This window comes from Homarus americanus, unplaced genomic scaffold (genome assembly GCF_018991925.1).
Source record: "Homarus americanus isolate GMGI-L3 unplaced genomic scaffold, GMGI_Hamer_2.0 scaffold41366, whole genome shotgun sequence".
NCBI classification, from domain to species: Eukaryota; Metazoa; Arthropoda; class Malacostraca; order Decapoda; family Nephropidae; genus Homarus; species Homarus americanus.
Genome location: NW_024723541.1, coordinates 5,109,925 through 5,182,013, shown reverse-complemented (window position 1 = coordinate 5,182,013; position 72,089 = coordinate 5,109,925). Strand labels below are relative to the sequence as shown.

At 41.6% G+C, this 72,089-nt stretch overlaps 2 protein-coding genes across 2 annotated transcripts in view; both read left to right on the top strand.

The window, feature by feature from the left end:
- Positions 1-17,626, top strand: part of LOC121863642 — a 111,036-nt gene extending 93,410 nt beyond the window's left edge. Inside the window, exon 7 of the mRNA XM_042362395.1 lies at positions 17,495-17,626. Within this exon, the coding sequence (XP_042218329.1) occupies positions 17,495-17,626 (132 nt within the window). The remainder of the gene's footprint in view (positions 1-17,494) is intronic.
- Positions 17,627-39,653: 22,027 nt separating this feature from the next.
- LOC121863601 lies at positions 39,654-70,232 on the top strand (the record flags this gene model as incomplete). The annotated part of the gene is given in 3 exon segments (XM_042362328.1): positions 39,654-42,100; positions 44,832-44,989; positions 70,098-70,232. Coding segments are annotated over 3 exon segments (2,659 nt in total), but the record flags the coding sequence as incomplete, so codon positions are not given.
- Positions 70,233-72,089: the final 1,857 nt, after the last annotated feature.

The following is a 72,089-nucleotide window of genomic DNA, read 5'->3' as shown; positions in this document are numbered from 1 at the left end:
TTTTCTACAGTATAGCACAGCACTTGTGAGAACACACATACACATTAAGTGGAGACTCTTTCACAGTACAGTACAGTACTTGTGATGAACACACATACAGCATTATGGATACTCCTTTCATAGCACAGCAATTGTACAGTACAGTACAGTACAGTACAGCACAGTATTTAGAGGAACACACATACAGCCTTAAGTGGAGACTCTCACAGTATAGTACAGTACTTGTGAGAACACATGCCACAGCATTAAGTGAGACTCTTCTACAGTACAGTACAGTACTTGTGAGGAACACACACACATCATTAAGTGGATTCTTCTACTGCACACAGCACAGTACAGCACACAGCACAGTACAGCACAGTACAGTACAGGAGGAACACACTACAGCCTTAAGTGGAGACTCCTTTTAACAGTACAGTACAGTACTTGTGAGGAACACACACACAGCATTGCGGAGACTCATTCTACAGCATAGTGTACAGTATAGTACAGTACAGTGATAGTACAGTACAGTTCACGGTATATGAGAACACACATACATTATGGAGACCTGCACAGTACAGAACTGCAGAGGAACACACATACAGCAGCATAAGTGGAGACCTCTACAGTAAAAGTACAGTACTAGGAGGGAACACACATACAGCATTAAGTGGAGACTCCAGTACAGTACAGAACCTAGAGGAACACACACAGCATAAGTGGAGACCTTCTCTACAGTACAGTACAGTACTTGTGAGGAACACACATACAGCATTAAGTGGGAGACCTCTACAGCACAGTATAGTACTCTAGAGGAAAACACACATACAGCATTAAGGAGACTCTTCTACAGCAATAGCACAGTGCTGTGCATGTACTTGTGAGAAACACACTTACAGCATTAAGGGAGACTCTTTCTCAAGGACAGTATATACTAGAAGAACACATACAGACATGTGGAGACTTTCCACAGCATAGCACAGCACAGAGGAACACATACAGCATAAGTGGAGGACTCTTCACAGTACAGTACAGTACAGAACCTTGTGAGGAACACACATACAGCATAAGTGGAGACTCTACAGTACAGTATCGTACTTGTGAGGAAACACACATATAAAGTATTAAGTGGAGATTTTGTACAGTACAGTGCGTACTTGTGAGAAACACACATACAGCATTAAGTGGACACCTTCACAGTAATAGCACAGGCTGTGCATACAGTACAGTACTCTAGAGGAAACACATACAGCATTATGGAGACTACTTCTACAGTACAGTACAGCATTTGTGAGGAACACACATACAGCAATATAAGGGAGACTCTTCTACAGTACAGTACTGTGAGGAACACACATACACCATTAAGGAGACCTTCAACAGTACAGTACAGTACTTGTGAGGAACACGCATACAGCATTAAGTGGGAGACCTTTCACAGTACAGTACAGTACTCTAGGAGAACACACATACAGCATTATGTGGAGACTCCTTTCACAGTACAGCAGGTACTTCTGTAGGAAACACACATAGCATTAAGTGGAGACCTTTCACAGCACAGCATAGTACAGTACAGTACTTGTGAAGAACACACATACAGCATAGTGAGACTCTACAGTACAGCACAGCAGTACAGTACAGTACTGCAGAGAACACATACAGCATATGGAGACTCCCTTCACAGTACAGCACAGAATCCTAGAGGAACACATATAACATTAAGTGGAGACTCCTTCTACAGTAAAGTACAGTACAGTACAGTACTTGTGAGGAACACACATGCCAGCATTAAGGGAGCACCCTTTCAGCACAGCACAGCACAGCACTTAGAGCAACACACATATAGCATTAAAGTGGAGATCTTTCTACAGTACACACATAGTACCAGAGGAACACACATATAAGCATTAAGTGATTCTTCTACAGTACAGCACAGCACTTGTGAGTGAACACACATACAGCATTAAGGGAGACTCCTCTACAGTACAGTACAGAACTTGTGAGAACACACATACAGCATAAGTGGGGAGACTCCTGGCAGTAAAGCAGCCAGTACTTGTGAGGAACACACATACAGCATTAAGTGGAGACCCTACAGCACAGTACAGAATCCCAGGAGAACACACACACAGCATAAGTGACCTCTACAGTACAGCAAGGGCTGAAAGAGAACACACATACAGCATTAAGTGGAGACTCCTTCTACAGTACAGTATAGTACTTAGAGGAACACACATACATTAAGTGGAGACTCTTCTATAGTACAGCACAGCAACAGTGCCAGCACTTTGTGAGAAACACACCTACAGTATTATGGAGACTCTTCTCAAGGACAGTATAGTACTTCAGAAGAACACACACACAGTATTATGTGGAGACTCTTTCCACAGTACAGTACAGTACAGTACTTTCTGTGAGGAACACACATACAGCATAAGTGTGACTCTACAGTACAGTACAGTACAGAATCCTAGGGAGGTCACAGCACAGCATGGGTGGAGGCCTCCTTCTACAGTACAGTATCGCATTTGTGAGAACACACATATAGCATTAAGTGGAGATTCTTGTACAGCACAGCATAAAATGTGAGAACACACATACAGCATTAAGTGACATTTTCACAGTACAGTACAGTACAGCACAGTATGTGCACTTGTGAGAAAACACATACAGCAATAAGTGGAGACTATTTCTACAGTGCGAAAGTACAGTACTTGTGAGAACACACATACAGTGTCAAGTGGGAGACTCTACAGTACACAGTACTGTGGAGGAACACAAGACACCATTAAGTGGAGACCTTCAACAGTGTACAGTACAGTACTTGCAGGAACACGACAGCATTATGCGGAGACTCCTTTCTGCCAGCACAGTACAGTACTCTGTGGAGAAATTTACACAGCATTGTGGAGACTCTTTCTGTGCACAGTATATAGTACTTGTGAGGAACACATAAGGCATTAAGTGGAGACTCCTTTCAGTACAGTACAGTACAGACAGTGCCAGCATTTCTTGTGAAGAACACACATACAGCATAAGTGGAGACTCCTTTCACAGCACAGTACAGCACAGTACAAAGTTAGTGCCCCAGAGGAACACACACAGCATAAGGGAGACTCCTTCACAGGCACACAGCACAGAACCAACCTAGGAGAAACACACATATAACATTAAGGGAGACCTTTCTACAGTAAAAGCACAGCAAGGCACAGTACCTTGTGAGGAACACACATACATATTAAGTGGAGACCCTTCTACAGCACAGTACAGTACAGCACTTGTGAACACACATATAGCATTAAGTGAGACTCTTCTACAGTACAGTACAGTACTTGTGAGAAACACACATATAGCATTAAGTGAGATTCTTCTACTGTACAGTGCCAGTACTGTGAGGAACACACACAGCATTAAGTGGAGACTCCTTCACAGTACAGCATGTATAGTACACACAGTACAGTACAGTACTTCTAGGAGGACCAGACATACAGCACATTAAGTGGAGACCTTTCACAGTACAGTATATACAGTGCACAGGCCAGTACTTAGAGCAATACACATAGCTTTAAGTGGAGACCTTCTACAGTACAGTACAGTACTTGTGAGAACACACATATAGTATTATGGAGACTCTCTACAGCACAGCATAGTACTTGGTGTGGAAATTCCATGATACAGTTATGGATACTCCTTCTACAGTACAGTACAGTACAGTACTAGTAGAGTGGCTGCACAGTACTTGTGAGGAACACACATACAGCCTTAAGTGGAGATTCTTCAACAAAACAGTACAGTACTGAGGAACACACATACAGCATTAAGTGGAGATTTTCAACAGTACAGTACAGTACTTCTGTGAGGAACACACATACAGCATTAAGTGGAGACTCTTCTACAGTACAGTACAGTACAGCACTTGTGAGCAACACACATATAGCATTAAGTGGAGACTCTCTACAGCACAGCACAGCACTTTGTGAGAAACACACATATAGCATTATGGAGATTCCTTCTACAGTACAGTACACTACTTCAGGAGGAACACACATACAGCATTAAGTGGAGACTTACAGTACAAGGGCCAGTACAGTACAATACAGTACAGTACAAAATTTGTGAGTGACCAGACATACAGCATTATGGGAGACTTTCACAGCACAGCACAGCACAGCTCAGCTGTACTCTGTGAGCACACATATAGCTTTAAGTGGAGACCCTTCACAGCACAGCACAAGGCACTTGTGAGAACACACATACAGCATTAAGTGGAGACTCTTCAACAGTACAGTACAGTACTTGTGAGGAACACACACACAGCATTAAGTGGAGAATCCTTTCTACAGTACAGCACAGTACTCTGTGAGAACACACATACAGCATTGGCGGAGACTCTTTCTACAGTACAGTAAAGGCACTTTTGAGGAACACACATACAGCATTAAGTGGAGACTCCTTCTACAGTACTGTACAGTACAGTACAGTACTTGTGAGGAACACACATACAGCATTAAGTGGAGACTCCTTCTACAGTACAGTACAGTACAGTACCATGCTTGTGAGGAACACACATACAGCATTAAATGGAGACTCCATCTACAGTACAATACAGTACAGTACAGTACTTGTGAGGAATACACATACAGCATTAAGTGGAGACTCCTATAGTACAGTACAGTACAGCACTTGTGAGGAACATACATTCAGCATTAAGTGGTGACTCCTTCTACAGTACAGTACAGCACTAGTGAGGAACTCACATACAGCATTAAGTGGAGACTTCATCTACAGTAGAGACTTCATCTACAGTACAGTACAGTACAGTACTTGTGAGGAACATACAACATACAACATTAAGTGGAGACTCCTTCTACAGTACAGTACAGTACTTGTGAGGAACACACACACAGCATTAAGTGGAGACTCCTACAATACAGTACAGTACAGTACTTGTGAGGAACACACATACAGCATTAAGTGGAGACTCCTTCTACAGTACAGTACAGCACTTGTGAGGAACACACATCCAGCATTAAGCGGAGAATCCTTATACAGTACAGTACAGTACAGTACTGTACTTGTGAGGAACACACATACAGCATTAAGTGGAGATTCCTACAGTACAGTACAGTACTTGTGAGGAACACACATGCAGCATTAAGTGGAGACTCCTTCTACAGTACAGTACAGCACTTTTGAGGAACACACATACAGCATTAAGTGGAGACTCCATCTACAGTACTGTATAGTACAGTACAGTACAGTACTTGTGAGGAATACACATACAGCATTAAGTGGAGACTCCTTCTACAGTACAGTACAGTACAGCTCTTGTGAGGAACACACATACAGCATTAAGTGGAGACTCCTTCTACAGTACAGTACAGTACACTGCAGTGCAGTACAGTTCAGTACAATGGAGTACAGTACAGTACTTGTGAGGAATGCACATACAGCATTAAGTGGAGACACCTTCTACAGTACAGTACAGTACAGTACTGTACTGTATAGTACAATGGAGTACAGTACATTACTTGTGAGGAACACATACAGCATTAAGTGGAGACTCCTTCTACAGTACAGTATAGTACAGAACTTGTGAGGAACACACATACATCATTAAGTGGAGACACCTTCTACAGTACAGTAATGTACAGTTGTACCCCACTTAACGCTGTCAATAGAACCCAGAGGGTCCAGCGTAAAGTGATATCCGCGTTAAGTGAACAACAGAACATATGGGATTAATTCCAATAGAAACCAGCCCGACCCCCAAACTCCACTTTTTGATGACATATAACTATGTTGTAGTAAAAATAACATCTTAATTTTATGATGGTACATGCACACAATTAATACTTAAGAGAAATAGAGAAATACAGTCGCCAAGTTAATGTCCATTCAAATAATGGACTCAACTCCCTCCCTCTCTTCCCACACTACACTGCTGGCTCTTCCCTCTCTGAGAAATTTTTTGGGGAAAACCACTAAATTTTAATAAATAATACCTCAAACTAAAGTTAGGATAATACAATTGACATTGCTGGATTCCTTGTAAGACCAGGAATATTTTGAATATATATGTCATATATTTTGCACAAAAGATAACATATTTACTAGAGAAAACATTTTATCTAAAATTTGTATGTCTAATGCAAAATATATGATGTTTATATTCAAAATGATCACCAAATTATAAGAATTCCAGCAATGTAAATTATATTCTGGCCGGGTAATTTGTATGAATTTTATGAGCTAAAACAAATATCTTCACTTAATAAAAAAAAAATATTCTTCAGGACACTATCTTTCAATCAAAGTACCCCACCTTGCCTCCCCCCTCTTCCAACCGCGCGGTCCGTCCCAACCCTCCCCCCCACCCCCCACCACTCCTCCCTTCAAGAGAAGAGTGGGTGAAAAAAATAAATTTTAACATTTTGTATTAAATAATACCTCAGATTAAAGTTAGGATAATATAATTGACATTGCTGGATTCCTTGTAAGACCAGGAATATTTTGAATATAAATGTCATATATTTTGCACAAAAGATAACATATTTACTAGAGAAAACATTTTATCTAAAATTTGTATGTCTAATGCAAAATATATGATGTTTATATTCAAAATGATCATCAAATTATAAGAATTCCAGCAATGTAAATTATATTCTGACCGGGTAATTTGTATGAATTTTATGAGCTAAAACAAATATCTTCAGTTAATAAAAAAAAAAATATTCTTCACGGGGTAACAGATGGTCGGTCGGTCCCTCCCTCCCCCCCACCCCCCACCAACCGTCCCAAGGAGATGTGTGGGAAAACCACTAAATTTTAATAAATAATACCTCAAACTAAAGTTAGGATAATATAATTGACATTGCTGGATTCCTTGTAAGACCAGGAATATTTTGAATATAAATGTCATATTTTGCACAAAAGATAACATATTTACTAGAGAAAACATTTTATCTAAAATTTGTATGTCTAATGCAAAATATATGATGTTTATATTCAAAATGATCACCAAATTATAAGAATTCCAGCAATGTAAATTATATTCTGGCCGGGTAATTTGTATGAATTTTATGAGCTAAAACAGGCAGTCAGGCAGGGTGGCGGGTGGCGGGTGGGGCAAATCTAAAAATAGCGTCTCGAGCCGGACACTCACCGCGTATATGTGGAAAAAATCCGTGTTAAGTGAAAGTTCAGCTCTGGCGAGGCACCGCGTATATGGTAAAACGCGTTAAGTTAAACTGCGTTAGGCGGGGTAATACTGTACAGTGCATTACTTGTGAGGAACACACATACAGCATTAAGTGGAAACTCCTTCTCCAGTACAGTACAGTACAGTACAGTACAGTACAGTACTTGTGAGGAACACATACAGCATTAAGTGGAGACTCCTTCTACAGAACAGTACAGTCTCTTGAAGGGTAATTATGTCAATATTATTTTTAAGGGTATAGTAATGTACATCTGTCACTATTTTGTAGACCATTAACATTCCAGGATATTTTCTTAAGGCTAGCTAGATCCATGATTAATATTTACACATTTTATATGCTTTCCAATCAGATTCTTTAAGAAGGCCCAATCCTCTTGCACAGATTCCCATTTCCTCAAAAGTTTTTCTTTATCAGCATCTTTACATTTTACCAACACCTTTTTAAAACTTTCAGTTGTTGCTCCCTGCACTACACATTCCTTTATTTTCCTCTCCTTCTCTTTAATACTTATTTTAAGCACTGAATTTTTCAAAAGCTTGAGCTCTTCATTTTCCTCTTTCCCTTCTAATTCTACATTATTCACAGCTTTGTTTCCCCTTTCTTTATTTATCACTGTATCAAGTCTTTTCTCTATCACTTCTATTTTCTGACCTAACTTTTGCAAAAGCTGAAACATCTTACGCACCTCTTCTCCCAGAATTTCTTGCACAGTTTTATCATTAACCTGGAGGGCTGCACCACTACTCTCACTTGCTACTTGTTTATTACTCTGTTTGTTCCTGGCATCAACAACTCTTCCGGCCACAAGCGCAGTCCTTACCCTTCTTGAATCTTCATGCCAGGCATTCTCAGGGATCACCGTCTCTACTGTCTGTGTGTTCTCCTGCTGTCTTGTCGCTGTCAAACCACAGCGTACTTTTTCAGTGTTCTCTGAATAATTCCTTTGTTGGTCACTTGTCATACGTGGCCTCATCTCGCATGCAATTGAACTAGCATTGTGAGTTTTACCACAATTACAACAACAAAGCTTCACTTTCTCTCCTGCTTTGATCTTGTCCTTACAGTTGCTAGATTCGTGCCTCTCCCCACAGAATCTACAACTGGGTCCAGTTGACAGCTCCAGGCCTTGTGTCCCCATCTGCAACACTTGAGACACATTATTGGTCCCTCCACATATAGTGCCACCTTGTTCCTGTGATGAACACTTTCTCTGGAACCTTTCCTCTCATTAGAACAATAACCTGGCCTCTCTCTTCGCCCCTTATTAAATGCCTCTTGACCCAAACAAATCATTCTTTATCCAATAAGTATTCAGGATCCAGTATTACAGGGTACCTGAAGATTATAACCTTTGTAAGTAGTATGTCGCTCTCCTCTGGCAAAACCATCAGTAATCCCTTGTACCCAACAGTTGTCAACATTTCCACAGCCTCCATGGTTCCCACTGTAAGATAAGGCTTGTGTGTGCCTTCTTTCAAAAGAGGCTCAAAGCTGCGATGCTCCCGTCCTAGTTGTACTGCCCAAATTAGTTTTTCAAGGGAGGTCATCGGGCATGACTGTGGAAAAATTAATCTCTTCCTGACACGACCAACTTCACCTTGTGTGTGTTCTTGTCTGCTTCCTTCAAATTCCATACATTGCTCTGTTCTTGATCCATTCTCCACTTTCTCCTTTCTGTTATTTCCATTATTATTACCACCCACACACTTTTTTGGTCCTAGATTTTTTTTGTCTCTTCTCCTCTCTCACTTCTTCGCTTTTACTGTCCTCTTGCCAGCTTGTCTCCCTCATCCTTTTAGAAATTCCTTTCTTTTTCACTACCTCTTGTTGTAGCTGTATTTTCTCACTTTCGAACTTCCCTTGTGCTTCATCACTCATATTAGACTCATCATTACTCAACTCAAGGTCTTAAAGAACTTCGTCCAATACTATCTTTTCTTTACTCTTCCATGTAGAGTTCTTAAGCGATAATTCACTTTCCATGGGGCAATGTTGACATCCCACAACACCCAGCCAGGAGTGATGGGACCCCGAGCAGTTATTTTCGTGTGGTAAACAGTAAGTTCCCAACACCAAAGTTGCTTGACGATACTTATCTTATCCTCAGGTCCTTATACACAAGTAGGTAAGTCTATATATCCTTCAGATAATGTAATAGGCTCGAAAACATCCCAAATTTGGGAGCTAGCACTCACAGCTGTGTTTACCAGTGTGTTTAAAAGATGTACTTAGAGAACACATCTGTCACCACCAGCACATTTTCTCTGTCATCACTTGATGGTTCTAGTACTGTAAAATCCACTGTCAAAGGGTCTACTGGCTGTAAGACACTTCTGCATGCGTACCTCTGGGATAACTGCACAGGTGGCAGTCCCTACAGTATTCAAAGATATGATCCATTCGTGGCCAGTAGCACCTCTGCTTAATTTATCCACAGTAGTGGTGCGTTTGATACCCTGATGACCTATGTCATCATGCAAAAGTTTCATTACCTCCCCCTTTAAGGTAGTAGGCAAAACTAGTTGTTTTAGCTCCTTCTGGCCTCGCTTTCCCCGTTTTATAACCAATAGTTTGTTGTGAATGAGCAATCTCCTTCTCTGTTTCCATAGGCTGTTAAAACTCTGGCCCTTTCTCAACATCTGTAATCCACTTTCTCCTAGCTGCCCTTGTTGGCCCTTCTGGCACGATGAGATGTTATTGTCCTGCTCCTGCAGCTATTGCAGTTAGGGTATTTCTATTGGGCATAAATCCATGTTGTCTATTGTTTGTTTTCCCCCGTTGTGTTAAAAAGGCTATAAGTCTTGAATTTAAAATTCTTTCCAGTAGTTTCCCTGTATTTTCTAATAAAGATATTGGCCTGTAGTTTAATATTTCCTTATTGTCCTTACCCTCCTTGGGCATAAATATCATTAGCATATTTTAGTTTGTCTGGAAAGTAACCTGTTATGAAGTATGCGTTATAAATGTTTAATAGTGTTTTTAAGATGTTTTCAGGTAGATTTATGACCATATTTAGTGTAATACCCGTGAGACCTGGGGCCTTTTCCTTAGATTTCCCCAGACAGTGCATCATTTCTCCCATACAGTAATTATTATTTGATTATTAGGTAGTAAGTTATAGTCTATATATTGCTTTGGGGTGATTCTATTATGTATGTGTTTTCCCATTTCATCTTCTATCCTTTCTTCGTGTTCACTATCAAAATCTTCATTTTCCTCATCTGATATTTTAAAAATTTTTACCCATTCTCTTTTGAATGTTGACTCTTGTTCATTTTCCTCGTACACTTTTGTTCCGTTATGGTCTTTAATGTATGGTGTTTTTTTGCTTGTTATGCCCCATCATCTTGTTTATGGAAGTCCAAAATGTTTTTGTGTCTTTAGTCTTGTCGGCCGCCATTATAATATCATTCCATTTGTTGTTGTTTGCTTCCTTACATGCGTCTCTTTATCTAATATACTATAGGACTAGCTGTCTGTCTGTCTGTCTGTCTGTCTATCTGTCTGTCTGTCTATCTGTCTGTTCTGGGCAGCCAAAACGGCACAATCGTTTTTCATCAAACTTGGTGGAAAAATCGCAAAAAAATACGTAGAGTGGAACAAACCTGGTCCCATGTCGATGGTTTCTTTAGGAAGGCATTAATTAACCATTTTATTTATGATGGAAAATGATGCAAGTCTACGGACTTGGCGCACCCTCATTCACTGTATGCTGTCAGCCTGATACAATACAGTACAATACCATACTATACCATACAATACCATACCATACAACACCATACCATACAATACAATACACAACGAACTATAAATATTTGTAAGAATAAAACTTAATTATATAGACATGTAAGACTCACAATTTCATAAGATATCCGTAAGACATTAGCTATTGGAAATGTGATTAAATGTTTTGTTATTAATCCAGTGTGAAATGTATCAGTATTGGTGGAACAATCCTAATGGTCTCTACTCCTGTTGATTAGGTGAGGTTAATCTGGGTTTATTGAGATTAAAGATAAAAGGTGTGGGGTTTATGCTACCTGTGTTAGTCTCAGGTACGACCCTTATTGTAACAATCGCAACCATGATTAAAATAACCAGGACCATGATTATAACAACCAGGACCATGATTATAACAACCATGACCATGATTATAACAACCACGACCATGATTATAACACCACGACCATGATTATAACAACCACGACCATGATTATAACAACCACGACCATGATTATAACAACCACGACCATGATTATAACAACCACGACCATGATTATAACAACTATGACCATGATTATAACAACCACAACCCATGATTATAACAACCACGACCATGATTATAACAACCACGACCATGATTATAACAACCACGACCATGATTATAACAACCACGACCATGATTATAACAACCACGACCATGATTATGTAATGGTCCCTGTCTCATCAACAGAACGTATTATATAAATGGTTTATTTACATCTGATTTATATTCAGATTCATCCCCTTTACTTTTCCACTGCCTATGAGTAAGACATGAACTGATCATGTGAAGGGTAACTTTCCCAAGAGGGAGAAGCCCATATGTCAGCATCTATGTAAGCGCCCACTAGTGCGACGCTCTTAGTCAGTCACTCACACCAACTTTTCTCGAACGGACGTTGATTCACGTTTATATACATAAACGACGTCCCTTTCTCATTCACTCATAAATACAGTTGACCCTCGTTAATTCGGACCCCTTTAATCCGGATTTCGGATAAATGGGACGAAATCTGAACTGTCCATATCAAATTTCTGGTTCTGGGATTGTCCCAGTTGCAATTGGGGTTGCAATTTCAAATTCTGTGTCACTACTAAGAAATAACAAAGACCCTGGTGCACTCTTAAGATTAAAAGAAAACGGACGACTCAGGCATCCTGAAGTGAGAGAAAACGGACTCCTATGATGGGGCATTCAAATAAAGAGACATGGCTACATGTTTTGTGGACTAGCCACTGTACAGTATCCTTTTCATCACTTTGTATAAACCTCGTTATGCCTATGTGTTTCTGATAATTACCATAACATTATATATTTATATATTTAGCGGTTGTACAAACACAAGGCCTCATACATGCCATTCAGACTGACAGACTTGACAAGTTTCACCAACCATAAAGACAGTTGAAGCTTTAAACATCACTCACAATGGATCTTGAATATTCCAACTGTAATCAGACATACCTAAGTTGCCTCAACAATTGCAACCCCAGTTGCAATATCAAATTCTGTGTCACTACAAAGATATAACAGTCTCTGGTGCACTCTAAGATTAAGAGAAAATGGACGACTCAGGAGTGCTGAAGTGAGAGAAAACGGACTCCTATGACGGGGCACTCAAATGAACATACACATAGCTGTATAAAGCAATATTAACCCCTAAATCGGTTAATTCGGACAATCGGCTAAAACGGACACCCTTCCTCCCCTATTAGTCTGTTTTAACGAGGGTCGACTGTAGTGGAACTTACGGTTGATATACACCCTGGAGTTATAAACAATACTTTTATAATAAAACAAGAAACTTCAATTGGGTTTCGTTACTAAAAGCCCAATATACAGTATTACTCCGCTTTACGTATATTTCTCATATACGCGGTGCCTCGCCAGAACGAACTTTCACTTAATGCTGTTCATCTACTCATATACGCGGTGAAGTATAATATTTTTTTTTTATTTAGCTCATAAAATTCATACAAATTACCCGGCCAGAATATAATTTACATTGCTGGAATTCTTACAATATGATCATTTTGAATATAAACATCATAGATTTTGCATTTGACATACAAATTTTAGATATAATATTTACTCTGAGTAGATATGTTATCTTTTGTGCAAAATATATGACATTTATATTCAAAATATTCCTGGTCTTACAAGAAATCCAGCAATGTCAATTATATTATCCTAACTTTAGTTTGAGGTATTATTTATTACTAAAAAGGTAAATATTCTGGTTTTCCCACACATCTGGTAGGGAGGGACCGACCGACCATCTGGCACGGTGTGAAGAATATTTTTTTTTTTTATTAACTAAAGAGATTTGTTTTAGCTCATAAAATTCATACAAATTACCCGGCCAGAATATAATTTACATTGCTGGAATTCTTACAATTTGATGATCATTTTGAATATGAACATCATAGATTTTGCATTAGACATACAAATTGTAGATATACAGTAATGTTTACTCTGAGTAAATATGTTATCTTTTGTGCAAAATATATGACATTTATATTCAAAATATTCCTGGTCTTACAAGGAATCCAGCAATGTCAATTATATTATCCTAACTTTAATCTGAGGTATTATTTAATACTAAATGTTAAAATCTAGGTTTTCACCCAACATTTCTCTTGTAGGGAAGGTTGGTGGGGGATGGGGGGGGGAGGGTTGGGACGGACCGATCATCTGGCGCGGTTGGAAGAGGGGGGGAGGCTAGGTGGGGTACTTTGATTGACAGATAGTGTCGTGAAGAATATTTTCTTTTTTATTTACTGAAGATATTTGTTTTAGCTCATAAAATTCATACAAATTACCCGGCCAGAATATAATTTACATTGCTGGAATTCTTATAATTTGGTGATCATTTTGAATATAAACCTCATAGATTTTGCATTAGACCTACAAATTTTAGATATAATGTTTACTCTGAGTAAATATGTTATCTTTTGTGCAAAATATATGACATTTATATTCAAAATATTCCTGGTCTTACAAGGAATCCAGCAATGTCAATTATATTATCCTAACTTTAGTTTGAGGTATTATTTATTAAAATCTAGTGGTTTTCCCCAAAAATTTCTCAGAGAGGGAAGAGCCCGGAGTGTAGTGTGAGAAGAGGGGGAGGGAGTTGAGTCCATTATTTGAATGGACATTAACTTGGCGACTGTATTTCTCTATTTCTCTTAAGTATTAATTGTGTGCATGTACCATCAAAAAATTAAGATGTTATTTTTACTAGAACATAGGTATTGTGTCGGAAAAAGTAGAGTTTGGGGGTCGGGCCAGTCTCTATTGGAATTAATCCCATATGTTCTGTTGTTCACTTAACGCGGTTTTCACTTAACACGGTACCCTGTGGGTTCAATTGACCGCGTTAAGCAGGGTACAACTGCACAGTCAACCCTCACTTTTCTCAGTCCCACATTCCGCATTTCCACGTTTACGCGGTGCCCTGCCGGAACCCAGGATGCTCACATTCCGCGGTGCGTGTACCCCTTTACGCGGAGAGTGTCCGGCTCGACGCTATTTTTAGATTCGCCCCACCCGCCTGCTCCCGTCTCCTCCCTCCTCCGCAAGCCGCGCGGTAAGGTTGCGCAGTGCATGTCTCTGTTGCGTTATCATTGACTTCATATGACGTATCGGACTGTGATTGGCCATGCATCCCTACCTCCCTCCGCTGATAGCTGTAATTGGTTTTAAGTAATATGATGTGTCCACCCAGGGGAGGGAGGGAGGGAGGGAGGAAAGACGACGCTTGACCTAGCCGCGGCAGTTTCATCCCTCCAGGCCACACAGTGTAATCGTGCATCCATTGTTCTGTAAAATGGCTTCCGCCGGACCACCGCCCCCAGAGAGAAACCTTTCCTTGCCTGGACCCAGCCGCCCTAAGCCCAAGAAGACACGACGTTCCTTAAGCTACGAGGTGAAGTACAAGATCATCCAAGAGTTACAGAAAGGAACAAGACAGGTTGATTTGGCGCGCCAGCATGGTGTGAACGAATCTACGATCCGGACGATAAAGAAGGATGCAGCCAAGATAAAGGAGCACATGAAGATCACAAAGTCTACAGGTGCTTCTATGATCAAGTATTTTCACAACCAGGTGCTTCTCAAGACAGAAAAATTACTTGTGAGCTACTTGGTGCGTCAGGCGCGACGGAACATGGTGGTCGACACGTGCTCTGTTAAGGAGTACGCACGTGAACTGTATGCTGCAGTGTCATGAAAGATGGGAATTACAGAGGTTTAAGATGCAGAACAAGATCACCAATATAAACATTGGTGGTGAAGAAGCTAGTGCTGACCGTGCTGCGGCTAGGGAATTTCCTCCGTTTTTACGTGAGATTATGGAGGAAGGACAGTACACCGACGACCAGGTGTTTAACATGGTCGAATCTGGTCTTTTTTGGAAAAAGCTACCTTCCAAGACCTTCGTTGTGAAGAATGCCAGCAAGATTCGGGGCCGGAAGTTGCAGAAGGAGCGCATCACCGTCCTGTTTACCACCAATGCCTCCGGTACCTGTAAGCTCAAGTTATCGGTGATCCACACAGCCCGCAAGCCGCACGCCTTCAAGAGCATGGACATGACCAAGCTAAATGTCCACTGGCTGACCGCACGTAAGGCGTGGATGTTCTCTACACTCTCCCTCTCCTGGTTTGATGACTGTTTTGTTCCTGATGTAAAGAAATTCTGTGAGCAACAGAATGTGCTATTCAAGATTTTGTTGCTGCTGGACAACGCACCAGGACACTCGCCCCTACTGTTAGATCGTCACCCCAACGTAAAAGTGGTCTTCCTTCCTCCCAACACTACGTCTATATTACAGCCCATGGACCAAGAATTAATCTGTAATGTAAAAGCTGCATTCTCAACAAAAAAATTCCAGCTCCTGAACGACTACACCAACACCAGGGAAGAGTTGCATAACCTGAGTGACACCACCACCGATAGCAAGAGCGAAGACGACGAGGATCAACAGTTGGCAGAGCAAAAAATACTTTTCAAACAATTCTGGAGAATATTCAACATCAAGAAAGCTCTGGACTTCTTGGTGGAGGCATGGGATCAGCTGTCTGTAGCAACTGTTTGTCACGCATGGAGACATGTGTTGCAAGGCATTCCGGGCGTATGGCAGAGTCAATCTGTGACTGGTGAGGTTCAGACTGTTGGAGTAGCAGTGAACCTTGCCAGAGAAGCTGCGCAGAGTGTTACAGCTGCAGGCTTCTCCGAGACCACCAACGACGACATCCTGGAGGTGATAAGGGATCCTGATGTGACTACCGACGAGATGGTAGATGATGATGACGTCAGTGAAGAGGCAGGTGGTGCGTCATCCCAAGAAGAACACCGCTTATCCCATAGTAATGTTAGGGGTGCCATCGAGTGTGTTGAGAAAATCGAGCTCCTCCTTCCCGACGACCCTGACGCAAACAGGTATGAAATCTTCCCTACCCAGCTGTTGCAGACTATGGAGCCCTACTTCAAGGTTTATCACGACAACATAAACACCAGCCGTCAGCAAAGCATAACAGAGTTCTTCGCCCGCAACCCACCACAGCCAGCCCAAGCCAGTGATAGTGACAGAGGTAGAGACAGTGAAGATGACTTTGAGGGATTTGTCAGGGAGGCCCTGACAAGTGTGGATGACAGTGATGGTGACTCACCTGAGGGCCAGTAGCCTGCCCTCTGCCTCGGAACCAGCCTCCATCCCTGTATGCCAACCCATCTCTTCTACCAACGTAAGTGTTCAACCTAACTTTTAGTTTTCCTAACCTATCCTTTATTTTTCCTAACTTAACCTTTATTTTTCCTAAACTAACCTCTCCTATATTAATTGTTTGTGCATACCATCATAAAGTTAAGATAAAATTTTTACTACGACATAGTTGTGAGTCGTCAAAAAGTGGAGTTTGGGGGTCGGCCTGGTCTCTATTTCAATTAATCCCATATGTTATGTTGTTCACTTTACGCGTTTCTCACTTTCCGCGGTACCCTGTGGGTTATATTAACCGCGTAAAGTGAGGGTTGACTGTATATTATATGTGTACCAACCTGGTTAACTGGGGAATTGACCAGCGTAACATGTAGGTGGCAGCTCGTGTGGGTACGAAAACGACATATCAGTCTACGCACCAAGACATCAGTGTTTTGTGAAAACAAGAAAACAAAAAACAGTGACGTGTTACATAATCCTAGTGTTAAAACTGTATCCCGTATCGAGACGATAATTAGTGAGTGCTCCTCATCTCTGTCACCCAGAAGAGGTGCAGAATTATTATTATATCATACAGCCTGTTTGGTGAAAATCCTGTTAGTAACAAGTAAAAAAGCCCCAAGTCAGCATAGTGTTGTCTACAGTGTTGCAGATGGTTTCATAAACTTTACTAACAAGTGACATTTCACAAGTAGCTGGACGGTTGTGTGGTTTCGCGAGCGTCGATTGCAGTATATCCGGTGTCATCAGACAGTTCTCCATAAGTTTGGTACACGGCAGAAGCAGGAACCTTTCCGTCATAGGTCAGCAACATTGGTTCAACTCTGGAGGTATTCCCCAATCGTGAAGTGTACTCACCCGCTGTCGGGATAGCAGCGTGTCATTCTCATTGCCAGGGAAACCAGCCGGAGGCACTTTCATTCAAGGACGAGTGAAGAGGCCCCGCCTACTCTACCACTACAGATACCAGCTGGACGGATCACGTTTTCTATACAGACGCAGTAACCCCTGTATTAGGTATCTCAAAAGTATACATAGTTTATACACACATTAACACGTTTGAGATATAACTTCACAACGATAGGCTCAACGGATAGGAGTATGTCATTGAAATAAGTGTCTTACGTATATTCGTGTGTACTGACGTTATATAATTTACAGTGGCTATTTATTGTCTGTTCACTTATTGATAGTTTAATTATTTTAACTACAATTTTTATCATTTCTTGTAAATGAGAGGCAAGTATTTTGCTTTTGCCGTTAATTATTATCTGGCTCAAATGGAACTTCTTGGATAAATTTTCAAAGTTTCCAATGTCTCAATCTGATGACCTTGTAAGCCTAGCACAACTATCAGCTGATAACGTACACTTAGAGGATCCAAGTTACGTTTCTACTGCAGAGGTTGACTTTGAACTTAAGCCAGAAACACAGTTAGACGATTCGGTAGAAAGTAGTGAAAAATTAATTGAGGAATCATTTGGCGACTTAAACTGTCTTATTTTACGATCTGGAAATCAATATAGTACCTCGCCTAGGGATACACAGGTAGTTTCTAACCCTGTTCCAGGTGACAGTGTGTCAGTTGATTCATCAGTAACACCCCCATTAACTCAGCCTTCAGTTAGGAGTTAAAGTACTAGCTTACTAATTTCTAACGCTACAATGGCTTCCTCTAACACTCTCCCCAATACTGCTACCATGTCAACTAAATCTGATAATGTAGTTCATATAATGCAGCATGGCGACTACGTGTGTAATTTTACGGGCCAGAATGATTTTCGGGTAGTGCATTTTATTCGTGCACGTGAAGACACCATGCGCACCGCTAAAATTACAAGTGATGAAGAGAAAAAAGCATTTGTTCGTTCCCATATTACGCAGGGATCATATGCCGGAAATTATTTAAATGCTTATGGCTTAACAAACCTTAGCTATGAGACATTCAAGCGCACACTTATTGGAATATTTGGGGGCAGAACCCAGTTGGGCCAATTACAATGGATCTTCAGGTGGTTGGATCGTTGTACGCCAGTGATTCACGCTGAAACACCAGTGGTGGCAGTGGATATTGCAGGAGAGGTTCGCCAGGATATGGAAGCGACCTTCAGAAATTCGGGTTGGTTCGACCAGGATAATAAAATGTCAGAGACCAATATGGATACGTTGATAGAATTAATTAGCTTCCTGTTAGTTGTTCGTCGTCTCTTATACAGCCGGGCACAGGAGGTTCAGTTTGTACCACCTATAGATATGGTTGATTACGCAAACAGACTCTGTCCCACGGCTACGGGCCCTTTGATGACGCAGCCCTCCATGACTACGGCGCAACCCCAGATGGCACAGATGATACCACCCCAAATTCCTCATACTTCACCAATGGCTCCGATTGCACCTCAACACCGGACATACAAACAACGTAGTTCTTTACGATGTGCTCATTGTAATAAAAGAGGCCATGTAATTGAAGACTGTTTCCAGCTCCAAGGTAATGGTGTAAAATTAAAGGACACATCCGGTGCCAAGCAGCTCACTAGGTCATACACGGAGGCAGTTAAGGCAACACTTCCATCTACCCAGAAGGCACGCAAGTGGTGTGCACTACACAAGTCAGCAAGTCATAACACACAAGAGTGCGGCTTAGTAATGAAGGTTAGGAATGTAGATTTTGATGAAACAAATGTGGCGCACAAGCGTAAACAGAATCGCTCCCAAGACAAGTCGTCGGGGGAAGACCAGCGCCCGCCACAACAAAGAGAGGGATAGGTACATTGTTTCTTGCTTCTCCCCACAACACTTCTATAGCGGCATCGTTAGTAGCGGCGCTAAGCAAAGTGGAAGTGTTGTCAGTGCCGGTGAGGGTTGATAGTACAAGATTGGCTCTTGATATTGATATGGGTGCTTGTGCGAATGTTTTGGCCTTGACATCCTATCAGGAGTTACAACGTAAATTCCCTCACTGCGACTTCAAATGGAGGCCTACTGACGCTGAACTCAAAGAAGTATCGGGCACTCAGTTGAGCATTAACGGAATTTTGACGTTACCACTAAGATTCTCAAGACATGGTTCTTCCTTCCACGTGGACTTTTATGTAGTTCAGCAGTTTAATTTGCCAACTGACGGGTTACTTGGTCTCCCAACCCTTAGAACGAACATGATAGATGTTCATCCACGTAATAATACTATTATGTTTAAAGATGTTTCCTACAACGCTATGCGTCATTCTGAATCTATGCTCACCGCTAGGTCGAAAGTGTTGTCCACCAATCCCACTAAGAGGAAGGCGGAAAATGTGTCAGAGCTACCTCATGACCTCACACCTTCACTTTCCCAGCGTGATTATAGCAGCAATAGTTGGAAGATCGTACCTGCAGTTTTGAAGAGTACTCTCCATTACCAGAATTAGGAATTCACCAAAGCAACTGTCGAATTACCCGACGTGTACACGGGCACTGATGTTGTATGTCTCCCTGTAACGTGCAAGGTAAAAGGGTTGTCGTGCGAGTCAACGTTGAGCACTATACGCCCTGGCGGTTTGACAGACGTACTAGTTCTGAATAGAACAGGCGTTCAACGGATATTAAAGAAAGGATGTTATTTGTGTGATTGTCTAGTATATCACAACAATGTACGGCCTACAACATTCCCAATTGGTAGTATTGCTACGCAATCCCAACAGACTCGGCAGGAGAGGAAAGATCAAATAGCGCCACATGTTAAGGTGATCGATCATCCTCAGGGCAAGACACGCCTTTTAGAGCTGCTTGCTGACTATAGAAATATTGTAGCCTTGCCAGGGAAAAAGCTAGGTCAGACAAATTTAACATCCCATCATATAGCATTAAAGGAGGGAACAAATCCTATCTATGTACCAGCTTACAGACTACCTAATAGCTAGCGCGCTGTAGTTCAAGATATGGTGCAGGATATGTTGGATGAGAATGTTAGTAAACATTCTAAGTCCCCTTTTAATAGCCCCTCGTCCCCAAAAAGGATGGTGGATGGCGCCCTGTTATGGATTTCAGGCGCGTTAATGAAAAAACGATCCCAGATAGGTACCCTATGCCTCTCTTGAGTGACATATTGCAATCCTTAGGTAAGGATAATGCTGTATTTAGCAACTTAGATTTGCTTAGTGGGTATTGGCAGATACCACTCGATGAAAAATCACGAGAGGTCACGGCGTTTAGCACGCAACTGGGCCACTTTGAGTTCCTCCTGATGCCATTTGGTCTCAGCAATGCCCCACTAACGTTTGCCGGATTCATTGGTACCACAGTCTGCGCTTATTAGGATGATCTAATAGATGTCAGTAAGGACGTTGATTCCCATCTGATTAAACTGCGTGAAGTGTTGGAAAAACTTTCTACAGCAGGTCTTAAGATTAAACTTTCAAAATGTGAGTTTTTAAAATCCAGAATCCATTTCCTTGGTCATGTAGTTGACGGTGAGGGCATACATACAGTAGATGATAAAGTCAACGCTATATCTCAGTTCCCACGTCCTACCTCAGTTGATCATGTGCGTAGTTTTCTTGGCTTATCTGGATATTATCGTTCTTTTATCAAGAACTATGCAACATTAGCATCGCCCCTAACAAGGTTGCTCAAGAAAGATGTAATGTTTATATGGGATACTGAACACGAAAATAGTTTTGCGGCATTGAAGATAGCGCTTACCAATGCCCCTGTTCTAGCCTTCCCTGACTACACTCAACCTTTCACTCTCTGTACTGACGCTTCTGGACTTGGAATCGGAGCCGTGCTCATGCAAGACGATACGCGTAGAAAGTTTAGAGTGATAGCTTTTGCAAGTCGTAAGCTTATTAATGCTGAAACACGTTATTCGGTAACGCATTTAGAAACATTAGCCGTTGTGTGGGCACTGAAGAAATTTAAAGACATTTTCTTTGGATATAAGATGACTGTTTTTATGGATCATGCGGCAGTAGGTGAGCTGTTCCATGGCAGAAACTTATCAGGCAGATTAGCACGCTGGTATCTGACAATTCAGGAATTTGACCCCGAGTTCAGGTATTTATCGAGAAGGGCGAATGTTGTCGCCGACGCTTTGTCAAGAAATATAGCACCAGTAATGCCTGTATCAACCTTCACTCTTTCGCAACTGGAAGATGAGCAACGACGCGACCCATTATGGTCAGCAGTCATTTTTGCTCTCGAATTGGGAGAGGATGTTAAACTCCCCAAATTAATTCTTCCCTTAAGTCAGTTTGAATTACGACATAACATACTCCATAGGTCGAAAAAGATGCTAGAGGGTAATGTTTCTCAAATAGTCGTACCTGACACGTTGTGTGAAACGATTATAACATTGTTCCATGATGTCCCACAGGCAGGTCACCAGGGTCGTGACAAATGCTTAGCGGAATTAAGAAAGAAGTATTTCTGGAACACAATGAAGAAAGGCATAGAATTACACATTGCTAAATGTTTGGCATGTGCTCAACATAAAGGTTCTACAGGATCACCGGCCCCGATTCTACAATATCCTACACCACACCGTCCGTTTGACACAGTTGTTATTGACTTGTTACAACTCCCGAGGAGTCATCAGGGATCAGCGTATGTCAGTGTGTGTGGATCATTTTTCTAGATTCGTGGTCTTGGTCCCACTAAAAGATAAAACGGCCGATTCTGTGGCCTATGCATTAATTATGATTCTTATATGTCCATATACTATGCCTAAAGTTCTGCTCTCTGACAATGGGACAGAATCAAGAATCAGCTAGTAGCGCAAATATGTGTGCAATATGGAATTAAGCAAAGTTTTGTGACAGCTTATCATCCACAGGCTAATGGCCTTGTTGAGAGAACCAATCGCAAGATCCTAAAGATACTGCACCCGATTGTGTGTGATTTGCAATACACATGGGAAGATTGATTACTACAGGTTGCAGCGTCTATTAATGGGTCGATTAATTGCTCTACGGGCAAATCGCCCTACTACATTGTCTATGGTACAGATAAATGTCTACCTTATGACATACTTACAGATACGCCGAACCCTGTTTATAATATGGATGATTTCTCGGCAAAACAAATTCGCGTCTTTACGGATATTCATACCCAAGTACGATCATATTTAGCGGCGTCGCGCGCCGAAATGATGATCAAGCAACACATGCTAAACCTGTCGTTTAACGTTAAACGTAGGAGACGCTGTTATGGTAAGGGAACCTGAAAGGAACTCCAAGCTTTCGGCTAAATTTTCGAGTCCATTCCGCATTATTGCCAAAGACACAGGCAACAAATTTAAAATTTGGAAGCCTAACGCACAGATTGCATATGTCGTGCATGCGAATCGTCTTAAGAAGACCCATGAGAATTTATTGCCTACAGTTGATGATGATGTGATAGACACCTCTTTACAGACTGTACAGACGCAGAGTGTGCCCAATGACTATTGTATGAAACTTCGTTCTGCAAGTAGATATTAAACCGTGTGTAATCTCTTACAGAATGGCTTGGAACATCACTGTGTTGCTTCTACTGTGTTGTGGCACTGTTGTGTTGACAGACATGTCCACATCCGTCCTCAAACCTGGTGCGCTTGTTGCACCCCTTGGACGCGTTCTCATAGTTGAGGACGTGGTGAACATCAAGTATGAGTTACATGGACTGCTCCAGCTTCCGCGTCAGATGGAAAACGTCGACGCCCAACTACAATCAGCATTGGACATTCTTCATGGTCTGAGTGCAGCTACTAATGAATCGACGAAAGTTTCACAAATTATTGACCTACACTTTCGTCTCAAGAACCTTCACAAGCTTCTCGTCGATGTTGGAGAGAGATTACCAGCGTCTGAAGTTGATCTTGCTAAAGAAGTGCATTCTCAGACACGACGAAAAAGGGGTTTATTTAATTTTGTGGGTCTTATCCAAAGCACTCTATTTGGCACGGCAACGGCTGATGATGTAGCTAAATTGGGGGACCGAATGAACATTGTCGTTCAAGCTGTATCTCAGCAGAATCGTGTTATTTCTCAAACCTTTCATGCGATTACTGCTTTAGAATCAAAGGTTAATGCGATAATATCGGAGTCTAACCATGTATCGAGGATTGTTAGTAGGTTACAGAAGTCAATCCCGACGTTAGAGTGGCTCCTTTATTTCACGGAATATTTGCATGCTGCGGAAATTTCAGTTCAGAAGTTTGTAACCTGTAACAATGAACTAATTGACAGCATAGTAGATGCAGGGATAGGACGTGTGGACGCAAAGCTTGTGCCTGTGCAGACGCTTCTTGATGCTTTACAGATAGCCAAGTTGCAGTATAACTTAACTCCTATTTTTAATGACAATGAGGTAGAATATTATTACACGCTGTTGGAGTCGACTCCCAAGCACAATGCTATTCTCATCCACATTCCTGTGCGTGGGCAACATCAGTTTAATGCATGGCATTTAGAACCCTTCCCCTGGTTTGTTAACGACTCACTGTATACTCTGGATAGCCCTAAAGAACTTTTCCTGATAGATGAAGATTATTCTTTATTGGCATTAGAGGATCCTAAGGCACTGTCACGGTGTATGTCCGGCCTATATGTTCGCGTTTAATCCTGCTGCAGAGGGAATATGTGAATTGGCAGTCATACAAACCAATGTACGCACAGCACTTGCGCAATGCAGCTATAGGCCAGTTAGTGTCAAAACTGTGTTTAACTCTCACCGCCACAATGTACAGTATTTATTCTTTCCAAATACAACCACTGTTATTTTAAAATACCATGATGGTGTTAAGCAGCTAGTTGTGAAAGGTCATTACAGAGCTCCGGATTATTGTGAAATCACTTGTAGTTCATTACTGACTTTGCCTACTCATCAACACTTTGCCTTAAATATAAAATTCAAGTCTGCCTCAATTCCACTTCCTGTCATGAATTTCACTGTCAAGGATATTCAAATTGTTTCAGAGAAATTAAAGGTCATTGCATTCTTGAAAGAGACAAAATTTGCTGATTTGAGTAATAATTTGCCATTTTATTTATCACGGGAATTTGCAATACCAAGTCTCACAATTCCCACAATTATGTTAATTTTGGCAATCATGTTTCTTTTCTGTTATTATAAGTCAGTGTCATCCAAGATGAATGTTGTTCATAACATTTTAACCCGTAAGACACTAAAGTAGCTAATACCCCTACAGTAGTAGAATCCCCAGCTTAGTGTCTACACCTTTGTTTATAACATGGTTAGGGTTGTCTTGGATGTACTGTACTCTGTGAGCTTATTTAGGCCTCACAAAGCTCGGCTGGTAGGTGACCGAGCGATGTAATGACCCCTGTCTCATCAACAGAACGTATTATATAAATGGGTTATTTGCATCTGATTTATATTCAGATTCATCCCCTGTATTTTTCCACTACCTATGAGTAAGACATGAACTGATCACATGAAGGGTAACTTTCCCAGGAGGGAGAAGCCCATATGTCAGCATCTATGTAAGTGCGCACTAGTGCGACGCTCCTAGTCAGTCACTCACACCAACTTTTATGGAACGGACGTTGATTCACATTTATATACATAAACACCGTCCCTTTCTCATTCACTCATAAATAGTGGAACTTACGGTTGATATACACTCCGGAATTATAAACAATACTTTTATAATAAAACAAGAAACTTCAATTGGGTTTCGTTACTAAAAGCCCAATATATATTATATGTGTACCAACCTGGTTAACTGGGGAATTAACCAGCATAACAATTATAACAACCACGACCATGATTATAACAACCAGGACCATGATTATAACAACCAGGTCCATGATTATAACAACCACGACCATGATTATAATAACCACGACCATTATTATAACAACCACGACCATGATGATAACAACCACGACCTTGATTATAACAACCACGACCATAATTATAACAACCACGACCATGATTATAACAAGCCCACCATGATTATAACAACCACAACTATGATTATAACCACGACCACGATTATAACAACCACAACTATGATTATAACAACCATGATTATAACAACCACTCACCCATGATTATAACAACCACGACCATGATTATAACAACCACGACTATGATTATAAAACCACGACCATGATTATAACAAATTACCACGAGAATATAACGACATGATTATAACAACCCACGACCATGATTATAACAACCACTTATAACATAGATTATAGTCAACTAATATGATTATAACAACCACGCCACCATGATTATAACAACCCTACGATTATAACCATGATTATAACAACCACGACTATGATTATAACGACCACGACGATGATTATAACAACCACGACCATGATTATAACAACCACGAACATGATTATAACAACCACGACTATGATTATAACCACGACCACGACCATGATTATAAAAATACGACCATGATCATAACAACCATGACCATGAATATAACAACCATGACCATGATTATAACAACGAATACCATGATTATAACAACCATGACTCATGATTATAACAACCATGACCATGATTATAACACGACTAATAACAATTATGATTATAACAACCACGATATGATTATAACAACCACCTACCATGATTATAAACGACCATGATTATAGCGACCATGATTATAACAACTGCTTGACCATGATTATAAATAAAACGACTACGATTATAACAACCATGACCATGATTATAACAACCACGACCATGATTGTAACAACCACGACCATGATTATAACAACCACGACCATGATTATAACAACCATGACCATGATTATAACAACCATGACCATGATTGTAACAACCACGACCATGATTATAACAACCACGACCATGATTATAACAACCATGACCATGATTATAACAACCATGACCATGATTGTAACAACCACGACCATCTGGAAAACGATGTCGCTGTATGCTGTCAGCCGGACGGCTGTTGCGCGCTAGCCAAGCACGAGCCTTCGAACTTTCACGCCTTGGTAAACTGTACCACCGGACTCGCTACCGGGCACAAAGGGACCACGATCACCTGTTATATCTGTAGTGTTGTCTGTGTCGTATATAGCCATCTGTAATGGTTTGGATTAATTTAACGTCGTCTGTTAGTCTGTTGAAAAATTCTTTGTTGTTGGTAAAAATTTTGTCTGGTGTCGATTGTGTATTGTGATTTCTCCAGGTTGGAAAGTTTGGACCTAGTTGATTGATTTTCCCAAGGTTTATTAATTGATTAAGGGCGTTTCCCACCGCGTTATTAGTTATATTGTCTAAAATCCTGTGTCTGGCGTTAAAGTCTCCTAAGATGTACATCGGGTGACTATTGTTAGCCAATTTTAATAGGTCTTCTATAGGTAAGTAAGGTCGTCTCGGTGGCAGATAAGTAGTAGCAATAATTACGTCTCCTTGAGTTGTATTTATTTTTATTGCTAGAAATTCTTCCTGGAAGTCATGGATTAGTTTATATTTTAAGTTTCTTTTAACCGCTATAGCTACTCCGTCATTTTTCTCACCCGATTTATTTCTTTGGTTTACATAATAGTTAAAGAGTTTTATGTTGTTGTTGTCTGTCTCACCGTGACTTTTTATTAGTATTATGTCAGGGTCAATTTCTTGATATATATTACTTAGGTTACCGGTACTTCTCTTAGTGTTCCAGTCTCTCACGTTATGTTGTATTATTCTTAAAGTTCTTACTGTTTGTCTGTTGTCCATTATTTCTTAAACTTGGATTGTGGCAGTTGTAGTGGAGACCTATCTTCCTGTTTCCCATTTCGTACCCTTCTAAATTCAGAGTGTTCTATTATTTTGGAGTCGTTAGTTGTTATTCGTATTTTGTCCGTAATTATTTGGGTCCATACGTATTCTTCATTTAAGTTTTGGTCTTGGTAAGTCCATTTATATTGACCTTCTTCACAATTCTTTAATATGGCTTTTCCCGTTGGTCTGGATGTTGGGACTCCATATCTAGTTGTTGTTATGATTTTCAATCGGGTTTCTTCTGCTGTCTGGGGTTGTTTAAAGTGTTCCACTGTCTGCATCTCTTGTCTTTGGTTTTGTTTAGCGGCAGCTCCCTTGGCTGCCGATGATGATGATGATGATAATGTAGATAAAATGGCAATGGTTTGCCATGGGAAGGGAGAGAAGAGGAAAGATAGAAGGAAAGTTATGAAACGGGAAGTAAAGTAGTAGAAAATAAGAGCAGGTGGTCTAACCACCTAGCAGAGACGATTTGATTGGCTGTGGTGATGGCCGTACCAAGAGGTCGCCCGAACTCAAAGGAGGCAGGGAGGGGGGGGGGAGGCTAAGCTAGTTAGCAAGGAGATGTTTGTTATTGTGTTAGTTGGAGAGGTCTACTATATCCTTGTGTAACTAGTAGAACACTCTCATTTTTTTTTAAATATTATGGTCTAAAATAAGGTGTGACTGGCGTCAAGAAGTTATTTATGGTGTGGTGTATAATGGGTCTGGCTCTAGGGTGCTTGTTAGTGTAGAGGTGTAGATAAGGATGTGTTTAGTGTACAGTAGTTGTTGAGGGTTATAGAGAAGGCTTTTAGGGCACCAGTTGTGTGATCTTGTGGTGTCCTCTGATTATAGTTGAGTATATATTTCGTCTTCCATGACTTGTACTCCCTGTGCTTGTCTGTGTGTTTAATGGCAAAATGTTGTATTTTTCGTGAAGTTCATTTATTTTGGTTGTGTTTGGGGGACGTTGTTTGGAGGCTCTGCGGATGGCTTTGTTCTGTGTTGCCTGGAGTTTTAATTGGTTGGTAAGGCTGATCGTGTTTAATGGTATTGGCGGGTATTCTAGATGGGGGCGGACTAGTGCTTTAAATAGGTGTAGTTGTATTTTCTCTTCCATTTTACCGAATCTTCTTAGTTTTTTAAGCTGTATTTGAGCTAGTCTATTACGTTCTGTTATGTGTTTATTTATTCCTATTCTTGCTATTGTTAGCCCCCAGTATTTTTCCTTCGTTTGAGTATTGTATTTCTTTGTTGTTTACTGTGATTGGTGCTGGGTTTATCCTTGAAATGTGTATGATTTTCAGTTTCTGTGTATTAGTTTTTTTTTCCATTTCTTCTCGTAATTATTGATTTGTATTATGGCGCGAGTTGTTTTTAACGCCATCATCAGTTTGGCCTTGCCTGGATGGCGGATGATCTGGGTGACATCATCAGCATATGCGATGTATTCACCGTGTATTGGTGGCGGCATGTCTGAAGTGTAGATTGTATAAAGAGTTGGGGATAAGTTACTTCCTTGTGGTACTCCACTATAAAGTCTGAAGCTTGGGCCTGTGTGATTGCCTATTATAATGTGTGCTTCTCTATGGTCAAGAAATTACAAAGAAGAGAGGTGAAGTTGTTAGGTACATCTTTTTTGGTTATTTTATATTTAAGTCCCAAGTGCTAGACCTTATCGAGCGCTTTTGCCACGTCCCTTAAAACTACGTTGCACTGTTCTTTATTATGTATTGCGTTTGCTATATTTTCGTATATGGCTGTGTTTGTTCCTCCTAAAGCCGTGTTGTCTAGGGTTGTATTTGTAGTCTAGTTCCAGGTGTGTTCTTAATCGGTGGTTAATTATTTTTTCTAAATTTTTTCCCGGAGTTTCTAAGAGAGAGATTGGCCTGTAGTTTGCTACTGCTGTGGGGGCTTTTCCTGGTTTGGTATCAGTCTGATAATTGCTGTCTTAAATTTCTTTGGGTAGTGGCCTAAGGCTGTGGATGCATTGAATATATTTCTTAGTAGAAATAACATGTTGTTTGGTAATTGCTGGGGACTTGTCATCCAGTGTATTCAGGTCGATCGTGGGGCCAGATGTGGGTTATTTGCGACATATAGTTGGATATTTCCCTCTTTGTGATCATGCAGAAGTTTAAGTTTCTTCGTTGGTTATTTGAAAGATCTTACTCCAGAAAGATCTAAATTCCCGTTCTTGTTAGGTTGGATCTGTTAATTTGGCATGATTACTGCTTACTATATAGTTAGACTCGTTGCTGGAGGTTCCCATTAAGTGCTTTATTTTCTGCCAGAACTGCTTCGGTTTATGGTAGTTTTCTTCCGTTTAGGAAATCAGCTTCTGCCAGTCCCTGTTGTATGCTTCTTTTGAAGTGTTTTTTAGCTGTTCGTGTATTATGTTTTATAGCCATCTGTGTTCTGGTGTCCATCCTTGTTGTGTGATTAGTTTAATTAGGCTGTTAAATTGTGTCTGTATGATTCTTGATTGGTGTGAGTATTGAGGGTGTGGTAATGTTCGGTGAGTGGTCTTGGGTATGTTGTGTTCCATGGCCTGACTAACGTGCTCGTACCATGTGTCCAGTGATTGGTCTGTTAGAGAAGTATGCCTGTTGTGTAATTGTGTGGGTTACGGGTTGTTTAATTCTTGTTTGAAGTTTTCCCAGTTAGCTCAGTTATAGTTGAATCTTAGCCTGGCCGGGATCTGTATTGGGGCTGTGGAGAGTCTGGCTATGATAGGGAGATGATCACTAGTGGATATTGGGCTGGGTTCGAGTAGTATGTTTAAGTGGTGGTGTTGATTTGTTACAACGATGGCTGGGTATACTGTGTGGCCTGCTCTAATGTACGTGGGGCATTCCGGTCCGAGGTGTTGCCGTGGCTCACTAGTGTGTTCAGCACCCGGCCTACTGCGTTGTTGGTGTGGTGTCCTAGTGTTCGGCGTCTAGCGTTGAGATCGCCCAGAAAGTATGCAGGTATGTTCCTCCTCATCAATCTGAGCATGTCCGCTATTGGAAAGATAGGTCTTCTTGGAGGGAGGTAGCAGGTGCCGATTGGACCCGTGGTGCTGTTAATTTCAATTGCCAGAAAGTTTTCTTGAAATGTATCCTGGATTTTATGTTTTATATTTCGTTTAATTGCTATGGCTATTCCATCCTGTAACGGATTTGGGCTGTTTTTTTTTTGTATACTGTGTAATTGAATATCTTGATTTTATTTGAAGTACCCTTGAGGTGAGAATTTAATATGATGACGTCTGGGTCCAGGGTCAGATATATGTTGTATAATTCGTGAGCTTTTGGTGTGGTCCAGGTCAGTACATTATGTTGAATTATTTTAAGTCTGTTTGATTATTAATGATGATGTCTCGAGCTTGTTTGGGTCATTTTAGATGGTCGGTGTTCTCCTGAAGACCTTCTGTCAGTCAGCAGGCCAAGGCGGATTATTTTAAATGGTGACTGGTCAAGTCTCTCTTTGTGTTGTGTCTTGTAAGTATTCTTCCTTTCTTAATTAGTGTTTCCATGTGGGTGTCTTCTAGGTTTTTGTCTGTATATGTGTATGTTATCTTTCCTTGTCGTGTTCCTGCCAGGAGTCTTTCTGTTGAGACTATGGGGGGAGCTGTAGTGGAGAAAAATCGTAGACCAATTTCGTCTCCCGGGTCTTCATTCTCCGTGGTCCTTCTGGGTGACGGTGGTGGTGCCATAGTTACTGTTTTATTCTTTCTTGTGGTGCTGAATTTGGCGACGTGTTCTGCTTTTGTGGCGGATTCGTCTTCATCCTTATCTCCTCACTTGCTGGCTCGGATGTATGTCGGGGTTAACCTGTTCCTGGGTCGATTGTTCTTGTTCTTCGGGGCTCTCTGGTTTGTATATGATGTTGAATAGGTAGAGGGCCACGTCGTTAGGGAATACCCTGTCCGGTAAGTTGTTGGCGACGAACATGTCCCTCGCTGCCTGGGCAAAAGTTCCAGGTCTGGTTATATTCATGATGTGGGCGTGGATTATGTAGGTTATTATTTTGATGGAGAGGTTATTTCCGAGCTGAAGCAGAATAGGTTGGTTTGGAGGGGATGGTGTGGTGACTTTTTCGAGGACCTTCGTCGTTTCTTTGGTTAGTTTCGTCACAGCTGAATATGTCCTATTTTGCTTTTCCCGTGTCCTCTCCCTCTCCTCGTCCTTCTTTTGACTAATTATTGCTTTCCGTGTGGGGCCGCGGGCTGCCAGTGTTCTCCACAATAGTCTAAGCCTTTGGGAGCATCTTTGTCTTTACACTCCCTGAAGGTGTGTCCCTTGTTCCAGCATTCAGAACAGTACTTGGTGTCTTTGTTGGGGCAGTCTGTAGCCGTGTGTGTGTACTGATAACAGTTCCAGCATGGAGTAAGGGGGAAGAATTCCTCCTGCTCCACCTGGCTGCTGCTGACATGGTAGTAGGAGAGACAAAGTCCCTCCTGGATTGCACTTTGGGCCATGGCTATTTCCGTGAACCTAATTTTGAGCATGGAGGGCAGTCTGGGCAGCCTGACCACTTCCTCCACCTTGGCCCATTGGTTCCTATGTTCTATGTCAGATACCAGTTTCTGTTCACTTGCTTCTGTGATCACTTTATCCAATCGTTTTCCGAGCTCGGAGTTGTGGAGGCACTGCGACTTTAAACTTTGCAGACTTGAGCTTCTTTGTGCTGTCGCCCGATAGGAGTAAATCAACACCCTTCTCGGTCAGGCACAGGGAGCTTACTACCCTAGTGTTAATAAGTGTTCACTTATAGACGTGAGCTAGTGTACCTATTCGGGGGGAGGGAGGGATTCAGAAATGCGACCCCTTTCCTAGGTGGACCCGCACGATCACGGTTACCCAGGAAGGCTCGGTGGAGGGATGGGTTCTGCTCCTACTCCCTTTCGTGTTCACAAACTCCTGGGAGGGAGGTGAACAGTTACAGGGGAGCCCAAGGACGAATAGACAGAGCGCATCCAACCTTCACAGTGAGCGGACGTCCCGGCTCCTGTTGACCGTTACGACTGTCAGCCTTGTTTTTCACGTTGGGTTCGCTCTGGCTGCTTTATCTTGTAGTTGTACATGGATACATTGCGCTTCTTCCCTATCCTATCCTCTCGCCTAGAGTCCCTGCTGTTTGGTAACGACGGAAACCCCTGCGGGCAGAGCCACAAGGGGGGCCCTCAGAGGGCTGCTGAGTCGAGACAGTAAGGGTGGCAACATTTTCTGTTAGGGATTCGACAGTGCTTCATAACCTGTCACTGCTAGGTGTTAGGGCTTGGCTAGGCCCCCGTCAGGGGATTGTCTGTTCACCCTACCCCTAGACCTGTCTTTATTCGCCCAGCAAGCGGACAGAAGGAGCGGCATCCATGGGGCTTAGCTGAGGTGGACAGATTAGGTAGGATTTTCATGTATGTTACTGACCATGGCCAAAGTGAGAGTGAAGATCTCCGGAACCCCGACCCACAGGTCTCGGAGAGGGCTAAAAAGGCTATTGGGCGAAACTAAGGGTGAGGATAAATAGGCTTGTGGATCTGAGAAATGATTACATCATCCTCACAGAGACAGATGAAGATGCTGATAAACTACTTAAGTCTGGTGCCATGGACAAGATGAAAACTAACGGTTACGAGGTCATTATCCCACGGGAATGCGGCGCCAAGCTCACCCTTGTGAGTAAAAAGTTAGACAAAGATGTAGTGGAAAATAACGCAGAAGAAATAAGAGACGAAATAGAAAAGCAAAACAATGTCAAGGTTGTGGAGGTGTATCCTATGTATGCCCATAATATAATCAAGGTTTGCTTTGCAGTCACAACCTATGCAAAAAGAATGAAGGAGAAGGGGCTCTATGTATATGGCACTTTCATCTCATCCTACCAAATAGAATATGAAAAGTATACGGCCATCCAACAATGTATGTAGTGCTATGTGTACAATGACCACATGACCAAGAACTGCCCCCTGCAAGGGGTCATATGCTCTGAGTGTTCATCTGATCAGCACTTCTACAAAGACTGCCGTAGCACCATCAAAAAGTGTGTCGTCTGCGAGGGTGGCCACAGGACCTTCTCTGTCACCTGCCTGGTCAGGAAACAGGTAACTCAAGAAACACAGAAGAAACTGACCGAAATAACCAAGCAAAAAGAAACCAGAAAAGACCACTCGGTCGACGATCACGGCTTACAGCCAAACCCTAAAAGATGCTCTGAAAGAAACTCAAGCAGACTCCCCAAAACTCAACAATGTCAGCAAGACCATGGAAGTCCTACAATCAGAGATAAGAACCATCAAGGACTCAATAAAACAGACAGTTTTTCGCCTCTGGATACTTCCCTAAGATGTTTAAAATCGCCGTTATCCACCTCATACCAAAAGCAGGGAAGCCTCCAAACAAAGTCGAAAACTGTCGACCAATGTCGCTGCTAGAGGTACCTGCCAAAATCCTCGAAAAAATAGTAAACAAGCAGTTGCTGATGTATCTAGAGGACGAAGACGTGCATAATCCCCGCCAGTTCGGCTTCCGCCAGTACCGAGGCACATCCACCGCCACAACCCAGGCCTACGAGCAGATCGCCAACGCCATGACTGGCCGCCTGCAGTGCAACATAGTACTGAGGGACGTCAGCAAGGCGTTTGACAAAGTTTGGCACGCGGGGCTGCAGTATAAGATCATACAACTGGGGCTCCCCGAAAACCTGACGCGCCTGTTGTACAACTTCATTACCGACTGCAGAGCCAAAATCAAGATGCAAGAACATTGCTCTACACGGCTGACCTGCCACCCCCAATCGTCGGCAGCGAGTACGTCATGTATGCCGACGTTGTAACACAGATCGTCACCTGCCCAGGAAGGTCCACGGCAAGGATGGCTCGACTCACTGCTCGGGCAATAGAGGAGATCTCGGAGTATGAAAATAAATGGAAAATAAAAACAAACAAAACGAAATTCGAGGTTATACCCATAGCCAAATTCAAGCCGGCGCCATTGATGATCGACGACGAAGAGATTGAGTACTCTAAACAAGGCAGGTTGCTCGACCTTATCATCTCTCGGACGGGCATCATTTCCCACGTGAAGGACAGACTAAATAAAGCCAAAGTCGCCGCAGCCAAATTAAAACGTTTTAAACTGACGCCTGAGAAGATACAAGTCCACCTGTACAAGGCGCTGGTGAGGCCTGTGTTGGAGTACCCACACGTACCACTCGGGAAGACTAAACTACAACAACTACAGAGCTTCCAAAGTGTCTGAGGTCAGCCAGTAGCCAAGTGCCACCCTACCTGGAGACAGTGGAAACCATCCACCTGAGAAATAAAACAGAGGCCCTCAACGTCAGGTTCCATCGCCTAGGGAAGAAGGTTTGAGACAAGCTCCTGGACCACCTATGCGGGGAAGACATCAACGGAAGGCTACCCCACGCCTGGTGAGTCTGCCCGCACTACAACAACCCAACCCGCGACCCATCTATGTCCGCCACAGTGATCCACCTTAGATTAAAACTTAGATGATGTAAGTTCACATTTAACAAGTCACAATCTAGTGAGTCCATGACGTAATAATTATTTTAATAAACATGTAATTGTAAAATCAAACTAGTCATTGTCTACTAAAGTAACCATTGTGCAACCTCATCCTAAATCCTAGGTTAGCTTAGTTAGCCAACAAACTCTAATATGTAAAACAAGGGGTGTCGTCCTCCTTTGTTTAACTCATTAATTCGTCTTTTCCAATCTTCCCCCCCACGACTATATGTTGTGACTTCTCTACCCCTCATGTCTGGCTGTGCCTTGAGCCATCCGTGCTCCACCTTAACCTAAAAAAAAAAGGACGAATACCTTTCTAGGATGCAGTTTCCCAGGCCAGGGCGAGAAAGAAGGAAGGACAGCCACTGGTGCAAGTAACACCAGTGGGATCGCGGCCCAAGTCCGCTGCAGGCAGCCGTTACAGAGCACCCAATCTGGGCCGCCTCTGATCAGGAGACACCCCTGATCAATGGGGGGACACACAGAGGACGTTGTCTGGAGCGAGCTTCCCTAATGTTTGGGTGGTGGTTAGTGGCGTCAAGTAATGGTCGTTTGCGCTCCAACGGTCGTCAACAGTTTAGGACAAAGGCTGGCTGGCTGGCTTTGGCGGTGAAGGGTCTTGAGAGAGGTCCAATCACGGGGCGAAGGCTGGCTGGCCTTTATATTGGAGATCTCCAGCCGGCATCTGGGTGTGTCTAGACCGGCTGTTAGGTCAGGTAACACAAGTGCTGGCTGGGTAGCAGTTCCTTGAATTAACAAGGTCATGACACCGGGTTAAGCTAATCGCGTGGCGGTGAGAATTATTGTTCCCTTTGTGACCTTGACCTCCTTTGGATCAGGTCCTTGTCTCACCTTAGTCACTGTAGGGTGTGTCAACTTCCGTGGGTGAACACGTGCTCCCCTGGTTACTGCTAAGTCTATGTTATACTACTGGCCTGGATGCTTTGGTCTGATAGATACACATTATATAGCACAGGGGCTAGAGCTTCAGCACACTCCCTCAGAACACGAGGGGGTATTCCGTCCGGTCCATGTGCCTTACTCACCTCCAACCTGGATAACACACCGGCAACCCTGCGAGTGAAGATTATAAGAAAGTGCATAGGTTCAGTAGGAGGAGCAGGGGTAGGAGGGATAGAGTGGGAATTGTCTAAGGTGGAATTAGAGGAGAATAAGGTGCCAAAGAGATTGGCTTTGTCAGGGGGAGAGTTTGCTATAGAGTTATCAGGTCGGAAGAAAGGAGGAAAAGAAGTTATTACAGATGTTTTTGGTTAAGGACTAGAAGGATTTACTAGAGGAAGAATTAGTCAGGACAGGGTCTTTATTTTTATAAAATTCCGCTTGGCCCTACGAAGAATAGCCTTACAACTATTCCTAGAAGTAATAAAAGAGGTGTGGGTAATAGGAGAAGGAGATAGTTTCATAGCTCGATATGCCCTATCTCTCACCCTGCAGGCAAGAGACCAGGAGCGATCAAACCATGATTGTAAAGAGAAAGTTTTGGTAGAAGATGGGATAAATGCACTCATACCACACTGTATAACCCCAGCAATGCTGTCAGCACATACCGAGGCGTCCCTACGAGTGGAGAAACAACATTCATCCCAAGGAAAGTCGGAGAAGAATTCTCGCAAGTTTTGCCAGCTTGCCCTCCGATAGTGCCATAGTTGATGTTTAGAGGTGGGTGGGGGAGGTGGTCGTGCCTAGTTTGATCTAATAGAAATAAGATTGTGATCAGAAGACCCTAAGGGGGCAGTAATTGAGTATGAATAGTGTGAGGGGTTAGAGGTAAAACAACGATCAAGAATGTTAGCAAGTTGATCGCGTTTAATTATTTGTTCCAAATGATTAAGTAGGGAAAAAGAGAGTGCCTCAGCTCCACCTGGGTCATCCCTTGCAGAGCCAAGCCACTCTTTGTGATGTACATTGAAATCCTCTAGGTAGAGGATCTGGGTGTTGGGGTGTGTGGATAGCAACGACTCATGGCAAGAAGTGAGATAGTCAAAGAGTTCGAAATAGTTGGTAGAGTTGGGAGAACAGTATAGGAAACAAAGAAAAATAGTCATAGTTGGTAGAGATATTTTGAGCCAGATGACATCATAAAGGGAAGATTCAAGATCCGTGAGTCGAGCTATAGGTGTACGTGTGTTGCAGTAGGCGCATACACCTCCCTTAGAACGGAAGTAGGTATAAAGGTTGTAGTTGAGGACTTGAAAAGGTTTGGGTGAAGCTGCTTTGGTCAGTTGAAGTTCAGATAGTGGTAAGAGGTCAGGGGAAGAGGTTAATAGATAGTGCTCCACAGAAGGAAAATTGGATCTCAGGCCGCGAATGTTGGAAAAATGAAGTGTGAAAAAAGCCGATCCTTTAGCAACCGAGGTGGCGTCAGTTGAGGCCCCAAAGTCCAAAGTATATAAGTCCATATTAGAATCAACTAGACACAGACATCAACTCTCTCGTAAGTTTAAAAGAGACAGACATGATGACGAGTCATGCAAAGAATTTTAAAGAAAATATACAAAATACAGAGAGATATAAAGCGAAGGAAATCCTGTAATACGCCCTCCATACTGTTAATACATTTTATAGGTGCATCCTCTTCAACATTTTCACCAGTTATCACTTTACTAGCCGTTCGGGTGGTCGGTCTATCTAGTACAGGAGGAAACCCGAGACCGAGAAACCTGTAGTGAGAGTCACACTGGATAACACCCTTCTTCCCTGTGCCTGGGCCGAGGCTCGAACCCTTGACAAACAGGTGAAAGTTACGCTGTACCACCAACGTCCTCTTGCCCTTCCTAACATTAAATCCATTCCTTTGACTACTCCTGAAGCCGACAGAGATCTTTCTATAGCTCTTCACAGTCTGTTTGGTTCTTAATTTGCCTGAATAACTTGGCATCGTCCGCATCATTAGTAAGGAAGAGTGTATAGCTTCTGGCTTGTCATTAATGAAACAAACAATCAACAACGGGCCCAATACACTGCCCTGTGACGGGCACACTTGATGATTTCGTGCCATTAATCACCACACACTGCTTGCGGTCATGGAGAAAGTCTTCTATCCACGCTAGGACAATTCCCCGGATCCCGTACCCTTCCAATTTGATTTTCAGCCTTTCGTGGGGTACACTGTCAAAAGCCTTGGCAAAATTTAGGTATATATTGTCGATATTACCACCCCGTTCCAGAATATGGATCAAAACGTCTAGTACCTTGAGTATTTGTGTTAAGCAGGAGATCCCCGGCATAAAACCGTGTTGGCAATCCTTTACAAGGTTGTTTCGTGGTAGATGTTCCAACTCGGCATCTCTGATCATATTCTCAAGTACTGTACTTTACATATTATGCTAGTCAGGCTCACCGGTCTATAGTTGTCCGTGGAATGACGATTGCCCTTCTTGAAGATAGGACTCACATAAGCCACTTTCCAATCATTGGGGACCTTTTGTTCATCCAGGCATTTACAAAACAGGATCTTCAGGAGCTCGGCAAGCTCGTTGCACAACTCTCTTAACACTCTGGGATGCACCATGTCAGGGCCGGGACTCTTATGGACCTTTACCTTTGACAGTTTATTTCTTATAACCTCTTCTGTGAACACAATGTGGGTCAGTGCTGTTTCGAACCGTCTGTCCTCAAACGCAGGAAGGTTAATCGCATCCTCTCTTGTAAACACCGAGGAAAAGAAGCTGTTCAATGCCTCAGCTTTATCCTGGTCAGAATCTGCGTAACTACCATCTTCAAGCCTCAGATATGCTGCGCTTACACGTATTTTTTTTATTTTGACTTTGCATAATGGTAAAAAGCTTTTGGGTTTGACTTGACCTCACTCGCACTCCGCCTCTGGAAGTCTTTTTCAGCCCTTCTACACTCTGCTTTTGCTTGGTTCCTGGCTCTTGCATACATCCTCCTGTCCTGCTCATTGTTTGTCCTAACCCACGTCTCGAATTTCTTAGTTTTCTTGTTAACTTTGTCAACCGCCGCATGGTTCACTTGTAGCTGCCTCCTTGTATCCCTGGAGCCAGTGGATTTGGTCTTGGGTATATAACTGTATATTTATCAATCAAATAGATCACGTTATTTACTATAATGTTGATGGTAGTATCTGCGTTCTTGTTTACCAGTGAGTCAGGCCAGTGAATAACCCTCCCTCAACCTGTTGTAATCACCACTGTAATACTTCAACCTTGGCCAAAAGGGGGCCAGGTGTGGCCTCTATACCTTCCTCATTAGTTATGATGAGGTCCAGAAAATTGTCTGCCAGAGTTTCTACAAAAGAGTAGCTGGATTACTAAGGTCATTTGGCGCGGTTTAATTTTTACAGTCCATGTGGCCATATAGTTAGAGTCTCCCATGACGGCCAGTGTTGAGCGCCGTCAATTAAGGCTCCTAAGTTCCCTTGGTTTACTGGGGAAGATTTTCGTCTTTGTTAAGAGTTTGGTTGTCATGGTAACAATGTTTTTGTTGTAAAGTTCTTGGTATTTGTGATGCGTCAGTGGGCGAGTTTTTATATTAAGTTAAGAGGAGAGAGACTGTTGCCACAACTTATATTAGAGATTATTAAAGAGAATGTAACAACTCTTATATACATTATTTGTACATCAAAAAAGGTTTTATATAAATGTTTATTTTTTCTGGCAACAAATACTGGCAAACTGAGTTGATCTATCCTTGTGTTATTATCGCCGTTCACTCTAATAAATGTTACTCATAAATGTATTTTAACCTTAATGAACACTTTATAAATGTTAGGCTGCACTCTCAAGTAACTGTTGACCTTTGTTCCTTAGTAATGACCAACCTGACCAACCATGGCGACGCCTCACACCTCACCACCACCACCACCACCACCCATTACCGGGGAGGAGAGAGACTGGTTAAAACTCATCACTACACTAAACAAACTGGAACGCCCAGTCTTGCTGGATATGTACACCCGAGCAGCCTGTCATGAGGGGAAGGTCAAAGACAAGAAGCTTCTCGAGTTCCTGGAGAGTAAAGGCTTCACCAAGAAAAAGTTAAAGGAAAAATTTAATAAGGACCAGCGTAAGATACTTGACGTCGACCCTTCTGGCAAGAAATATGACTTCTCGCTACTTTACCTGTGCATCACCTTGTTGCCTGGCCCTGCTCCTGGTGGCCAGCTGGACGCCCTTCTGGAAAAACTCAAAGCTGTAAAAGATTTTCGCAACGAATTGCTGCACGGGGAGTTAGCCGTCAGTCCTGAGGATTATAAGAACAAGACGGAGGAGCTGAGAAAACTGTTGAAAGACGTATATAGTGAAGGAAAAGATGTGTTTAACATTGATGAAGATGAAGTAGATAACCGGGTTAAAACCATAGATGAACGCATCAACTACATCAGCGACAACCTCCTGGACCCCGAGGATATAACCAGCTACAATATTGACCTCATAGAGCAGTCTGGTAAACAAGAGTTGGTGGAGCTGTTTGGTAAACGGACAAATGTTAATCCTGTGTCGTTTATTGCCGGTACAGACTTTCTCCTTGATATTGACACTGTGTTCACACGCATACAAGGTAAGGAGGAGCGAGGTACAGCTGACCAAGATATACCAGATGAAGACATTCTAAAACTTGCCATTGACAAACACAAAAGAATCATACTTATTGACGGTGTCGCCGGTGCTGGTAAGACGACCTTCTTGATAAAATTACTAAGTGATTGGAAGGCCGACAAGGACACCATACAAGGTCTTACTAACTTCCTGCTGCTCTTTCATATTGAAGGGAGAAATCAACACATCTGGTCTCTTGCACAGCTCGTCCAGTCACAAATGCCAGACACCGCTAAGAAGTATCGAGGAAATGACATGATCAAATGTGTCCAGCAGTTTAAGGTCCTCATGCTGGTGGATGGCCTCGACGAGTTGAATAAAGCATCAAAAGCACTGATCCAAGATGTCTTATGTAATTGTAACTTTACTGTAGTCTGTACTACAAGGCCAGAGAGGGTGGACGACTTCTACAAAACTCTTCCACCTCACCTGGGAGCTGTCCATTTACAGCTTGTTGGTATTCCTGCTAAAAGTCGTGTAACTTTTGCGGAGAAATACCACAATCAACTAATACAAGCTGGCAAGAGTACACAGAGTACACAAGAACTGGTAGAGTACCTGGAGAGTATGCCACGTCGTCTCAAAGAGTACCTAAGATTGCCCATGAACCTGGTATTCTTAAGTCTCATATGGGCCGAAGATCCAAGTACAGTAAAGAATATGACAACGGCCACACAACTGTACAGTAAAGTGAAGGATATGACGACAGAAAAATTAGTGAAACGACTGATAGATAAACCGGACACAGTTATATCTGCCAGGAGTGTGAAGAGAAACATTGAAAAGATCTTTAAAGTGATGTGTCAAGAATCCTTTGTAAGCCTAAAAGTTGACTCATTATATGTGTCAGAAGAGATGACAGACAACCTTGAACAAACATGTCAACGCGTTAACATTCTGCTCGAGGAAGTTACCGGCGCCTTCTTCATCACCAACAACACTTACGCTCTCTGTGCAAAAGTTAAATCATGCCTTAGTTTCTCCCACAAGGGAGTTCAGGATTTCTACGGTGCCTTGCATATAAGGGACTCGCTTCAGGGAGAAAGGCCAAATATGTCTCAAGGTCCCCGCACCATCAGGGAGGTCCTGGAGGAGCTACACAAGGATGACCTGTCGTCTCTGACTCTGACCAAATACCAGAACGTTCTGGTTCATCTAACTGGCATTTTATATGTTGACGGCGGAGGAGAGGTAAAGGAAGACAAGGCAGAAGAACTGGTCCTCCTTCTCCACTCTTCTGGTATGACAGGCAATATGACAGACAGGAGTCAGTGGGTGGACCTGATAAATGGCGTGAAGTGTGACACTACCTTTTGTAAATACGTCGCTAAACATATTCCACAATTGGTGACAGGTAGCATAGTGGTCACAGATAGCAGTGTGTCAGTCTACACCACTCTACTCCCTCTTGGTCGACCAGTCTATATAACCGTAAATATTGATGGAGACCCAGACAACATTCCCCACATGGTCGACCTGATGAAGGTGGTGGCTGCGTGGAACAACTGTGTAGTAGGCATTTATATGAACCATCACTGGAAGCACCCAGACACCTGCAGCCCCTCTCTTGACGCAGCTCTCCAAGACGTCTTTAAAAGGTAAACTTGACTTCATTATTCTTACAATAGTATACTAAAGAGTCCCACCTACAGTAGATATTATTCCATAAATTAAAAGTATTACCTAAATAATAACATGAAACAATTATCTGCATATATTATTCAGTTCATTATTTCAGTATTAATCATAAAGCTGTTTGACAATACGCTGCTGAGGTAGTTAGATATGTTGACTTAGTTAACCTTTGACATGTTAGTTCTAACACTTGAATAATCATAATCATAATAATAATAATAATAATAATAATAATAATAATAATAATAATAAAAATAATAACAATAATAATGATAATAATAATAATGATAAATAACAACAACACCAACAATAATAATAATAATAATAATAATAATAATAATAATAATAATAATAATAATAATAATAACAACAACAGAATAATAACAACAACAACAGCAACAGAATAATAATAACAATAGAATAATAATAATAATATAATAATAATAATAATAACAATAATACGGTAATAACAATAATAATAATAATAATAATAATAATAATAATATTAACATTAATAATAACAATAACAATAAAAACTGTGGTGGGATGTAATCCTAGACAAGGTTCTTCAAACTCCAGAGCACGAGCAGTAGATATATTCCATAAGTAGTACAAGACTTGGCAGGATAACCAACCGATACAAAACAGGAGCCAGCACAAGGAACTCCTCGTCGTAACCAGGCCGGGGCCGATCTGAGAGAAGTTAGCTAGTTAGGCAGGGAGAGTTGCTAGACATTACTAGGACAATAAATGAGATCCTCTAGTTACTTGACTAGCGCGGTACAGACATAGTACATCGGGACATAGTGAGTAGACATAGGCATTAGACATAAGCATAGATATCAGACATGCTATGATGATATATAGTAATACAGACATGTGAATAAATGGTACAATGAATGGTAACAGAGTCTTGCCGTCAGGCGTGTTCACATATCTTGGTATTTACATATCTATACAATAACAATAATAATAACAATAATAATAATAACAATAATAACAACAATAATAATAACAATAACAATAATAATAACAATAATAATAATAATAATAATAATAACATTAATAATAATAATAATAACAATATTAATAACAATAAAAATAAAAATAATAACAATAACAATAATAATAACAATAATAATTATAATAATAACAACAATATTAATAACAATAAAAATAACAATAATAATAACAATAACAATAATGATAACAATAATAATTATAATAATAACAATAACAACAATAATAATAACAATAATTATAACAATAATAATAACAATAACAATAATAATAATAATAATAATAATAATAATAATAATAATAATAAAAATAATAATAATAATAATAACAATAATAATAATAATAATAATAATAATAATAATAATAATAATAACAATAATAATAACAATAATAATAACTAATAATAATAATAACAATAACAATAATAATAACAATAATTATAACAATAATAATAATAATAATAATAATAATAATAATAATAATAATAATAATAACAATAATAATAACAGTAATAATAATAATGATAATAATAATAATATTAATAATAACAATAATAATAATAATAATAATAATAATAATAATAACAATAATAAAACAACAATAATAATAATAATAGTAACAATAATAATAACAATAATAATAATAATAATAGCAATAATAATAATAATAATAATAATTATAACAATAACAATAATAATAATAATAATAATAACAATAATAATAATAATAATAATAATAATAATAATAATAATAACAATAATAATAATAATAATAATAATAATAATAATAATAATAATAATAACAATAATAATAGCAATAATAATAATAATAATAATAATAATAATAATAATAATAATAATAGCAATAATAATAGCAATAATAATAACAATAATAGGTTAAGACAGATTAACGAGGTTATAAGAGTACTGTACGTATTATATATTTTTTATTTTTACTCAAATTTAAATTATTTAAAAACATGACCATTATGGCAACACTCTCACCAAATATCTACTTAATATATAATTATCTTTTTACTAATAAATTGTTAAAATATATTGTGACCCCTTGTAACCGTTATTTATAGTCACCACTTGTATGTTATCAAAAAACAATAATATATTTTGTTTCATGTAAGTTTTATGAAATAATTATTTACCTGGAAGTATCTAGAGTCTTTACCCTCACCGCCATCTTTAACTTTGGTCAGTTACCCTTGATGAGTGATGGGTAGTGTAGCTGCTCTGTCTCACTGGTCTCCTCTTATATGTATTTACCTTTTTATCAATATTTATTAATGTTAGATAAACAGCAGTAGTCTATAAGAGGGAACAGAGGCCCAGGAGAAGGTTAACCAGGCCAGGGAAGCCAAACAAAATAATGATGACAAAGACGTTCAGTTCTTCCCTCAGTTACCACCATACTGTAGTTCTCTTTAACGATAATGGTCATACTAATACTACTACTACTGCTACTATTATTACTACTACTACTACTAGATAAATTTAATATTAGAATCATCTTAATTTTTGTCCCAGGTTATTTCACATAAACATGGTAACGATAATTAGGTTAACGACAGGAAGGTTAATGTTATATAATCTGGTGGGAGAATCTTGAGGTGATCCAGCAATACTTATCATTATTATACACAACTGTTGATCTATACTACAGGCATCGGGTGTGGTGGTTCGAGGGTCAGCTGAGTGGTGCTGCTGTGAGGTCACTGCCACACACTGTGGAGATCCTCTACCTGGTGATAACTGACACAGACCCTGACCTGGCCCCGGCGTTGACCTCTCTGTGCTCACGTGTACGACTGTCCTCCCTCTGTGAGTGTTATGTTGTGTGTGTGTGTGTATGTGTGTATATATATACAGGGTGTCCCAAAAGTTTCCATACAACGTATCACCAACACCATTACAAGCATAACTCCAGCTGTGCTTGAACGTGTTCTTCAGCAGTGGAGGACACGCATTGAAGAGTGTTTTCAACAGAATGGTAGTCGTGTAGAGCATATTATATAAATAAAAATGGATTTTCATATAAAATTTATTTTTCCTATGTTAGGAAATTTATGGGACACCCTGTATATATATATATATATATATATATATATATATATATATATATATATATATATATATATATATATATATATATATATATATACATATTTCACACAAAGCCTGTTCAACGAGCTTAAGGCGCCGTGAACCTCTAATGGGGACTACCCGTATCACATAGGTGGTCAGAGTAACGTTTTACCAAATCCGGCTAATGAAATATATATGGATCCTCGTGTTTCGAAGCCGGATTTGGTAAAACGTTACTCTGACCACCTACGTGATACGGGTAGTCCCCATTAGAGGTTCACGGCGCCTGAAGCTCGATGAACAGGCTTTGTGTGAAATATACCAGAGTCTAGGACTGCTTTTCGTATCCTGGTGGTCCAGAGGTAGCATTTCCCGGTCACAGTCGTGGGCTCGTGGGCCGTGGGTTCGAATCCTGGCGGGTTGAGGTGTTGATTGTATGTAGAAGTCCGTTTGCTTTATTGGGCTAATGAAATATATATATATATATATATATATATATATATATATATATATATATATATATATATATATATATATATATATATATATATATATATATATATATATATATGCAAATAAATCACTGTAGGTGCGCGTGATCCAGGTATATGCTGATAACCACAAGGAAAAAGAAAACATGAGCTTCCCAAGCGCTTTCGTGTAATTCACATCTTCAGGGGTGAGTACAAACTAAGTAGAAGTTCAGAACAAGTTATATATACAGTAATACCCTGCTCAAAGCAGTTTCGCTTAGCGCGATTTCACGTATACGCGGTGCCTCGCCAGAGCCGAACTTTCACTTAACACGCGTTTTTTCCACGTATACGCGCAGAGTGTCTGGCTCGAGATGCTATTTTTAGATTCGCCCCACCCGCCACCGCCTGCCTCCCTGCCTGCCTGTTTTAGCTCATAAAATTCATACAAATTACCAGGCCAGAAAATAATTTACATTGCTGGAATTCTTACAATATGATGATCATTTTGAATATAAACATCATAGATTTTGCATTAGACATACAAATTTTAGATATAATGGTTACTCTGAGTAAATATGTTATTTTTTGTGCAAAATATATGACATTTATTTTCAAAATATTCCTGGTCTTACAAGGAATCCAGCAATGTCAATTATATTATCCTAACTTTAGTTTGAGGTATTATTTATTACTAAAAAGGTAAATATTCTGGTTTTCCCACACATCTGGTAGGGAGGGACCGACCGACCATCTGTTACGGTGTGAAGAATATTTTTTTTTTTATTAACAAGATATTTGTTTTAGCTCATAAAATTCATACAAATTACCCGGTCAGAATATAATTTACATTGCTGGAAGTCTTATAATTTGATGATCATTTTGAAAATAAACATCATAGATTTTGCATTAGACATACAAGTTGTAGATATAATGTTTACTCTGAGTAAATATGTTATCTTTTGTGCAAAATATATGACATTTATATTCAAAATATTCCTGGTCTTACAAGGAATCCAGCAATGTCAATTATTTTATCCTAACTTTAATCTGAGGTATTATTTAATACTTAATGTTAAAATTTTGTTTTTTCACCCAACATCTCTTGAAGGGAGGATTGGTGGGGGGTGGGGGGGAGGGTTGGGACGGACTGACCACCTGGCGCGGTTGGAAGAGGGGGGAGGCAAGGTGGGGTACTTTGATTGACAGATAGTGTCATGAAAAATATTTTTTGTTTTATTAACTGAAGATATTTGTTTTAGCTCATAAAATTCATACAAATTACCCGGCCAGAATATAATTTACATTGCTGGAATTCTTACAATTTGATGATCATTTTGAATACTGTATAAACATCATAGATTTTGCATTAGACATACAAATTTTAGATATAATGTTTACTCTGAGTAAATATGTTGTCTTTTGTGCAAAATATATGACATTTATATTCAAAATATTCCTGGTCTTACAAGGAATCCAGCAATGTCAATTATATTATCCTAACTTTTGTTTGAGGTATTATTTATTAAAATTTAGTGGTTTTCCCCCAAAAATTTCTCAGAGAGGGAAGAGCCAGCAGTGTTGTGTGAGAAGAGGGGGAGGGAGTTGAGTCCATTATTTGAATGGACATTAACTTGGCGACTGTATTTCTCTATTTCTCTTAAGTATTAATTGTGTGCATGTACCATCATAAAATTAAGATGTTATTTTTACTAGAACATAGGTACAGTCGGCCCTTAACATTCGCGGGGGTTAGGTAACAGAGATACCCGTGAATGTTAAAAATCCGTGTACTATTGCTGCCCCCCCCTTAAAAAATCCCTGGCCCCCCATGTCCTTATTTACCGTATATACCTGTGTGCAGTACGAGTTTTTAAGACCAAATTATTTGGCAAAAATTGGGGGTCAACCTCTAAACGGGTAATAGTTTCGTTAGGTTGAAAAATATTTACCAGTAACTACCAGTAAACAATGGAAACGATGCACCAACACACCACCAGCTGTGAGTGTCGGTACAGTTGCCAGGGCAGATCTCTTGCGAGCCCAAAGTAGCCAAATCCATGGTATGGTAGCACAGGACGATGTAAAACAAAGTATTCATTTATTAAAGTTAATTTATAGATACTGGACATAAATTTTTTTTCATTACATTTGAAACATCATTCTTTGTTAATTAAATTTGAAACAAGAGAAAACTTCGATACTGGATTTTCATTAAAATATTACATCACAAGTATATTTTACCTTAACTGTGACTGAATGAATATATTCTTGGAAATAAATATGGAAATGTAATATTTTTGCTGGAATGACGTACATATTATAGTGGGAAGTGGGATAAAATCATGACGAAAGACTTTCGCTTTCTTTCATTGTTCAAAATATTTTACCGTAATCGCTTTTCGAATGGTTTTCAGTTAAAAAACTGTTGTACTCGTACTGTATTACAATAATATTCTATCCTATCATTAGCCATATAATCCCACAACTAAAAATCATTCGAAAAGCGATTACGGTAACATCTTTTGAACGAAAGAAAGCGAAAGTCATTGCTTTCGTCACTTTCCACTGTAATACGTACATCATTTCAGCAAAAATATTACATATCCATGTTCTCAGAAATAAATGGTAGTTTTGTTGAAACGTAATGTACAGTATTTAACATTAAAATGCAAAAATAGCTATAAAAACAATTAATACACCCGTAATATACTGGCTGGCATCTCCACTCGTCCCTGTTCCCGCCAGTCACCTCCTCCCCGCTCTATCCCTCCGCCTCCTCCCCGCTCTATCCCTCCGCCTCCTCCACATCGTCACTACTGTTGTATTACAATTATATTCTATCCTAATTGACTTGAATAAATACTACGATACCATATTTCTGAATATTTTCATTAAAATCCATCCAAATTATTTTCCTTGCCATCGTCTGCAGCACCAAACAGTTTCTCCCAGTCCTCTCCTTGAACAGGGCTAGAGGGTACGTGTTTTTCGAATCGTTTTCAATTAAAAAAATGTTACATCACACGTATATTTTACCTAAACTGCACCTGAATGAATATATTCTCGGAAATAAATAGTAATTTTGCTGAAACGTGATGTATTTCAATGTAAAATAGGATAAAATACATGACGAAAACAAAAGAGTTCACCTAACCTTCCAATGTTCAAGAGATGTTACTCGTTTTTTTAATAGTTTTCTGTTAAAATACTGTTATATTACAATGATATTATATTCATACTGTGCTTGATATACTCCATTCACAGAAATGAAATATTTTTGCTGAAATGACGTAAGTATTACAGTGGAATGTGGGACAAAATCGTGACGAAAACAATGACTTTCGCTTTCTTTCGTTCAAAAGATGTTACCGTAATCGCTTTTCGAATGGTTTTCAGTTAAAAAACTGTTGCATCACAAGTGAATTAGGATAGAATATTATTGTAATACAACAGTTTTTTATCTGAAAACCATTCAAAAAGCGATTACGGTAACATTTTTTGAGCGAAAGAAAGCAAGTCATTGCTTTCGTCACTTTCCACTGTAATACGTACGTCATTTCAGCAAAATATTACATTTCCATATTCTCAGAAATGAATAGTACTTTTGCTGAAACGTGATTTATTTCAATGTAAATTAGGATAAAATACATGACGAAAACAAGAGACTTTACCTAACCTTCCGATGTTCAAGAGATGTTACTCGTTTTTTTAGTAGTTTTCGGTTAAAATACTCTTATATTAGTGATATTCTATTCATACTGTGCTTGATATAATACATTCACGGAAATGTAATATTTTTGCAACTACAATGCTGATGTCAACACAAGTGTGGCTACAGCGAGACTGACTGAGTGAGGGAGAGCTATGCGTGTGTGTGTGAGGTTGCGGGAGCGCGCGGTGTCCTGTGTTCGGTGCTGCGCGCGAGTTGAATGGCGCGCGATTTGAATGTACTTCAATTACTTCAATGTACAGAATATTCCTCTGGCGGGGCAATCCGCGTATTTGCGAATCCGTGAATGCTAAACCCGCGTATGTGAAGGGCCGACCGTATTGTGTCGGAAAAAGTAGAGTTTGTGGGTCCGGCCAGTCTCTATTGGAATTAATCCCATATGTTCTGTTGTTCACTTAACCCGGATTTCACTTAACACGGTACCCTGTGGGTTCAATTGACCGCGTTAAGCGGAGTACTACTGTATATATATATATATATATATATATATATATATATATATATATATATATGTATATATATATATATATATATATATATATATATATATTTATATATATATATATATATATATATATATATATATATATATATATATATATATATATATATATATATACATATCCCCGCTTAACCGCTACTTACCGTGATACGGTGCCTCGCCAAGTCTAATATCACTTAACGGGGTTTTTTTCCACGAACGTGAGTGTCCGCTCAGAGCTAGTTTTAGATTCTCACCCGCCACCCTGCCTGACTGCCTGTTTTAGCTATAAAATTCATACAAATTACCTGGCTAGAATATATGGAGCCCTTACATTGCTGGAATTCTTACAATATGATGATCATTTTGAATGTAAACATCATAGATTTTGCATTAGACATACAAATTTTAGATATAATGTTTACTCTGAGTAAATATGTTATTTTTTGTGCAAAATATATGACATTTGTATTCAAAATATTCCTGGGCTTACAAGGAATCCAGCAATGTCAATTATATTATCCTAACTTTAGTTTGAGGTATTATTTATTACTAAAAGGTAAATATTCTGGTTTTCCCACACATCTGGTAGGGACGGTTGGTGGGGGGGTGGGGGGAGGGAGGGACCCACCGACCATCTGTTGCCGTGTGAAGAATATTTTTTTTTTATTAACTGAAGATATTTGTTTTAGCTCATAAAATTCATAGAAATTACCTGGTCAGAATATAATTTACATTGCTGGAATTCTTATAATTTGATGATCATTTTGAATATAAACATCATAGATTTTGCATTAGACATACAAATTTTAGATGTAATGTTTACTCTGAGTAAATATGTTATCTTTTGTGCAAAATATATGACATTTATATTCAAAATATTCCTGGTCTTACAAGGAATCCAGCAATGTCAATTATATTATCCAAACTTTAATCTGAGGTATTATTTAATACTAAATGTTAAAATTTAGTTTTTTCACCCAACATCTCTTGAAGGGAGGATTGGTAGGGGGTGGGGGGGAGGGTAGGGACTGACCACATGGTTGGAAGAGGGGGGAGGCAAGGTGGGGTACTTTGATTGACAGATAGTGTCGTGAAGAATATTGTTTTTTTTATCAACTGAAGATATTTGTTTTAGCTCATAAAATTCATACAAATTACCTGGCCAGAATATAATTTACATTGCTGGAATTCTTACAATTTGGTGATCATTTTGAATATAAACATCATAGATTTTGCATTAGACATACAAATTTTAGATATAATGTTTACTCTGAGTAAATATGTTATCTTTTGTGCAAAATATATGACATTTATATTCAAAATATTCCTGGTCTTACAAGGAATCCAGCAATGTCAATTGTATTATCGTAACTTCAGTTTGAGGTATTATTTATTAAAATTTAGTGGTTTTACCCCAAAAATTTCTCAGAGAGGGAATGAGCCAGCAGTGTAGTGTGAGAAGAGGGGGAGGGAGTTGAGTCCATTATTTGAATGGACATTAACTTGGCGACTGTATTTCTCTATTTCTCTTAAGTATTAATTGTGTGCATGTACCATCATAAAATTAAGATGTTATTTTTACTAGAACATAGGTATTGTGTCAGAAAAAGTGGAGTTTGGGGATCGGGCCAGTTTCTATTGGAATTAATCCCATATGTTCTGTTGTTCACTTAGCGCGGTTTTCACTTAACACGGTACCCTGTGGGTTTTATTGACCGCGTTTAGCGGGGTACTACTGTATATATATATATATATATATATATATATATACACATATATACATATATATACAGAGGAGGGTGAGATCAAGTCCACAGAGGTATAGGTAATGACCCTACTAATCTTCACAAAAGCACTGCAGCGGTCGGTAGTCAGGTCAGACTGACCCAACCTTCTCACCTGGTTCCAAATCTTCTTAATTGCAAAATTGTCCAATTTGTACATACCATTACTCAAATTCATGTTAACGGATTCGGTATGTTTAATGAGACTAGATTCTATAATGTTCCTACTATCAATTGAATTACAAGGTAATATTGAGGAGGCATTATCCCAGTCAATGCAATGTTTATTATCCCTCAGATGAACAAACAAAGCATTGGATTCCTGGCCTGCCCTCACTCTATATTTATGCTGTTTAAGTCTAGTTACAAGATCTTTACCTGTCTGGCCTAAGTAAAACATATTACATTCCTTGCAAGGGACTTTATAAATGCTGCCATTTGTATTGTTGGGGGAGTTCTTGATTAACATTTGTTTAACAGTGCATGAGTTTTTAAATGCCACATTGACGTTCCAGGTTTTTAGTTGTAAAGGAATTTGAGAGAAATTTTTGTGAAATGGTAATACTAAGAGATTCTTATGGTCATGGGTGGGCTTGGGATCAGTTCTATAAAAAGATTTCTTAGTAATGTTCAGGCATTTGTCTATGAAAGATCTAGGGTATTTAAGGTTTGAGCCAATATTATAGATATATTTATATTGCTCATCAATGAAATCCGGGCTGCAAATTCTCAAAGCATGTAAAAACATTGTTGAAAATACTGACTGTTTGACTCTATTATGGTGGGCAGAATAATAATGAATGTATGAACACACATTAGTAGGTTTTCCATAAATACTGAACTTAAAGGTGTTACCTATTCTGTGGATCAGACAGTCTAGGAAAGGCAATTTACAGTCATGCTCTAATTCCACAGTGAATTTGATCGAGGGGGCTAAGTTATTAAATTGTGGCAGGAAAGCCTTTAGGTCCTCATTACTTGGCCAGAGACATAATACATCATCTACATATCTAAACCAGACTGCTGAAGGTGGTAAGATATTACTTAATAGTTTCTTTTCAAAGAATTCCATATATAGGTTACTTAATACAGGTGAGAGTGGATTACCCATTGCCATACCAAATATTTGAGCATAATATTCTCCATTGAATTCAAATTTACAATCCTTAATACATAGTTTGATGAGTTCGATGAAGTCATCTTTCGAGGCAGGCAATGAAATATTATCCAGGGAATCTATGAAGAACTCCAGTAAAGCATCAACTGGGACCTTTGTAAAGGTCCCAGATTATAATCTGCCCTCTGCCTCGGAACCAACCCCCCATCCCCATGTGCCCAGCCACCTTTTCTACTAATGTAAGTGTTAAAAAACCTAACATTATTGATATTTCTCTTAATTATTAATTGTGTGTGCATACCATCATAAAGTTAAGATAATATTTTTACTGCAACATAGTTGTGTGTCGTCAAAAAGTGGAGTTTGGGGGTCGGGCCAGTCTCTATTGGAATTAATCCCATATGTTCTGTTGTTCACTTAACGCGGTTTTCACTTAACGCAGTACCCTGTGGGTTCAATTGACCGCGTTAAGCGGGGTACAACAGTAGCTATATATCTAACTTGTTCTGAACTTCTACTTAGTTTGTACTCACCCCTGAAGATGTGAATTACGCGAAAGCACTTGGGAACTTTGTGTTTTCTTTTTCCTTGTGGTTATATATATATATATATATATATATATATATATATATATATATATATATATATATATATATATATATATATATATATATATATATATATATATATATATATATATATATATATGTGTGTGTGTGTGTATGTGTGTGTGTGTGTATGTGTGTGTATGTGTGTGTTTTATACATTAATATTTCCTTATTTATCAAGTGTAATTTGTTTATTTAACCATAAAAATGTTGACGAGTTTCGTTGTTTTGTGTTTCTTTATTATTAATTAAAAGGACATATATGTAACACTGTACAAACAAAACATTACTTTTGTTAACACTTAAGAGTATTTAAACGCCATATATTATAGGGCGTCCTTCCCACACAAGAGAAGCCCCGCCCCCTCCTCAACAGTTACACCTGATTGGCTGGTTCAAATTTGTCCGTTTCGTCCTCAAGTAATGATGTATTTATAAATGAGTTTATTCATAATGACCGTTTCTATAATAAAGATGTTTAGTTAAACTATATAAAGATACATACATTAATTATTTCAAACATGAACACGTAGGAAGTTTATCAGAAATATTATACAAGATTTAACTGTAAAACTCTAGTAACAAATTGACGCTTTCAGAGGACGCATTTAATATATACTTATTTTTACCCACAATAAGATATACTAAGACTAATTATTTATCAGTAATATTACATTATGCAAAAACTATAATTTTAAAAGATCAGAATCACACTGAAATATTACTGAAGCGTAATTAGTATATCTTGTTGTGGGTAAAAATAAATATAAAATAAATATTAAATGCTTCCTCCGAAAGTGTCAATTTGTTACCCGAGTTTAACAGTTAATTCTTGTATAATATTTCTGATAAACTTCCTACGTGTTCATGTTTGAAATAATTAATGTATGTATCTTTATATGATTTAGTTAAATATATTTCTCGTCAAAAACTGTCATTATGAATAAACTCGTTTATAAATATGTCAGCCATATTGTTTGGTGGTGACAGTGAGAGAAAATGTATTGTTAGGGGTAACTAGTACAGTTGTAGTGGCTATTAGGTACAGCATCCTAACTGTTTAATGGCATTCATATCCTTATGGCACCAAGGATTATATTAATAATAACATAAATGATTATCATAAACATTAATATTGATTCTTAGGCACTTTATTATTATATAAACATATTTAATGACCTAGTGAACGACTTAATAACTTGGTGGACGACTAGATGAAGTGGTGGATGACTTAATGATTTGGTGGACGACTTGATGACGTGGTGGACGACTTAACGACTTGGTGGACGACTTGATGACTTGGTGGATGACATGGTGGATGACTTAATGACTTGGTGGACGACTTGATGACGTGGTGGACGACTTGATGACGTGGTGGACGACTTGATGACGTGGTGGACTACTTGATGATGTGGTGGACGATTTAATGACTTGGTGGATGACTTGATGAAGTGGTGGACGACTTAATAACTTGGTGGACGACTTGATGATGTGGTGGACGACTTAATGACTTGGTGGACGACTTAATGACTTGGTGGACGACTTGATGACGCGATGGACCACTTCATGACGTGGTGGACGATTTAATGACTTGGTGGATGACTTGATGAAGGGGTGGACGACTTAATGACTTGGTGGACGACTTGATGACTTGGTGGATGACTTGATGACGTGGTGGACGACTTAATGACTTGGTGGACGACTTGATGACGTGGTGGACCACTTGATGACGCGATGGACCACTTGATGACGTGGTGGACGATTTAATGACTTGGTGGATGACTTGATGAAGTGGTGGACGACTTAATGACTTGGTGGACGACTTGATGACGCGATGGACCACTTGATGACGTGGTGGACGATTTAATGACTTGGTGGATGACTTGATGAAGTGGTGGACGACTTAATGACTTGGTGGACGACTTGATGACTTGGTGGACGACTTGATGACTTGGTGGATGACTTGATGACGTGGTGGACGACTTAATGACTTGGTGGACGACTTGATGACGTGGTGGACCACTTGATGACGTGGTGGACGATTTAATGACTTGGTGGATGACTTGATGACGTGGTGGACGACTTGATGAAGTGATGGACGGCTTAATGACTTGGTGTACGACTCTATGACGTGGTGGACGACTTAATGAGGTGATGGACGACTTAATGGCGTGCTAAACGACTTAATGACGTGATGGACGACTTAATAAACGTGGTGGACGACTTAATGACGTGGTGGACGACTTCATGACTTGGTGGATGACTTGATGGCTTGGTGGATGACTTGATGACTTGGTGGATGACTTGATGACGTGATGGACGACTTAATGAGATGGTAGACGACTTAATGGCGTGCTAAACGACTTAATGATGTGGTGGACGACTTAATAACGTGGTGGACGACTTAATGACGTGTGGACGACCTAATGACGTGGTGGACGACTTGGTGACGTGATAGATGGCTTGATGACGTGGTGGACGACTTGATGACGTGGTGGACGACTTGACGTGGTGGACGACTTGATGACATGGTGAACGACTTGATGACGTGGTGGACGACTGATGACGTGGTGGACGACTCTGATGACGTGGTGGACGACTTGATGACGCTAGGAACGACTTGATGACGTGGGTGACGAGTGGATAGATGACGTGGTGGACGACTTGGTGACGGGTGGACGACTTGATGACGCGGTGATGACGTGGTGAACGACTTGATGACGGGGTGGACGGCTTGATGACGTGGTGGACGACTTAATGACTTGATGACGTGATGGACGACTTAATGAGATGGTAGACGACTTAATGGCGTGCTAAACGACTTAATGATGTGGTGGACGTCTTAATAACGTGGTGGACGACTTACGACTTGATGACGTGATGGACGGACGTGATGGACGACTTAATGAGATGGTAGACGACTTAATGGCGCATAAACGACTTAATGATGTGGTGACGACGTAATAACGTGGTGGACGACTTAATGACGTGTGGATGACCTAATGACGGTGGACGACTGGTGACGTGATAGATGGCTTGATGACGTGGTGGACGACTTGATGACGTGGTGGACGACTTGATGACGTGGTGGACGACTTGATGACGTGGTGGACGACTTAATGGCGTGGTGGACGACTTGATGACGTGGTGGACGACTTGATGACGTGGTGGACGACTTGATGACGTGGTGGACGACTTGATGACGTGGTAGACGACTTGATGACGTGGTGGACGACTTGATGACGTGGTGGACGACTTGATGACGTGGTGGACGACTTGATGACGTGATGGACGACTTGATGACGTGGTGGACGACTTGATGACGTGGTAGACGTAGTGGACGAGTTGATGACGTGGTGGACGACTTTGATGACGGGTGACGACTTGATGACGGGGTGACGACTTGATGACGAGGTGACGTAGTGGACGACTTGATGACGTGGTGACGTAGTGACGAGTTGATGACGTGGTGACGATTTCGATGGACGGGGTGGACGACTTGATGACGAGAGGTGGCGTAGTGGGACGATTTGATGACGTAGGACGACTTGATGACGTGGTGGACGACTCTTGATGACGTGGTGACGACTTGATGACGGTGGACGACTGATGACGGTGGACGACTTGATGACGTGGTGACGACCTGATGACGTGGTGGACGACTTGATGACGTGGTGGACGACTTGATGACGTGGTGGACGACTTGATGACGTGGTGGACGACTTGATGACGTGGTGGATGAATTGATGACGTGGTGGACGACTTAATGACGTGGTGTAGGGCTTGGTGACGTGGTGTAGGGCTTGGTGACGTGGTGTAGGGCTTGGTGACGTGGTGTAGGGCTTGGTGACGTGGTGTAGGGCTTGGTGACGTGGTGTAGGGCTTGGTGACGTGGTGTAGGGCTTGGTGATGGTAGGGCTTTGGTGATGTGTGCAGGTCTGGTGACGTGGTGTAGGCTTAGTGACGTGGTGTAGGGCTTGGTGACGTGGGGTGTAGGGCTTGGCAGACGTGGTGTAGGGCTTGGTGACGTGTAGGGCTTGGTGACGTGGGTAGCTTGGTGACGTGGTGGTGGGGTTTGGTGACGTGGTGTAGAGCCAGGACGTGGTGTAGGGCTGGTATGGTGTAGGGCTTGGTGTCGTGTAAGGGCTTGGTGACGTAAGGTAGGGCTTGGTTACGTGGGTGTAGGGCTTGGTGACGGTGTAGGGCTTGGTGGACGTGGTGTAGGGCTTCAGTGTGGGCTTCACGACATGGTGTAGGGGCTTGGGTGATGTGGTGTGGTAGGGCTTGGCATGTGGGTGTAGGGCTTGCAGACGTGGTGTAGGGCCGAGGACGTGGTGGTACCAGGATGTGGTGTAGGGCTTGTGACGTGGTGTAGGGCTTGGTGATGTGGTGCAGGGCTTGGTGACGGTGTAGGGCTTGGTGACGTGGTGTAGGGCTTGGTGATGGGTGTAGGCTGGTGACGTGGTGTAGGGCTTGGTTATGTGATGTAGGCCTGGTGACGTGGTGTAGGCTTGGTGACGTGGTGTAGAGCTTGGTGACGTGGTGTAGGGCTTGGTTACGTGATGTAGGGCTTGGTTACGTGATGTAGGGCTTGGTGACGTGGTGTAGGGCTTGGTGACGTGATGTAGGGCTTGGTGACGTGGTTTAGGGCTTGGTGACGTGGTGTAGGGCTTGGTGACGTGGTTTAGGGCTTGGTGACGTGGTTTAGGGCTTGGTGACATGGTGTAGGGCTTGGTTTTCATAGTTTATATAATTATTTAAAATTGGTCAATGTATTTCCACTATGTTATCATTGCCTGTCATTAATGTGTGTCTCTTAGAAGCGTTATTTGTACACCTTAACTCCTGGTTATCTACTTCAAGGTAAACACTGATATAAAATGTTCCTCATGACCGTTTTAACGGGTCCTCCTTTACCTTCGCTTGCTTCGGTACATCTAGAAAATAATAAATTGACCTTACATTCTCGATTTGTTGTATTAGCTGGGGGGGGGTTAATCACCCGTCTGAGGCCAAAAGATCCGATGGTATTTTTTAAATATATATATATATATATATATATATATATATATATATATATATATATATATATATATATATATATATATATATATATATATATATATATATATATATATATATATATATATATATGTCAACCCTCACTTTACGCGGTTAATGTAACCCGCAGAGTCCCGCGGAAAGTGAGGAACACGTAAAGTGAATAACATAACATATGGGATTAATTGAAATAGAGTCCGGGCCGACCCCCAAACTCCACTTTTTGACGACACACAACTTTGTTGTAGTAAAAATTTTATCTTAACTTTATGATGGTATGAAAAACAAGTAATATAGAAGAGGTTAGGTTAGGAAAAATAAAGGTTAACATAGGAAAAATAAAGGTTAGGTTAGGAAAACTAAAAGTTATGTGGAACACTTACGTTAGTAGAAGAGATGGGTCGGCGTACGGGGATGGAGGCTGGTTCCGAGGCAGAGGGCAGGCTACTGGCCCTCAGGTGAATCACCATTACTAGGTGCATCACCATCACTGTCACTTACAGTTGTCAGGGCTTCCCTGACAAATCCCTCAAAGTCATCTTCACTGTCACTATCACTGGCTTGGGCTGGCTGTGGTGGGTTGCGGGCGAAGAAATCTGTTATGCTTTGCTGACGGCTGGTGTTGATGTTATCGTGATACACCTTTGATGTAGGGCTCCATAGTCTGCAACAGCTGGGTAGTTAAGATTTCATACCTGTTTGCGTCAGGGTCTTCGGAAAGGAGGAGCTTGGCTTTCTCGATACACTCGATGGCACCCCTAACATTACTATGGGATAAGTGTTGTTCTTAATGGGATGACGCACCACCTGCCTCTTCACTGACGTCGTCATTATCATCTACCATCTCGTCGGTAGTCACAGCAGGTTCCATTATCACCTCCAGGATGTCGTCGTTGGTGGTCTCGGAGAAGCCTGGAACTGTAACAGTCTGCGCAGCTTCTCTGGCAAGGTCCACTGCTACTGCAACAGTCTGAACCTCACCAGTCACAGATTGACTCCTCCTCTCACCTAGTATTCCATGCAACACATGTCTCCATGCGTGACGAATTGTAGCAATAGACAGCTGATCCCATGACTCCACCAAGAAGTCCACAGCTTTCTTGATGTTAAATACTCTCCAGAATTGTTTGAACAGTATTTTTTGCTGTGCCAACTGTTGATCCTCATCTTCGCTCTTGCTATCGGTGGTGGTGTCACTCAGGTTACGCAACTCTTCCCTGGTGTTGGTGTAGTCGTTCAGGAGTTTGAATTTTTTTGTAGAGAATGCAGCTTTTACATTACAGATTAACTCTTGGTCCATGGGCTGTAATATAGACGTAGTGTTGGGAGGAAGGAAGACCACTTTTACGTTGGGGTGATGATCTAACAGTAGGGGCGAGTGTCCTGGTGCGTTGTCCAGCAGCAACAAAATCTTGAATGGCACATTCTGTCGCTCACAGAATTTCTTTACATCGGGAACAAAACAGTCATCAATCCAGGAGAGGGACAGTGTAGAGAACATCCACGCCTTACGTGCGGTCAGCCAGTGGACATTTAGCTTGGTCATGTCCATGGTTTTGAAGGCGTGCGGCTTGCGTGCTGTGTGGATCACCGATAACTTGAGCTTACTGGTACTGGAGGCATTGGTGGCAACAGGACGGTGATGCGTTCCTTCTGCATCTTCCGGCCCCGAATCTTGCTGGCATTCTTTACAACGAAGGACTTGGAAGGTAGGTTTTTCCAGAAAAGACCAGATTCGTCCATGTTAAACACCTGGTTGTCACTGTACTGTCCTTCCTCCATAATCTCACGTAAAAACGGAGGAAATTCCCTAGCCGCAGCACGGTCAGCACTCGCTTCTTCACCACCAATGTTTATATTGGTGATCTTGTTCCGGATCTTAAACCTCTGTAACCACCCAGAGGAAGCATTAAAGGGTTTGGGCTCTGTAATTCCCATCTTTCGTGCCACTGCAATGTACAGTTCACGTGCGTACTCCTTAACAGAGCGCGTGTCGACCGCCATGTTCCGTCGCGCCTGACGCACCAAGTACCTCACAAGTAATTTTTCTGTCTTGAGAAGCACCTGGTTGTGAAAATATTTGATCATAGAAGCACCTGTAGACTTTGTGATCTTCATGTGCTCCTTTATCTTGGCTGCATCCTTCTTTATTGTTCGAATCGTAGATTCATTCACACCATGCTGGCGCGCCAAATCAACCTGCCTTGTTCCTTTCTCCAACTCTTGGATGATGGTATACTTCACCTCGTAGCTTAAGGAACGTCGTGTCTTCTTTGGCTTAGTGCCGCTGGGTCCAGGTAAGGAAAGGTTTCTCTCTGGGGGTGGTGGTCCGGCGGAAGCCATTTTAGAGAACAATGGATGCACGTTTACACGGTCTGGTGTGGAGGGATGAAACTGGCGCGGCTAGGTCAAGGATCGTCTTTCCTCCCTCCCTCCCTCCCCCGGCTGGACACGTCATAAGACTTTAAGCCAATTACAGCTAGCAGCAGAGGGGGGTAGGGATGCACGGCCAATCACAGTCCGATACATCATATGACGTCAGTGATAACGCAACAAAGACACACACTGCGCAACCTTACCGCGCGGCTTGCCCAAGTGGAGGGAGGAGGAGGGAAAGGCGAGAGCACAGGCAGGCAGGCGGGTGGGGCGAATCTAAAAATAGCGTCGCGCCGGACACTCTCCGCGTAATGGGGTTCACGCACCGCGTAATGTGAGCACGTTAGGTTCTGGCAGGGCACCGCGTTAACGTGGAAACGCGGAATGTGGGACCGTGTAAAGTGAGGGTTGACTGTATATATATATATATATATATATATGTATATATATATATATATATATATATATATATATATATATATATATATATATATATATATATATATATATATATATATATATATATATATATATATATATATATATATATATATATATATTACATGAGTAAGTCAAAATACCATTGATTACTTGATACAGCCTGGTCAAGAACCTGTGGCAAAGGGTTAAACATTGTACCGCGCGGTGGCGATGAACCGGCCCTTTAACCATTGATTCCTTCTGGGTCAGTGAGGCTGGAACATGTATATTATATAGGGTTTTAGTAGCCAAACCCAATTGTCTGTTATCTATTTATTGAGGAACTATCTCAGATACAGTTCCCAGTGTATATCACCGTAACTTAATCACTGTAGCTATGAGTGTTAAGCGGAGGCTATGTTAAATAGCTCCGGTTGGTGTGAGGTGTTGAGTGACAATGCCTAATACCCGTCGAGGGAGAACGGTAATATACGTCCTCCCTCGAGGGAAGACGGAACCATCCACGATGGCTCTCAATAACGTCTTCCTCTCGTCAAGGATATCAAACTACTGCCGCAAGAGGTGGCCAGAGAGCCGGCTACTTAATGCCTTAACTCAGCACTAAGTGACGCGACTTCCCCTGGGCACACCTTATCACGTGCTCTGAACATGCTACCTCATAGCGAGTGGAAAGTTACAGAGAGTGAGAGTACGTATATAAATCAAATGTAACTAACCCATTTATATAAATACTTCTGCCTATAAGACGGGGGCTATTACAGCGACTCTTATACGCACAGGGAAGTAATATCACCATAATGACAATTTGACATTATTTTGTGCAGCTGTGTTGGAATTTATAAATAAAAAAACATATACATTATAAAAACTATAGAAGTACAGTTAACCCTCACTTTACGCGGTCCCGCGTTCCGCGTTTCCACGTTTACGCGGTGCCTTGCCAGAACCTAACGTGCTCACATTACGCGGTACGTGAACCCCATTATGCGGAGAGTGTCCGGCGCGACGCTATTTTTAGATTCGCCCCACCCGCCACCCGCCCGCCTGCCTGCCTGTGCTCCTCGCCTCTCCCTCCTCCTCCCTCCGCTTGGGCAAGCCGCGCGGTAAGGTTGCGCAGTGTGTGTCTTTGTTGCGTTATAACTGACGTCATATGACGTATCGGACTGTGATTGGCCATGCATCCCTACCCCCCTCTGCTGCTAGCTGTAATTGGCTTAAAGTATTATGACGTGTCCACCCGGGGGAGGGAGGGAGGGAGGAAAGACGACGCTTGACCTAGCCGCGGCAGTTTCATCCCTCAAGGCCACACCGTGTAATCGTGCATCCATTGTTCCGTAAAATGGCTTCCGCCGGACCACCACCCCCAGAGAGAAACCTTTCCTTACCTGGACCCAGCGGCACTAAGCCAAAGAAGACACGACGTTCCTTAAGCTACGAGGTGAAGTATACCATCATCCAAGAGTTGGAGAAAGGAACAAGGCAGGTTGATTTGGCGCGCCAGCATGGTGAGAATGAATCTACGATTCGAACAATAAAGAAGGATGCAGCCAAGATAAAGGAGCACATGAAGATCACAAAGTCTACAGGTGCTTCTATGATCAAGTATTTTCACAACCAGGTGCTTCTCAAGACAGAAAAATTACTTGTGAGGTACTTGGTGCGTCAGGCGCGATGGAACATGGCGGTCGACACGCGCTCTGTTAAGGAGTACGCACGTGAACTGTACATTGCAGTGGCACAAAAGATGGGAATTACAGAGCCCAAACCCTTTAATGCTTCCTCTGGGCGGTTACAGAGGTTTAAGATCCGGAACAAGATCACCAATATAAACATTGGTGGTGAAGAAGCAAGTGCTGACCGTGCTGCGGCTAGGGAATTTCCTCCGTTTTTACGTGAGATTATGGAGGAAGGACAGTACAGTGACGACCAGGTGTTTAACATGGACGAATCTGGTCTTTTCTGGAAAAAGCTACCTTCCAAGTCCTTCGTTGTGAAGAATGCCAGCAGGATTCGGGGCCGGAAAATGCAGAAGGAACGCATCACCGTCCTGTTTACCACCAATGCCTCCGGTACCTGTAAGCTCAAGTTATCGGTGATCCACACAGCACGCAAGCCGCACGCCTACAAAACCATGGACATGACCAAGCTAAATGTCCACTGGCTGACCGCACGTAAGGCATTGATGTTCTCTACACTGTCCCTCTCTTGGTTTGATGACTGTTTTGTTCCCGATGTAAAGAAATTCTGTGAGCGACAGAATGTGCCATTCAATATTTTGTTGCTGCTGGACAACGCACCAGGACACTCGCCCCTACTGTTAGATCGTCACCCCAACGTAAAAGTGGTCTTCCTTCCTCCCAACACTACGTCTATATTACAGCCCATGGACCAAGAGTTAATCTGTAATGTAAAAGCTGCATTCTCAACAAAAAAATTCAAACTCCTGAACGACTACACCAACACCAGGGAAGAGTTGCGTAACCTGAGTGACACCACCACCGATAGCAAGAGCGAAGAAGATGAGGATCAACAGTTGGAACAGCAAAAAATACTGTTCAAACAATTCTGGAGAGTATTTAACATCAAGAAAGCTGTGGACTTCTTGGTGGAGTCATTGGATCAGCTGTCTATTGCTACAATTCGTCACGCATGGAGACATGTGTTGCATGGAATACCAGGTGAGAGGAGGAGTCAATCTGTGACTGGTGAGGTTCAGAATGTTGCAGTAGTAGTGGACCTTGCCAGAGAAGCTGCGCAGACTGTTACAGTTCCAGGCTTCTCCGAGACCACCAACGACGACATCCTGGAGGTGATCAGAGATCCTGAAGTGACTGCCGACGAGATGTTGGAAGAAGATCACGTCAGTGAAGAGGAGGAAGAAGGTGCGTCATTCTCCGAAGAACACAGTTTAACTCATAGTGATATTAAGGGTGCCATGGAGTGTGCAGAGTAAATGAAGTCCTTCCTTTCCTGCGACAATGACGATGACCGCTATGAAGTCTTCCATACCCGGCTGGTGCAGGCTATGGAGCCATACATCACGGTGTATCAAGACAACATAAACACCAGCCGTCAAAAAAGCATAACCGAGTTCTTCGCCCGCAACCCACCACAGCTAGCCCAAGCCAGTGATAGTGACAGTGAAGATGACTTTGAGGGATTTGTCAGGGAAGCCCTGACAACTGTAAGTGACAGTGATGGTGATTCACCTGAGGGCCAGTAATCTGCCCTCTGCCTCGGAACCAGCCTCCATCCCCGTATGCCGACCCATCTCTTCTACTACCGTAAGTGTTCCACCTAACTTTTAGTTTTTCTAACCTAACCTTTATTTTTCCTATGTTAACCTTTATTTTTCCTAACCTAACCTCTTCTATATTACTTGTTTTTTCATACCATCATAAAGTTAAGATAAAATTTTTACTACAACATAGTTGTGTGTCGTCAAAAAGTGGAGTTTGGGGGTCGGCCCGGACTCTATTTCAATTAATCCCATATGTTATGTTATTCACTTTACGCGTTTCTCACTTTACGCGGGACCCTGCGGGTTACATTAACAGCGTAAAGTGAGGGTTAACTGTACAGTTATCACACATTAAAACATATAAAACTATAGAAGTACAGTTATCACACATTAAAACATGTAAAACTATAGAAGTACAGTTATCACACATTAAACAATATTTCTGATATCATGGTACTGATCTACATGGAGGATGAAGCTCGGATCACTAGGATTAATATTTTCAAGCGGATGCCTAAACTAAGCAAATCTTGCATCATTCACACGTTTAAACTTTCCTGTTCCATAGAGAGCGTACACAAGTGATTCTAATGACAAGATCACACCTGGAAATACTTCTGGATAATACCCATTCTTTCTTTTTCACATGAATGATGATGTGTAGTCGCATCCTGTAAAAGCCTGTAAGGCAGAGCAGATGGTCTCTCTAGGCAGTAACATCTATATATCTACGAGAGTTGTTGCTGTCATCCAAACTGTGGTTGTACCTTTGTAAAGAAGGATCTCTAATATATCTGTGTCATTTGCTCTAACGTCTGTTTCCTTGATATGGTTCACAACTCGTGTGTCTGCTTCCTCATGCTGACGGCCAAGTTCACAAACACTGATCCTCTTTTACTTCAATTTTATAAGACTCTTCTTTTAGTGCTAGATAGATATAATGACCGTCTAACATTTCTTTTTATGTGTCCTTTTACCATTCAGCTGCAAGGAATTTGAAGAGTGATGTCTTGAATGGGCCGGATGACAGTGTTTGACTGAAGTTTTTTGGTCATTTCTGATCAGGGTCAGCAATAACAATGTTGACCTTAGGTGTACCTCGTCTGTATAATTCATTGTCTTTGAGTGATGACGTTGTTCAAGTATCACACACAAAGTTCACACGTCTAGCATGAGCACACGACTTTGACAGCAGGACTTCAGCCACCCCGCCATAGGTATACAGCAGGGAGATCTGACACAAGAATAGACTGTGGAAGGTGGCCGACTGTTTACTTTCGTTTCAAGTTTGTTAACTAGTGCAGACTTTCCAGTTGTATTAATTAAACCGTTAAGATGTGCCAGAGATGCAGGTACAGGGGTGATGGGGTAACTCAAAACTTTACAAAGATTAATATCAATTTCTGTGGCTAGGTATAATAACCTTCCAAATAGGTCTCTTGTATCTCTGGGATCTTCATATGTTTGCCAGTTAACTTAAATTTACTTCCTCTGTTGTAAAGTTGTTCACTCTACGCCGTGGTATTGGTTGTTCAACTCCACCAGCATCATTAAAACAGCCTGTTACAAACTGATCACACCACTTCTGGCCAATATCAATACAATTGTCAACTCTTCTTTCACTTTTTCTCAAACTACACAGCCAGTTGAAATGCAATACAGATATTCATCACTAACAGCTTCTGCAAAGGGATTGAGCCTTGATTCAGTGCCTGTGATCAGCTTTTGTTGGTCATCATTGTCGTCATGCCACTCATTTAACACCATATTTATTGACCTTTAAGTACAACAATGTTATTTCCCTGTGTGTATAAAGTGGCCACCACGCGGAACAATGTTTAACCCTTTGCCACAGGTTTTTGACTAGGCTGTATCAAGTAAGAAATGTTATTTTGACTGACTCATGTAATATATATATTTGAAGAATACCATCAGACCTTTTGGCCTCAGACGGAGATTACTCCCCCCCCCCAGCTCTTGTTCTAATGTGGTATTTTGTCAAGGTCGTCAATGGTCGTCAATGTATTCAGTTGTCGCCTGGAACAATATGACAAGAATAATGCAATAAAATTTATAGAGGTATGGGACCACTTACACGGTATAGAACCAGGGATGGTGCTCACCTTTCTAGATCAGAAAACTATGCTGGCTACCTAGGCTAGTAGATAGGCTGTGTGTGTGTGTGTGTGTGTGTGTGTGTGTGTGTGTGTGTGTGTGTGTGTGTGTGTGTGTGTGTGGGGTGGGTGTGGTGGGTGGGTGGGTGGGTGGGTGGGTGGGGTGGGTGGTGGGTGGGGGTGGGGTGGGGTGGGTGGGTGGGTGGGGTGGGGTGGGGGTGGGGTGGTGGGGTGGGTGGGGTGGGTGGGTGGGTGGTGGGTGTGGGGTGGTGGGTGGGTGGGTGGGTGGGTGGGTGGGGTGGGGTGGTGGGTGGGTGGTGGTGGGTGGGTGGGTGGGTGGGTGGTGGGTGGGTGGGTGGGTGGTGGGTGGGTGGGTGGGGTGGGTGGGGTGGGTGTGGGTGGGTGGGTGGGTGGGTGGGTGGGTGGGTGGTGGGTGGTGGGTGGGTGGGTGGGTGGTGGGTGGGTGGGTGGGTGGGTGGGGTGGGTGGTGGTGGGTGGGTGGGTGTGGTGGTGGTGGTGGGTGGGTGGGTGGTGGGTGTGGGTGGGTGGTGGGGTTGTCAGACCACAGCTTACATCTCAGAAACTCCAGTCTGACCGGACATTAGCCGAGGGCAAAAGTATAGGGTAACTCTGCGGTTGACCAAGGATTGTAAATCAACTAGCTCCCCTCCCATGTGACATGTGGCCCCAACAAAACATGTAAGAAGGCACCAGCTGACCCTCTTCCGATATACAATAACCTACTCTCTGAACAAAGGCCGGACCTGACCTCACAATTAGCCAGGTCACAAACCAACCAGGGCCTCTCGTGTTACACGGCCCCACCTGACGACTTCTCCTTACATCTCAGAAACTCCAGTCTGGCCCGACGTTTGGGAAGTCAAGTGTAGGGGAACTCTCACGGTTGCTCTCCCAATATACACATGGCCCCACCTGATGACTTTCCCAGATAGTTCTGAAAAGGTCCAGGCCTGACCGCACATTTGCGGGGTCAAATGTAAGGAGACCCTTCGCCGCCCCCCAGGCCAGCTGAACCTGACGGCTCGCTTCCCAATATATAGGACGTCCTGGTCCTCCCTCGAGGATTGGCAGAGAAGCAGTTGTCTTGTAACAAGGTGGCCAGCTACGACACCACCAGGCCTGCTCGAGCCGAAGTCAGAGGCCGGAGGCAAGTCGCCTCCGGTCAGGACCGAGACTTCCCTCCGGTGTCCCAGCTAAGCAGTCGCCCACCCGACACCAGTGTCCCCGCTAAGCAGTCGCCCTCCCGATACCAGTGTCCCAGCTAAGCAGTCTCCCTGCTAGGCCTTCCCTAGGTCACGTGAGTGTTTGTCAGAGCTTTCCATGGGATGAGTTACCTACGTGGGAAGTGTATTCATTTCATGTTCGTGTCCGAGAATCAGAGTGTCTAGTAACGTAATATGATGTCCTAGTAACGTAAATATAATGTCCTAGTAACTTCAATAGAAGGTGTTATTAATGTGTCCATGTCATGTTCGTGATTAATAAACAGTTGTAACGAAGCAGTGTTTGAGAAGTCGCCTTTAAGAACGTAATAGATGTGTATTGACGTATAAGATACGATAAGTGTACGATAAGAGTAAATAACTATCACGGCCACGCTACCAAAGTCTTCCCCTCTTTTATACTCTATCTCTATATCTTCTACTCTTAAACCTCCTAACTTACTTCTTCTAACAAGATCTGTATCATTACATGTGTGTGTGTGGTGTGTGTGTGTGTGTGTGTGTGTGTGTGTGTGTGTGTGTGTGTGTGTGTGTGTGTGTGTTCAGGGATGGTGCTCACCTTTCTAGATCAGATAACTATGCTGGCTACCACAGTAGATAGGCTGTAGTGTGTGTGTGTGTGTGTGAACCAGGATGGTGCTCACCTTTCTAGATCAGAAAACTATGCTGGCTACCCAGGCTAGTAGATAGGCTGTGTGTGTGTGTGTGAACCAGGATGGTGCTCACCTTTCTAGATCAGAAAACTATGCTGGCTACCAGGCTAGTAGATAGGCTGTAGTGTGTGTGTGTGTGTGTGTGTCTGTGTGTGTGTGTGTGTGTGTGTGTGTGTGTGTGTGTGTGTGAACCAGGATGGTGCTCACCTTTCTAGATCAGAAAACTATGCCAACATTAAGAGTCACACAAGCCTGGAATAATCGCTCTTGAGTAATACATGCCCTGTATCAGTACAGCTTCTCATATAGACAAATCCAGCACCACGAACACCACGCATATAAGAATAGATGCAACCCCCCTTGGTACGGTTCATTACCCACACAGTTACCTACTGAGCATAAATACTTAAGGTTTCTCTGCCGACTACAGCTTCAGTACATCCTCGCTCCTCAGGTGCATGCCGCTCCCGGAAGGTTTCAAGAAGCATAGCGAGTCTTGTGGAAAATATTACCCTTAGTGACTGTTTGAGAAGTACAACTCATGCATATAATGTCCAAGAAAATTATTTAGTATTGTGTAACTGAATTATAGACTTTCATAATTATTGAATGGTGAAGGTATTATGGACCATCTGTGTAAAAAGTTGCCATGCAGGCCAGCACAGGTCACAAAATAAAGGAATATAACCCCAGAATTCATTATAATACCAACTGAAAAAGACAGAAAACAATTCCTTCCGAAGGTAAAATATAGCCATTTTGCGCCTTTTTCTTCCTGGGTCAAGAACTTTGTGATTATAAATCTGGTCACCTTGCTGCCGGCCGCTGGTTCCAGTTCATAGGAGGACAAACTAAGATGATGCCTCTGTTGTTGTTGGTGAAGGCCGGGTGTGTTGGTAGAGAGCGACAGTGTTGGTGAAGGCCGTGGGTGTTGGCAGAGAGCGACAGTGTTGGTGAAGGCTGTGTGTTGTGGGAGAGCGACAGGCAGAAGGCCGGGGTGTGTTGGCAGAGAGCGACAGGCAGGAAGGCCGGGTGTGTTGGCAGAGAGCGACAGGAAGGCCGTGGGTGTGTTGGTCAGAGTGACAGTAAGCCGGGGTGTGTTGGTCAGAGAGCGACAGAAGCAGGAAGGCCGTGGGTGTGTTAACAGAGAGCGACAGTGTTGGTGAAGGCCGGGTAAGTTATCAAAGAGTGACAGTGTTGGTGAAGGCCGTGGGTGTGTTGGTCAAAGAGTGACAGTGTTGGTGAAGGCCGTGGGTGTGTTGGTCAGAGAGCGACAGTGTTGGTGAAGGCCGTGGGTGTGTTGGTCAGAGAGTGACAGTGCTGGTGAAGGCCGTGGGTGTGTTGGTCAAAGAGTGACAGTGTTGGTGAAGGCCGTTGGTGTGCATAAGAAAGAAAAGTCGTGACTCGTCTTTGTGGAAAAGTAAAGCTGCAGAAGATACAATTACGCCACTATGACGCCACCGTCTTACACCTGTCAGTAATAGTTCTTCTGTCTAGTATGATAATTATTTTCAGGGCTGCATGTACCCGTGGGGGTTCCTCCAGCACTACTGCCTGGCCCCCTGCCACTTGATGTTAATCTTCATCTGCTCCTCTCCGGGGTTAATGCTGCACACATAGACTGGGCAGCCCAGGTGTCTCAACAACTACTGCCAGTTAACAGGTAAGATACAGACTCCTACTTTGTATTGATCAATTATTTATTATACATAAACTTTTATATTACTGTATAATAATATAACAAATAATAATAATAATATTAATAATAATAATGTAATATCAATAATAATTGATTATTATTAGAAGAAGAAGAAGAAGGAGGCTGGATCATTGTTAGTTTGGTGGACTGTTTCATTTTGGTCAATATTTGATGATTAATACAATGGCTGTACAGTACAATAGTCTTTTGTGGACACGATAAAAAAAGTTTAGTTTGGTTCTTCCCAGTTGAGAATCACCAAGTAAAAAACGTGTTCCTTTTCTTTACGTTACAACGACCGTTTTTCATTAAAAAGGAACAAAAAACTAATATTGAAGAAACTAAAACTGATATTGTGGAAGTGATAATTACCTGAAGATGATCTTTGTTGTAGAAGAGCGGAGAAAGTGAAGATGGTATCGTCCCCAGCCCCTCTCATTCTCCACACCAGCCACTCTCTGACTCTACTGTGTTAGCTTACGTTATGAGTGGTAAGGTTAGGATGGGTTAGGTTATGAGTGGTATGGTTAGGTTAGGTTATGTTAGGTTATTATTGGTTAGGGGCCTCCACCCATTATCTTACACAGGGCCCCCAACCATTATCTTGTACAGGGCCTCCAACCGTTATCTTACACAGGGCCCCCAACCATTATCTTGTATAGGGCCTCCAACCGTTATCTTACACAAGGCCCCCAATCATTATCTTGCACAGGGCCTCCAACTGTTATCTTACACAGAGACCCCAACATTATCTTGTGCAGGGCCTCAACTGTTATCTACACAGAGACTAATCATTATCTTACACAGGGCCTCAACTGTTTATCTTACTGAGACCCCAACCATTATCTTGTACACAGGGCCCCAACCATTATCTTGTACAGGGCCTCCAACTGGTACCTTACACATGGCCCCAACCATTATCTTGTACAGGGCTCCAACTGTTACCTTACACAGCCCCCAACCATTATCTTGTACAGGGCCCCCAACCATTATCTTGTACAGGGCCCCCAACCATTATCTTGTACAGGCCTCCAACTGTTATTACACAGGGCCCCAACCATTATCTTGTACAGGGCCTCCAACCGTTATCTACACAGGGCCCCCAACCATTATCTTATACAGGGCCTCCAACTGTTATCTTACACAGGGCCCCAACCATTATCTTGCACAGGGCCTCCAACTGTTATCTTACACAGGGCCCCCAACCATTATCTTGTACAGGCCTCCAACCATTATCTTATAGAGGGCCCCAACCATTATCTTGTACAGGGCCCCCAACCATTATCTTGTACAGGGCCTCCAACTGAATCTTACACAGGCCCCCAACCATTATCTTGTACAGGGCCTCCAACTGGTACCCACACGTGGCCCCCAACCATTATCTTGTACAGGGCCTCCAACTGTTATCTTACACAGGCCCCCAACCATTCTCTTGTACAGGCCCCAACCATTATCTTGTACAGGGCCCCCAACCATTATCTTGTATAGGGCCTAACTGTTATCTTACACAGGGCCCCCCAACCATTATATTGTACAGGGCCTCCAACTGTTATTCCTACACAGGGCCCCCAACGATTATCTTGTACAGGGCCTCCAATTGTTATTTACACAGGCCCCCAACCATTATCTTGTACAGGGCCTCAACTGTTATCTTAAACAGGGCCCCAACCATTATCTTGCACAGGGCCTCCAACTGTTATCTTTACACAGGGCCCCCCCATTATCTTGTACAGGGCCTCCAACCGTTATCTTACACAGGGCTTCCAACCATTATCTTGTTACAGGCCCCCAACCATTATCTTGTACAG